Source organism: Manis pentadactyla, chromosome 2, assembly GCF_030020395.1.
Source record: "Manis pentadactyla isolate mManPen7 chromosome 2, mManPen7.hap1, whole genome shotgun sequence".
In the NCBI taxonomy this organism is placed as follows: Eukaryota; Metazoa; Chordata; class Mammalia; order Pholidota; family Manidae; genus Manis; species Manis pentadactyla.
Window position 1 is genome coordinate 180810037 of NC_080020.1, and position 72089 is coordinate 180882125.

At 36.5% G+C, this 72089-nt stretch overlaps 1 protein-coding gene across 5 annotated transcripts; it reads right to left on the bottom strand.

Annotated features, from left to right (window-relative positions):
* Positions 1-6254: 6254 nt before the first annotated feature.
* On the bottom strand, positions 6255-39546 carry ACTR2 (actin related protein 2). 5 transcript variants are annotated; one of them, XM_036920743.2, is made up of 9 exons: positions 39356-39545; positions 33078-33188; positions 27456-27671; positions 23361-23433; positions 20367-20503; positions 17310-17459; positions 15528-15673; positions 11829-11961; positions 6255-8029 (listed from the first exon to the last, which is right to left on the bottom strand). In XM_036920743.2, exons 1-9 carry the CDS (start codon positions 39401-39403, stop codon positions 7859-7861), a joined length of 1185 nt encoding a protein of 394 aa, XP_036776638.1. In that variant the 5' UTR covers positions 39404-39545; the 3' UTR covers positions 6255-7858. The 5 variants fall into 5 exon arrangements, with proteins under 5 accessions (XP_036776638.1, XP_036776640.1, XP_057353124.1 ...); XM_036920745.2 differs by having other exon boundaries at positions 39453-39537; XM_057497141.1 differs by having other exon boundaries at positions 39321-39446.
* Between the last annotated feature and the right edge of the window lie 32543 nt (positions 39547-72089).

The following is a 72089-nucleotide window of genomic DNA, read 5'->3' on the forward strand; positions in this document are numbered from 1 at the left end:
CTCAGTTTCCTGGAGTAGGATCTGGTATCTTCATTGTAACTAGAAGGGATTCTCAGGCACCCCCAAGTCTGAGAGCCCACTGGCCTGAGTGCCACAGGGACTGCCAGAGCAGGAAGGGGTGATGGTGGGGGAGGCAACACCTTGGGGCCTCGGAATTCCCTCCAGGTCTAAGTGAAAACTGTTTACACCAACGTTGTTACAAACCCAAGCTATCTGGGGTAAACAGTTTCCTTCTTTCTCCTCCATAAGTAAGTGTGGAAGTTCTTGGCAAGCTCTGCTCCTTACAGGGTGGGCAGCTGTGAACCAAGCGAGAGGTTTATCTCCTCTTCTCCTAACCTTGTCCTGCCTTTTGCAGATGCAATTCCTTCCCTGTCTGCCTCACAGCTAATTATTTTAGCAGACAAGCTCTGAGCCTGGAGAAAACAGGACACATTCTTGGAAGTAGTAACTGTACTGAAATTTAGTGGGAAAAGTCCCTCCTTTGGTCCCAGCTTCTGAACATCAGCAAGTGGAGTGAGCTACCATTTGGTTCAGTGTGTCAGTGGGAAAATCTTGTCTTCTAAGAGTTTAAGGTGCTTTAAGTACTTAATTTTCATAGTGCCATTTCAGGGAACTTGGGAACAACCAAGGTTTTTGTGATCTGGGCCATATTCAAAGTTGTCCAGTCTCAATAATTCAACAGCCGTAGTGGGGATGGAAGCACCATAAATCCAAACTCTTTAGACTCTTAAAACATGGGAATTTCATTACATAAATAAATCTCTCCCCTCATATATTTGTTTGAAAGATGAATAAATGCAACAAAACAAAGAAAAACCTTCATTTTGAATCCGTAAGGAAACCTTTCTTACTGTTTTTAAAGGAGCTGAGGGAGAATTTTTGTTGGCTTACACGACAAATCTTAGCTTCTTTTGAATGGTATGGACAGAAAAAACATGAAAGGCATAAAAGAATGTTATATATGTGAAATGGAAAAGAGAAAGATAATGTTCAAACGACACTTCTGATATTGGTAGAATTAAACAAAACTGAACATGAAGTTATCACACCATTTTAAAAGAATGGTAGCTGAAAGTCAAGACAGTTTTCCTCATACTACGTTCACCTGGGTGTTTGAAAAAAGGCAAATAGCAAACACCGAAACCCAAAAAATCCACATTATGAACAACATTGTTTTAGGGCATATGATTTTTCAGTTTTTATGCCTTAAAATTTTTACTTAATAGCTGTCATTAAAATGACTTTTGGTCATTATGAAGATTTAAACACTCTGCTTTTGGACAAATTTCATATCAACATTCAGGACACATGCAGCTTCTAAACATCTGATATGCATTTCCAGCTAACTACTGTCAGAGGTGGTGCTTAAACGTCTGGAGGGCATTTGCTGTGTGCTCTAGAGTGAAACGGAAAATTTGAGCAAAGCTTTCACAGTGCAAACACAGGAATGAGATGTGCAGGCAAACAAATAGCAAGAAAATACACCCAGCATCAGCTATACACTCTCCACCTAGCGAGAACCCTAAAGCTTACTTGTATGGACTGCAGAAGAACTGGGTTCAGAAGAAAGAAGGTTCCTACTCACCCAGGGGGCCCATCCAACTCCTTCAAGAGTGATCCTGCACTGCAAACTAACCACCTCCTTACCTGCAGCTGGTCATTTAATTTTTCTCAGTCATGTGCTCACCTGTAACTGATTACCTAATTTTAGTATGTAACAGCATGCACCACCATCCCTTCAAATCTCTGGCTAAAATCATCCTTGCCAAAAAAGGCAAATGCAGGGGGTAAGCATTTATTTCTCTCTCTAGCAGCTATCAAACAAAATAACAAAATTCCACAAACCTCTGAATTTTTGGAACAGGGTTTATACTTTAACAAAATCAAAACTTGAAAGAACTGTGTATAGGTGGTCTCCACGTTGCATCCAGAAGTTCGTTTCTATGTCCGTTGCATGGGAACTTGAAACACAGATATTTCCTCTCCAGAAGCAAAGCTACATCTGGTAGGTGGGTTGCTTGGCCAGACTACAAATCATTTTAATCCATTAAGCAGCTGAACTATAGCACTAGCTGTACTAGCTCAAGTTTGGGAGCTGGGAACCCTGCGTGTCAGAAATGAGGGGAAAACATCTCCAAAAAATTTTTGAAATAAGCAGTTTGTTCTGGTTGTTTCACCATTTCCAACACCCACTCCCATCTACACGGGCCCCTAGAAAGTGAGCTCGCTTAATAATTACATTTCCTCAGGCGTCTGTTTTCCCTGATGCACTCCTTGGGCCAAACTTACAGACCTTCCTTCCTAAATCACAAAGAGCAGCTAATCCACACTCAGTGTCAGTCTGAGTCACGGCTTCCTTTTACTTCACACAAATGTGTAAATGACTGATGGTGCTTTAACCTTCCCAGAATAATTTGCATTTTGAATAGAGAATATTAACACCCACCTCCACTAAGGACTCGTTTTGGGGAGGTGGGATGGAGTCAGCACACTGGCCGACCAACCCCGCTCAGGGCTGGTTTCCATTTCACTTCCGTTTGCTAAAAGCTTGGAGAGCTAAGGAGAGACAGGGGCTCGCAGGTGTAGGTCGGGGGAGTGGTTGAGACTTAGGAGCCTGCCCGTCCTGTTAATTTCCTACAGCAGGGGAGCCAGAGCTCTGCGGAGGCAGGACCGCTTGCGCAGCTAGAAAAGAGGCCAAACCCTCCCACCCCAGAGAGGCAAATCTGACAGGCCCCGAGTGGGGCTTAGAAACTGCCCTTTTTTACAATTAAAGTATCATTGATATACAATCTTTTGTTGGTTTCAAATATGCAACACTGTGGTTCAACAGTTCCCCGTATTAATAAACACTCACCCCCTCTAGTGCGGTCACTACCTATCAACATAGTCAAGACGTTACAGAATCACTGTCTTCTTTGTGCTGTACTACTGACCGACTTATATTGTGATTTTGAGTTGTGCTGCTTTGTCCCCCTCCCCCTCGGTAACCATTAGTCCCTTCCCGGTGTCTGGGATTGTTTTGCTTTGTTTTTATATTTCACAAGTAAGTGAAATCATACAGAAACCTGTACTTTTAAACACTCCATATGAATCACAGCTTCCGAGATTCTGACTTCATAGTGAGAAAGACAATGAGGGGCAAATAATTGAAGTATACTCTACCTACATCATTTCCTATGGGATACTTAACATATTAAATCCCACCAAACCACCAGTAAAACAAGCAGAATGGCCACCTTAATTGACCATCAAGTTCCTTCGAATTGTACCTCATCATCATACTAAAGCTTTCAAATGCAGATCTAAGAAATATACACACATTTGGAGATAGACTGAAGGTTTCAAATCAAGGGGTCATATGTATATATTGTCAACTAATTTTCAACATTTTAACTTTGGTTAAGGCCCAAATTTCCCATTCTTCAAACACTAAGTTGGCATGAAATATGACCATATAAAAGCAGTTAATAGATATAATTCTCATTAAGAAATCCTCAGATTTGGTTTCCTAAAGATAGGCCTTGCAATTTTCTTGTGCGTATTTTATGTCTAAAAAGACCCCTTATCCCCTGCACATCAAGGTACTCATTTAACAAAAAGATCAAATACTGTGGTCTTACCCTCAGAATTTCCTTTACTAATTGCGTAAGATGTCAACCTTTGATATTGACACCTTTGTATTCATATATTTACAATTGCTTTTTTTTTTTTGCAAAGAATTCTAATTTTTGAGAGTTGGGGACCCTTTTTTCAAACTCCTATTCAAGGAAGAGCAAAGCAGCTCTTAAGTTTTTTTTTTTTTTTTAACTAACATAAAAAAAAAACATTCATTAGGCAAAAGCTCAAGTTGATGTTAATGGCAAGACACTGTTCTCAAGACACTGGGCTCGAAAACCATACCACACTATTCTTGTGACTATTTTCTGCACTTCCCAAACCCAAACTGTTCAATTGGTGCTCACATAGTTGAAATCTAATTTTCCATTTCAAGGGAAATTATTTGCCGAGTTCTTTCCAGTCTTTCGTTTTTCCTCTGCTGGGCAGGAGGAACTGAGTGTAGACACGGAGAGACAGGACAGGACAGGAACTGTTCTGCCAAAGGAAGAGAGCAATCATTTGGATTCCCCCTACTCAGTTAGGCATTTCACATCTATGCACATAACGCAAACTAAGAGACTTTTTTTCACTGCCAGAATGCAGATGATTTTAACAAAATAATAGCTTCTTTCTACCTAACTTCAGATGTTAAACAATGCAGAGCAAGATGCTTTAGGATACATTTAAAATCTTAAGTTTAATGTGAAAAAAAAATCACTGGTATGTAACATCTACCTTTTTTACATCCCCCCTAACCCAAGTTAATTTCTATTACATGGTTAAGGTTACATGCAATGTAGTGGTTCAAGTCAGCAGTTTGGCCTTACAACACACTCACACCTGCAAATATGCTTTCCCAGGTCCCTCCCCCCGTCCTCCCCCACTGACCTCCGACATAACATTTTCAATCTCTTAAGAGGTTAAGAAATTTGTGCTACAGGAAAAGTGACCCTACAATTACCCAGGTACTATGGGTAGTTGGCCAATTAGTCCAAGATTAAATAGCATGTTAAGTATTGAGCTAAAATCAGTATTTGAGTTGTTAGCTCCCTTTAGTCTTTGACAGTTCTAATATTAGCACAGTTAATGAACCCACTCAATTGTACAGTGGTCAAAGTCTGTGTACCAATAACAAAAATATGATGTACACGGATATGCCCATTCCATCAGCAGGGACATTTTGTGTGGTGCCCAGTTTTCTTCCTCTGTAACACACAGCTATCACACAATTCTTCTGGCAACTAAGAGACTGGACACCAGAGGCAAACCTCCAGAAGCCCTGGGGAACTTGACGATGAAGGGAGCAATGAGGTTCAAGCCAAAAGTTCATGAAAACAGAAAAACAAAAATACTCTCATCTACTCCCCAGCCCCCACCCTCAAAGACTACTATAAAAAGCAAGAAAGGGTCAGTGTAATAAAAAAAATGTCTGCAGATGAACTAAAATGTCCTCGAAAAGAGGCACATTATCTACAGGTCTATCAGGCATCCCTAATACTACAAAAGCCACCTTAAATCTCAAAACAGTCCGCTAGAGAGAAAAATCTCTCATACAACTGTAGCTCTAACTTGCGATTTGTAGGGTTTTTTAAATGTACTTTACCTTATGTATTTAAAATCATACCAGAAATAAAGAGATTTTTTTGCCAAATAATAGGACAACATTGAAATGAACTTGGCATTAGCAAGAATGAAAATATGAATAAAAGAAAATGAAACAAAAAACAATTAGGAAAAATAAAGACAAATTCAAATTTACTTTGAAAAATCTGATTTTATTTTCTGAATCAAAAAGTGTATTCATGTTAAATTTAGAAGTTTTGACTTTCCATTGATCTCTCAAAATATTTTCCCAATAGTGTTACCAGTGCTCAGAACTGTGTTAAAGTTAACATCCAATACCATATTTTAAAGAAAGAAGTTTAATGTAGGACCTAGATCTAAAAGACCCTTCTCAAAGGTCAAGGCATTGGTAATTTTAATTTAAAAAGAAAAGGACTTTAATCATTATTGGAAATTTAAATGACAATGGTTTTCAGGAGCTATAAATCAAATCTCAATTTTAAGACAGAGCAAATTTTCATTTCTGACAGACTCATACCTGACAACTCCAATTAGACATAATATTCCCATGCCCCTAAAATTAAATACAGTATTTCAAATTGGAAAAAGGAAATTATAAAATGGACTTTTAAAATTATACTCTCTCTATATATAAACACACCATTTTAACTGTTGTTTGCTAGCAGAATTATGAAATTAAAATCAAATTCTACCTCTTCCAAGGGACAATCATAAATGCTCTTTCGTTGTTTTATTTAAGAAACCATCCATACTTTGTTGCTTTCTATCCCGTATTTTAAAATCATGACCAAAGGCCAAGAGTCAATCCATTTACCTGAAATAAATAGCTAGTAGGTACTGGTCCTACCTTTGTGTCCTTTAACAAGTCCCATACTCAGGAGGCTGGGGGAATTTACAAGAACATGAGTTAGGAACACTTTAGATTTTCAAAGTGACTCTGACATCCATGTCCGTAGACGTTATTCAGAGGCTATTCATGTGCACTGAAGCATGTCCAGCATGCAGGCAAACTTCTTTCATTTGTTCAAATTGAGGTAAAACAGACAAAAAATACTTAATATTAACAGAAGCTGCACAGTTGAAACTAACCTTTTGCTCCTTATTTCATATAAACTGACTTTCAAATTTTCTCACAAAATGGAGACTCTAAAGCCAACCATCTCTCCAATTTCAGTCACCCCACAATCTTCTTTCAAAGCCATTATTAGTAAAGAATGTTTCAAAATGAAGGAAAACTTTTCCCCCCAGAATCTACATTTGTTATTAGCATGTCATAATTACTTATTACTTTACTTTTCAAATTGAGAAAGAATTCAAGCCTGAGTGCTATTCGGTATTTTTCAGATACCAAAAAATAACAAGAGGATTCATAAATAATGATTTTTGGACACAGGCAAGTCTGCTAACATTTACAAAATACCAAAAACACTTCTCTCAAGAATAAGATGGCTGAGATTTAGTAGTTATTAGTTAGTTCTTCAGTACAAATAAAATTTAAATCTTGACTGTTTTTCTGCCAACATTTTAAATAGTCAAATTTTACTCCACTTCCAGGCTTCAAATCAAAACAAACAAAAATACTAATGAAAATTACCCAACTGGCAACAAGTCCCATAGTCCAATGTTATTTTTAGCCCAACAATTATAACCCACTGCCAGTAATTATTTATTTTTACCTACTTGTTTATATTAAATAAGCACTGGTCAGTTATATAAAATAATAATTTGCAAGAATGGTACTTGGCACTGGGTTACCTTAATGTTTCTGGTATAAACAAAAGCACTTAGAAAACACCAGCTCCTAAGCACTTTTTTATCTGTAATTTGCATTTCCAAAAGCATTTTTTAAATGTTAACTTTTCAGCTGACAGATTCTAGGGAGTCTAATCCCAGCTAACATGGTTGATTTTTAAGAACAAATGAATCCCTAAGACACATGGTAATGGGTACTATACTTGCTTTCATATCATATGGGAACAGTTTCAGACAGACAAAAAGTAGAAGAAAACTTGCCAAATCAAAGTACTGTAAATAAAGTTCATCTTACGTACCCCAGAACAGAAAAGCTCAAAAATAAAAAAATCAAAAGACCACCCCTCCTCCCGACACAAAACTCCACCTAAAACACTTAGTTCTGAGCCTAACCTTTTCCTAAAACGTTAATCCCAGAAGCTTTAAGGTACTTAAAGCTGTGCAGTAACTGTAGAAAGCACCACGCTACAGAGGAAATGTCATGTAGGGTTTAGCCGCTGCCCACCCACCCCTTACCACCCCCAACTCTAGTAATATGTAAAAGCTCCTATTAAAGTTTTTCTTATGCTAATAGAGGCATACCACCTAGGGTGCTAAAAACTAAAACAAGCAGCATTAGAGCAGTAAAGTGAAAATAGGAAGCCTACAGGAACGAGCTGAACACCTACTTAGAAGAAACAAAGCAGCAGACGTGACCCTTCGCCCTCTCATTGTTTGTAGGGAAGTGCTGAATTAAACGGTCAGATTTACCCACATTAACAAAAATTTAACAAAGCTTCCCCAAGACACCAGAATAAAACCTGACCTTTCCAGTCAAAGAGCACAGAGAGGCCTTTTCCATGTTGGGGAGTTGAATGAGTTCAAAGATGGGCAATAAAGGAAAAAAAGAAAGCATTAGGGGTGGAATGGGAACAAGCTTTGGAGTTTATCGAACAGTCACACCAAGTTTCTCCAGCACACGAACACCCTTTTCTTGGTATTCCTGTCGGGTCATCCAGAAGTTGTCTTTGTCTTTCATGATATCTGCTAGAACTGCACCTCCCAGGAACACCATGTGCTTTCTGCGCGGTGGATCTTCAATGCGGATCTTAAATTTCTAAAGGAGAAAGAGGACACGATAAATGTCACACATGCATAGTGCTTTATGAAAATGACTTCTTCATATTTTCTCTTGCTGAATTCTCACAAAAATCCTGTTATGTAAATAGGACAGCAGGACTTGGTACTGGGGATAGAGATGTTTGTAGTTTACCCAAAGCTCATAAGCTACATCACATCCATCCCAGTATGCTCCGAACAGACCTGATTTATACTTGTTGCCCCATAATTATTAACAGCATCCCTTGCATTTGCCAAAGTGTCCTGATTTGAACAATAAATTCTACAATCACCCCACTGAGAGCCCAAGTACCAGAGTCTAATACTGCTATTATTGTCATCTTGTACAATAGAGTAAGACTGAAGCTCTTTTCTTATAAGCATAATCTTGTTTCTACTGTTTCAATTTAAATGAAATGTTCTCAAAATAAGCAAGGCCAAATATGGTAAAAATAAATCATAGGGATGTTGGAAAAAATGAACACAGTAATGAAAATTAAAGACAAGTGGGAGAAATTTTATATTCTGTAGCCACTATTGTCTAACAAGGATACAACTCAGTCTGTATGGTCAGTCAACACCTGACAGAGAAACCTGAAAATGACAGCAGTTTTATTTACAGAGTCACAAATCCTGCAAAAGAACTGAGTAACTATATCATTCTAAATTGTCTTTACATCCTACAAACAAACCATAGGGCCTGGTAATATATGACAGAAAAACACCAGTTCACTTATTAATCAATTCTGAGCTAAGCTCTTGTTTAAATTTTTCTAGTTTTTTTGCTCTTAAGCAGGGTCAGCACTTTTTCTGTAAGAGGCCAGATAGTAAATACTTGAGGTTTTGTGGGTCTCTCTGGCAACTACCTAAAGCAGTCACATACAGTATGTGACAATGACAACAGGTAACACTATGTAAAAGAATGGGCTTTTGGGGAGGGATTGGGTTTCCTGGGGGTGGGTGGATGGGGAGGATAAAAGGGTACAATTCTCAATCATAATATAAGTTGGTCACAGGGACAGTAGTACAGCATGGAGAATACAGTCAGTGATTCTGTAACATTTTCCTATGTTGACAGATCGAAGCTGTACTAATGGGGGTGAGGATTTAATAATATTGGTAACTGTTGAACCACTGTGTTGTATATTTGAAACCAGCATAAGATTGTGGATCAATGGTACTTCAACTAAAAAAAAAAAAGGGAAGTGATATTTAGAAACCCTAAAAAAGAAAGAAAGAATGGGCTTGGCTGAGTTCCCATAAAACTTTACTTACAAAAAGAACTGGTGCTGACAGAGGGCTGCAGTTTGGCCGTTCCCGCTCTAAGAGAAACCCAGTTAGCCTCTGAAGACACTACTGGCCCTGCAGCTTTCTCAACTGGCTATCGTATCTCTCTCTGCCACCACCTTCTTAACCCTGGAGGTCTGGTAACAGCAGTTCCTGTTCCTCATTATCGCTTCTCTCTTCCTCCCTCCTACAACTTCAAAGCTCCTCTGAAACTCCTTCCATCAGACTATTCCATCTACCACTCCTCCTTGTGCAAATCATCTATAGATCCCAGGTTATTCCTTCTCATGCCTGTGCTTACTGTGTGTACATGCATGCTCTCTCTACCCTTTCCTGACACCATCCTTAGTGACTCTGCTGTTCTCTCCCTCTCATGCTACCTTGGCAAGACACAAACTCAGGTGATTAACTCTACTTTGCAACTGCCTTCAAGCAACTGAACATGACAGGCAAGAAACTTGACATCTTATTTTAATGCTTCATTTACCTCAAAGGAGCCCCTCAGTGCTGCCTGGCAATCTCATTATATTTCTCTTCTCTCTTCCACTCTCCAGGACAACCACTTCACACCTCCTCCTCTATTTTATAAACCTCTACCACCTCCTCTCTTTTCTCAGAGCCTCCTAACCTGTCTTTCTACATCCTTCTCCCTCCCTCCCTCCTTCAACCATCTGTTCAGCACACCAGACTTAATAATCCCTTAGAAGCAAGTCAGACCCTATTGTTTTTCTGCTCAAAATCCTTCTAAGACTTTCTAGCTCGCTAGGAGTAAAGCCAAACTCTTTGCCACCCACCCCCTACCCTCCTTGCACATTCCCACCAACTCAGGGCTTTTGCACTTGCTCTTTCTGCTTGAAAGGTTCCAGGTGGTCATGTGGCTCCCTCCTCCCTCCCTCAATCCCTCCAGGTCTCTGCTCCAAAGCATCTCATCAGAGTTCTTCCCTGATCATACCACACGAAGGAGCACACCATCCCCACAACCACCACCACTTTCTAACCCTGAATCTTACTTCATTTTTCTTCATAGTGCTTTTTACTACTGACATATTATTCACAGGCTAAAAGCAAGGATTTTGTTTTTTTGTTCACCAGTTTTGTTTGTTTTAGCACCTAGACAAGTGTTTGGCATCTAGGAGTTTAAGAAATATTTGATGAATAAATAAATATTTACCTGAGACTGGTTTTAAACTGGAACTCAAAAAAAATCAGATGAATGAGTGAAGTACTTAGAAAACATAGCCTCTTTTATCTTTATTTAATGTTTTTGAGACTTACTCAATTTAACTTCAAAAATGAGTCACATGAAAGATGTAACTAACATTACTGTCTCTATCACACCCATTTCTCTGCAACATGTAGTCTCTTCATCTAAGAGTTCATCAAAGTTGGTGAGACAAAGCTCAGAGATTAACTCAGAATTAAATGACTCTTGGTTGAGTGTGTAATATACATAGTGTACTTAAGAGTCCAGAGTTTGTAGGAAAAAATCAATGCCAAATAACCATCAACTACTATATACTAGTTTAAAATTTTCTTTCTGTTCTATATATCAACATAAATCAAGAAAAGTCTGTTTCAAGCACTACTATAATCAATGGGGATAAAAAGAATTAGAGACATGTTTTACAATCTGGGAAGATAAAACATATTCAAGGAATAGCCAGAAAATAACCTATTATCAGAAATATGACATAGTCTAGGGGAAGCACTGGAGGCTGATTACATATCCACAAAGTTAAGTTTAAAAACAAAACAAAAAAGCACAACCACAAGCTGGGCGTTTCTCTCTCCACAGTCGTCTCCCCTTCTCTATGGTTTTCCTTTCTGTGGTTTAGCTACCCCTGGGTCAACCACGGTCCAGAAGCAGATGATCCTCCTTCTGACATATGGTCAAAAGGTCAATAGTAGCCTAATGCTATGTCACAAAATCTATGTCATTCACCTCCCTTCATCTCATCACACAGGCATTTTACCATCTCACATCAAAAGAAGGATGAGTACAGTACAATAGGATGTATTCAGAGAGACCACATTCATACAACTTCTTACAGCATATTGTTATAATTATCCTATTTCATTATTAGTTATCGTTAATCTCTCACTGTGCCTCATTTATAAATGAAATTTTATCATAGGTATGTCTGTACAGGAAATACATAGTACACACAGAGTTCTATCAGTTGCTGCAGGAAACCCTAGGGTTTTTGTAATGTATCTCCTGAGGTAAGGGGGAGCAACTATATAGCAGGTTCTTCTCATGCACTTACAGGCAGCTTATTTCCAGACTGTGTGTTACAGATGAATGTCTGGCCCAGGATCTGGTCATCTGTATCCTAAACACAGAGCTAACTAGGCAGTACAACGATTCTGGGACAGAGCTTACCTTGAAACATTGACTTTTTCCTAGGAAATTTGTTTAGGAGGACTTCTTGCTCCCTCTAGTGGCTGTCAAGATTCATAAATTACAGGGTTTAAAAAGCATGTGAACAAGCTGGATGATTGATACTTACAGAAAGTTTTTCCACATCTCCCTTTAAAACTCGTTCTAAGTAAAGCTGTTTAAGTTCTCGTTCCAACCGTGATGGCAACCCAGGGTACATAGTAGACCCTCCAGAAAGCACAATGTGTTTATAGAATTCAGATCTAGAAAGACACAATAGGTACTGATTTGGGGTTTCAGATTAGGAAAACAGTATCTGAGTTCTTTTACCTATGTTAGCTTCAAGGAGTCGCTGGGAGAATGAAGTAAAATTCAACATGTAAATCACAGAGCTGAATGTTTCCTACTACTACTGCTATGAGATAACACACCCTCTTTACATATAGTTATCATAATTTTGATGAAGATACTTCTAAAGTACATGACATACTTTCTTGTAGAAGTAATTGAGTCTTTTATTAATGACCAGAGTCTTCACTACGAACTTCCAGTATCTGGACTGTGTTATCACAGTGCTGCCCCACAGCTACTGAGATGTGGTTACTTACTAAAATTAACCACTTGCTACTATGATTCCAGTTCTTGCTTTTCAACTTTTCCATTTGCCTTTTGTTTTCCATTTTCCCTTTTGTTCCTTTGCCTTGAGGCGGTCCAGTTATTTCTGGTTAGATGGATATGTTTGCTTTTTAGAGCAGTCCTCTCTTTCTTCCTTAAACATGCTGTTGGTTACGATACCTGATAATCAAATCTAAAATAACTGCTAAGTAGTAAAAGAAATATAATCTGACTGAGGGTCTGAGAAACTCTTCTCAAAGCTCAGGAGGTGAGTCACATCTACTTTGGCCTCATTCAACCTGGCTTCCAGGTTTTACTTAACTTATTTCCAGGTTTTCAATGGCTCAGGCTACTGTAACTCTTGCTTCCAGAAGAACAATGATTTGTATTTAAAATGTTTTTGTATTGCATTAGTATGCACATGAGCGTGGCTCAAGCCAAGCAGCTGAAGTGTGGCTGCATTTGGTACACACCCATGAGCACTTACATGTATGCTTTCAACATGCAGGACACACAAGGCAAAACCTGAATTGTGCTGCTTTCCAGTGCTCTCTGTGGACTAATGCTTTAGGAATGCCAAGACTTAAATCACCACCACTATGTGCTTTTAAATAAAATTTTGCTATTGATGATTATTAAATCAAGGATTAAAAGCACTTATCTAATCCTTACCATGAAAAATGTACTGTATTTATTAAGTCTAGATTAGATCTTTGATCATCTTTAATTAGATTTATAGCTTGATTATAAGCCAATTGCTATTTTTATTAATTTCATTATCCTGCTCCGCAGCCACCCCACAAAAGTTAGTCAAGTGATTATTTAATTCAGGGTTAAACAAGCAAGTAAGCACTTGCTTTACAATATGCTTCTGAGTGAATTCCTCGATAAGCTGGGTGTAGAGGAGGAATTTCTAACTATGACTCAAACTCTAGATATAATAAAAGATGATAAATATTTTTATATAACTAAATAAAAATTAACTTTTATATGACCAAAAACACCATAAGCAAGAGACAAATGGCAAATTAGGAGAAAATATCTGCAACACACATCATGGAGCTAATATAAATGTAACTTTGAAAACTGAGGGAAAAAATTACAAAAATTCTGCAGAGGAACAAGCTAGAGCCATGAGAAGTTTCACAAGATATAGAAATGGTCCTAAAAATAGAAAAACATGTTCAACTTCACTCTAAAGAGAAATGCAAATTAAAACTACACTGAGGTATCATTTCTCACTCATCAGACTGGCATAAAAGTAAAAAAGTTGACAGCCAGTGAACAAGCTATGGAGACACAGGTGTCCTCCTGTATTACTGGTGGGAATGAGAAGTGGTACATGCAGGACGCACAAGGCAAAACCTCCAAAGAGGGGAATTGAGCAGTAACAAAACTACCTTTGACCCAACAAACAGTCCCCCTTCTGGAACTTTTTTCAGAATATACATACCCAACAATACAAAAATACAGTGTGTACAAGGTATTAATTGTAGCATTATTTGTTAGCACAAATACTGCAATCTATATACATAACCAAGATTCACTGAATAAACCATGGTATGGTAAAAAAGAATGCAAAGCAGAAGAAAAAATGAGGACAATCTCTAGGAAATGGTACAGGACTGTTTAGGATATATTAAGCAAAAATAAAAAAGCAAAGTGCAGAAGAGTATTTGTACTATGTTACCTTTTGTGTAAGAGGAAATAAACACAGAAAGGGTAACGTGAAGCTAATGAGACCACTTACCTACAAGACGGAGGAGGATTAGAGTGGAACACAGGAGTGGGGAGAGTAGTACTTCAAAGTATACTTTTTGTGCATTTTTGTCTATACTGTTCATATTCTACCTATTCAAAACACAAGATTATATGTGGGCATAATCTGTGCCACAAAACAGAATAGTTAAAAAAAACAAAAAATCAGCATGTCAAGTCACAGGGGCCTGCTTGAAGCTGGGGGTCTCATTAGCCAAATCGGAAATGATCTCATCATCAAATGAATCAAAACAAGTAAAAACAGTTTATAGTCCACTGAGTAAAATCATGAGTTCATACTGAAAATAAGCAAACAAAGCATGGGAGAAGTACTTCCTTATGCAACCGTCACAATAAAAATGGACTTAAAATGGACTTAGGCAAGAATTATCATTAGATGCCAGAAAGGGTGGGGTGACAGAGTTTGATGAGGAGCAGATTTACATAGTCTCTAAGTATTTTCACACATTACTTATAAACCAAGAAAGGAAGAATAGAAAAACTATGCAGTGGAGCAAATAGGAAACTTGAATAACAGCTGAACACCAACATGACCACAGTAAGAAGCAAACAGACATCACCTCTGGACTGTAATAGGGTATGCGGTGGGGACTTAATAATGGGGGGAGTCTAGTAACCATGATGTTGCTTATATAATTGTACATTAATGATACCAAAATTTAAAAAAAAAAAAAAGACAGACATCACCTCTGGATGTGAGACCCTGAAAAGGACATATCACTTAAGCAGTATTCTGCCCCCAAATGCATAACCTGAATCAAGAAAAAATGTTCAAACCCAAACTGAGAAAAATTAAATAACTAAAGTAAGTGGCCTGACATTTGCAAAGATGTCAATGTCAATGTCATGAAAGACTGAAGGATTCTAACAGATAAAAGGCAACTAAGACATGACAACCAAACACAGTATATGATCCTAGTTTAATCCTCAATTGGAGAAAAGAAAAACTGTATAAAGGACATTGGGACAGTGAACAAAACTGAAATGTGGATGGTAGACAAAAATGTATCAGTAAGCAAGTCTCCTGAACTTGGTAACTACACTGCAGCTATAAAAGAGAGTATTTTCATTCTTAGAAAGCATATAGTAAGGAGTAAAGAGATATATGCATTCAACCTACTCTCAAATGGCTCAAGGAAAGAGAGAGAAAGCAAGGATACCACCCACGCAGCATGTTAAAATGGGAAAATGGATAGAGAGTGTATGTGAGTTCTCTGTAATAGTTCTGCAACTTTTTGAAAAATTATTTCAAAATAAAATGTTTAAAGTGGCTTCTGAAACAATGGCACATGCTGTGCAACACCCAATGCCACCCTTTCAAAGATTATTTTGTCTCTTCTATTCAAAAACTTGAGATAACACAAAAACTTGGTTATTCTATTTGTATCCCACCTATTTTTGAGAAATAACTTTGAAAACACCATTTCTGATGTACCTGGTGTCAATGTCAGCTGCCTGGATTGTATTAAAAAGCAATTCAGCAACACCCACTCCCTCAACATTGATCAAGTGAGGCTGAAATAAAGCTTCTGGTGCTTCAAATCTTTCTCCCCCAACTTTGATAATGCGGCCATCTGGGAGCTAGAAACCAACAATAAGCAGGTATTAGTCAGCAAAAGATTTTAACATTTTCCAATGTTCTCTAGAACACTAGTACTTTTAAACACATCTGCTCTATAACCAAAACCCCTATCTGTAAATATTTCTTCCAAAATACATTTTTGAAAAAGAAAAAAAGGTAAAATACATTTACATAATTTTTTTATCATAGTCTGTTCTGCCGCCTTTAAAAATGAAATGCCATACCCCCAAACACCAGGAGTATCTTGGAGAGATCACCAAGACTTGAGCACATGATGTTCCACTGGTATGATTTAATTTTAGCAGACAGATACATTCAATTAAAATTTTTAAGTAATTTATTTCATCATATACTCTATGAAATTCAGTTTTGCCATTAAAACACTGTATCATGTGTGAAACTTCTGTTCAGTCACTTAATCTGAAAAATATTCTATGACCACAAAAGTTTAAGGAACATTGATCTAGACTGCTTTTTATTAGGCAATTGTTATATCCTACTTACTAGGACCTATTACATTTTAAATAATTAATAAATACAATTTTATTTTAAGCAACTAAGATTTAAACAGGTCATATGTCATTACAGCATTACTTTGTGCAGAAAACTCGAGTCACTTTATGTTTATATTTAATTAAATGAAAAATGTTAATCTTTGACCACCTCACAAACTCAATGGATTCTTACTTAGGTAACATGCATGCTGGTGTATGCTTGTATTTGACAGATTTCTATGAGATACCAGAATTTGTTTTATATTAACATTTCTAACAGTGTTTTTATTTATAATAACATAATTACAATAATTATATTTAGACTCCAAAATTGACTTTTCAATATGACAAAACCACAAAGTTCTTTAAAATATAATAATCCTATATGCTATAATTGTTTACAGATATGTGCAAAGCTATATTTTTCAAAAACTCCAAAATTATTCTAAAATGACAATTTTATACATATCTGCGATATATAGAGCTTCATGAGTCAAATAGTTTAGTAACTCAGTCCTAAGTCTCATTAGTTACAATTTCAAGTTAACATTTGTTTTGAACATCTCATTAAGAAAATACTAAGTCAGGAAAAAACTGCCACCTACTGAATTATTAAATTAATACTATAAGATGATCACTTCCAAAACGTATGTTGCAAGAGAACACTAGTGCTGTGAAATGCTGAAGAGTCCTATAATCTTGTGAGAAATAGGTAGTATACTATACTCTCAAAGTCATACACATACTGGCACATCAAAGGCTCTGAGAAGTCCTCCAGTAAAGTGAAACCCACTCTTCCCCAAACTTATTTGCCAATGTAAACCCCATTTTAATTTTTGTAAAATACCTATTAATATCTCAGGGAAATTACATTCTGTAAAACACATGCTGAAAAATGCTATTCCAGATATTAAAATCTCACATCTCATATCTAATTATATCCTAAAGTAGAAAAGCAATTTATGATTCTTGACTTATTTCCCATTATATGGTATCTTAAAATAATTAAATCATAGAATCTGAATGTGGTCATACACATACATAACAAATCCAAACAAAAAGGCTAGATTCCAAGAAGACCCCCTTAAACACATACCAATAATCATGGTTGTCCACATCAGGTGTCACCGGAAAAACTTACCGTGTAAGACTCAACTAATACTGTGGTTTCTAAGGCCAGTTTCTGCTCTTGCTCAATATTATACCCCACATAACACAGTTTTTCTTTAATCATGCGAACAGTTTCAAAATCAGCAGAGTGGTTGAAGGCGTATCCTCGCAACAGAAGCAGCTGGTACAAAAAAAAGCAGTAAATTCAATTCAATGAGTTCAATCTGCAAAAGCTATTATTGCTCACTATCTCACATTAGTAACAAATGCAATGGACAGTGGGTCCTTAGCTTTCACTGAGTATTTCAGAAACAGGATATTACTTGACTTGCCATAAAAGGACTTATCTCAGTTTCACTGAGAAATTTTGCAGAGAATAACAATTAACAGTTCATGAAAAATAAATGGGCTAAAGGAGCTAGAAAACTTGAACAAAATACTGTTGGAGTACTAATGCTTAAATAGTTTTGATAATCAAGTCTATTAATAAATATTATTTTAGTACTGGACTCAAATAATGTATAATTTGCTCAATCAAGGCCATATTCATGAAATACTCCTAGGTCTTAGTTTTATCCCTAGCTTCTAGTACTATGTCCAACACATACTAGATGGGCAATAGCATTTGTTTAAAAAATAAATGATAAAGAGAATTCAACCTGCTCACAGGAAGAAAGACCTAACCACAACTTTAAAAGAAAAATCCCTTAACCTTTGTGTTTATGTTCAAGGGAGAACCCTCGGAAACTCCACTGGAGGTGACCTCAGACAGAATTTTGGCTGAGGATGTGAGTATTGTAATTCTTGTTAATGCATCTATTATTCTAAATGAGACTAAAGGAACCCAATGTCAAGGGTGAAGGAAGACTCAATGTAACTCAGTTCACTGCACACCTTATCACCCTAGAACAAAGATTCTCAACAGGAGCACCGACACTTTGGATCTAGAATATTCTGTGTGTGCGGACTGCCCTATTCATTGTTAAGTGTTTAGTAGTACTCCTGCACAGTTGTACAACCAACCAAAGAATGTCTCCAGATACTGGGTGGCAACACTACCTCTGGTTGAGCCACCAACCTGGAGAGAATATACCCACTACAGAATTCTGGTTATGGGCAATATTCTAAACCTTTTTAATATAGAAAGCTCATGTCTCTAGTGTCCTGTATACTTACTCCTGTATACTCCAGCAACATTTGTAAGAAAAATCTAACTAACTACATTCAAAAGTAAACTTTAAAATAGTAAGCACTTGAAAGTTGGATATATTCTATGAAAACTAAATATTAAAGTCTGGCACATCTGGACCCTGTGTTTTATTTTTTTAATCTTTTTTTAAAAATTAAGGTATCATTGATATATAATCTTATGAAGGTTTCACATGGACAACATTGTAGTTTCAACATTCACCCATATTATCAAGATCCCACCACCACCCCATTACAGTCACTTTCCATGAGTGGAGTAAGATGCTAGAGAGTCATTACTTATCTTCTCCATGCTATACTGCCTTCCTCGTGACCTACCTACAATATTGTGTGCTAATTATAATGCCCCTTAGTTTTCTCCCTGCTTCCCCACCCACACTCCCGAACCCCTTCCCTTTGGAAACCACTAGTCCCTTCTTGGGGTCTCTGAGTCTGCTGCTGATTTGTTCCTTCAGTTTTGCTTTGTTGTTATACTCCACAAATGAGTGAAATCATTTGGTACTTGTTTTTCTCCACCTGGCTTATTTCACTGAGCCTGATACCCTCTAGCTCCATCCATATTGTTGCTAATAGTAGGATTTGTTTTCTGGCTGAATAATATTCCACTGTACATAGGTACCACCTCTTCTTTATCCATTCACCTACTGATGGACACTTAGGTTGCTTCCATATCTTGGCTATTGTAAATAGTGCTGCGATAAACATACAGGTGCATATGTCTTTTTCAAAATGGGCTGCTGCATTCTTAGGGTAAATTCCTAGGAGTGGAATTCCTGGGTCAAATGGTATTTCTATTTTTAGTTTTTTGAGGAATGGGTTCCCCTTTCTCCACATCCTCGCCAGCATTTGTTGTTTCATGTCATTTGGATGTTGAACATCCTAACTGGTGTGAGGTGACATCTCATTGTGGTTTTAATTTGCATTTCCCTGATTAGAGATGTGGAACATCTTTTCATGTGCCTATTGGCCACCTGAATTTCTTCTTTGGAGAAGTATTTGTTTGGATCCTGTGAACATTTTTGAATAGGGTTATTTGCTTTTTGGGTGTTGAAGCATGTGAGCTCTTTATATATTTTGGATATGTCATTTACAAATATATTCTCCCATACTGTAGGATGCCTTTTTGTTCTGCTGATGGTGTCCTTTGCTGTACAGAAGCTTTTTAGTTTGATGCAGTCCCATTTGTTCATTTTTGCTTTTGTTTCCATTGCCCAAGGAAATGTGTTCAGGAAAAAGTTGCTCATGTTTATATTCAAGAGATTTTTGCCTATGTTTGTTTCTATGAGTTTGTGGTTTCATGACTTACATTCAGGTCTTTGATCCATTTCAAGTTTACTTTTATGTATGGAGTTAGAGACAATAATCCAGTTTCATTCTCTTATATGTAGCTGTTCGGTTTTGCCAACAGTATTTGTTGAAGAGGCTTTCATTTCTCCATTGTATATACATGGCTCTTTTATCATATATTAATTGGATCTGGGCTGTTTTTAATCAACTATAATTAATTAGCTATGTCTGATTTTGTGGGAAAGAAAAGGCAACCCAACGGAGACTGTGCCTTTAATGTATGCCTGTCCAAAGAAAGGTTTTACAGCAGAAAAGCTGCGACGGTAGTCAAGAAGTTTCAGGGTCCCCTCCATCTCTGAAATACCTCTCTACCCACTCCTTGGGAATAGCAAATGTATTTATGTAATGATGCATTCTCATCAGTATGCCAGAGATCATGGGTATCAATCAGTCTTACACGGATTTTACATGAGTAATGGGGTAGCTGGCCATTTTTCTAGTGGTACAGATTTGCTAGAATCCTGAGATGATACATTCAATTTTGTGTTAGGTCGATAAACACAAACTGCAAAATCTATTTTCTTTCTCATACCTTGATAAGGTACCTGGTAATATCCCTCCCAGCAATATCCAGTCTCCTGGTAAGATGAGGGAGAGAAAAGCCTTCATATACCGGGCAAATATGGGTTACACCATCTCCAGAGTCCACCACTACTCCAGTCAATAAACCTGTATAAGAACCATAAGATTTTAAATAAAAAGCCAGATCATAAAAATCAAAGCCAGCATTTCTTTATTGTTTATTTGTACTACAGTGTATTTCTAAAGCACAGACACTAAAGTCAGTGTTCTATGTGTCCTGTGTGAGACTTTTAGTCTAATTATGTGTTACCCCATGAGATGGAAAAAAAAAAAGACCCTGAGACTTAGGACTGAAAAACACAACATGCTCTTAGAGCTGACACAATTTTTAAACTTTTTCCTAACTTAATCTTGATCCCTGAATTTCCCTGAAGTGAAATTTTCTAAAGCATCATGGATAACTTTAATGAAAACCAATGTGAAAGATAAATATTACACAAGTGGACAGTGAATTTGTTGAAATAATCTAGTTCTTTATTATTATTTTTGTCATACAGTATATTCAAAACTGTGTCATTCTGGAAAAATTCCTGTTGGTACTAGATAGCCAGAAATTTCAGGACAATTAATTTGAGATGGTCAAAGGATTACTTTATTCACCAGAAACCAGAAAAACACTGTCAGAAACCTTACAAGAAAAGATCAACAAAGAAGCTGCCTTGTTTCCTACAAGGATTTAAAAGGATAAATGGCTACAAAAATTAAGTGTTTTCATCTTTTGTATGAGGGTTAATTCAGAAAACAAAACCCACAACAAAAAAAACCCTTTTTCTAACTCACATTTTCTAACAGAATAGTTTTTAACAGTCTAATAATGTTTTTAACCAAAAAAATTTTAATCATAGTAGGCATTACCTGTAACTTACTTAAGCACTACTCTATCATTTGCCCATCCCTGAAGAGATTCTCTTCTCACTTTCTTATTCATACAAACTTGAATGCACTATAGTATCTAATTGTAATAACGATTTATCTTTGAATACATTTATTCAAACTACCTCCTTTTTTAAAGTGACATAATCTTTCCATAATTGATGCTGTAAACTTCATAAAAATCATATACTGTTTTAATGTCGCATTCTTTTCAACAGGAGGCTTTCCATTGCAAAAAAAGAGGAACCCACAACATCATTAATTCAAAAATACTTCCAATAATATCAACTAAAGCAGGGATTTGCACTTTCCAAACACACATTTCCATCCAACCTATTTTCTACTCCTCCCACCAGTTTATATACTGGCCTTTCCCTGTTAGACATGTGACCCATTTCTACTGCCACAGCCTTTTGTCACTGGATCATCCATTCTTTCCACTTCAGGTCCTATGGATTCTGTAAGGCTCAATCTAGTTCCTACCTTTCATTTATACCTTTCCCAACCACCCAAACCTCCAGCCCAGATTCTCTAATTCCAGTTATTCCCCTCAATCCTGTCTGTATCATGCAGTCAAACACACCTTCCTAAATCACCATGTCAACTCTTTTATTGAAAAGCCTTCCTTGACTCCAAATGCTTCCCTACATTTTTTTTTTTGCTTGTTTAACTGGTAGTATCAGCCACCTTGTTTAGGAAAATTTTACTATGGCTAAGAGTTCTTGATTAATACTACTGGATTATCTTTTCTTAAAATTAAGGATTTAACAGTTAAACAAATATAGCTAACGATCAGGAATTCTGAGAAGATATCTTCTCACTGGACAGAAATTAAGTTTATCAATATTGCTAGAAAAATCTGTTAAGATCAACTTCATTCAAATATAATTCAAACAAAAATCCATTTCAGCAGAACTGTCCCATCCCCACCCCCTTAATGGAATTATCATCACCAGTTTCAAAATTTTAGTATCTACTTTTAGAAGTTCTAAAGTAACTTCTGAAAAAAGTTTTTAAATGAAATAAAATTACCTAGATACAGACAACAACTCCTTGTAAAGTAACAAGTGATTCTTGATTCCTTCTTCAAAAGAAAAGTTACTCACAGCTGGACTGAAATCACCTTAAAGGCAAGGAGACCATGCCTAGATTACTCACTGCCATATCATCCTCTGTGCTAAACAGAGTGCAAGGCACATGCCACACTTGTTGAATGAATAAAAAAGGCTAAAATTTAATGCCAAGTATTTTCTAAATATCTAGATGTAGTACTAAAGACATTTTAAAAATCCAGGATGTAGTTTTACTAGAATTAGATGAATCACCACGATATTAAAGGTTGTTGTGTAAGTACTCTGTCATACACACTGCCTTAAGTACTAAGGCTCAAGTGTCACCTCCATCAGAAACCTTCTTTGATGTGCTCAATATAAATTATCTACTTCTGCATCTTTTCCCCAATAGACTCTAAATTCCTTAAAGGGATCTTCACATTTCAAGTGCCTAACACACACTGTGGCCCAGCCCCCATCAGTTTTCAGTAAGACCATCAGAATACAGAGAGCTCTCCCCACATGGCCAATATTTTATGCCCAATACACAAGGAGGCAGTTACTAATGGCAGTACCAAGAAAACAGCATTTTTGTCCATTAAATCCACCTCAGAAGTTACGAAGGCACTCTGAAATGTCTATCTTCTCCTTTGTATTTAATCTGTCATATATTTAACAAGCATGATTTTATACTAACATTTTTGGATCTGTGTTATTTTTTTTAACACTGACAATTCTAAGGATAAATTCTATGTTCATTCTCCACTGCATAAAAAATGTTTATTTTAAAATAGCCGAAAAGAGGGAGCCGCCTACTTTTGAAAAAATTGAGAAGTCTCTCTTTATCTTAAGTCCTTTACTGTTGAATAAAGAAAATTAAAATGTGTGAGATTATTTCACAAATTTTAGAAATTATGGAAATATTTGAATAAATATGTAAATATTGTGATTTTCCAATTTGATACTGAAAAATCAAATTCCTTTGACATAAAAAAGTTAAGTTTTACCTCGTCACCTACCTTGAGCATACAAAGTCAGAACTGCCTGGATCGCTACATAAACACCAGAAAATTGGTAAGTTTCAAACATTACCTGAAAATGCAAAAGGAAAGAAAAAATATTGTTATTTACAAAGTGCATAACATTGACATGCTTTCTTGCTGGTCACAGAGTGGATAAGTTGCTCAGAACAGAATCAAGGGGCCTAAAAGAGTCCTCCATTCACTTCAGCTGTTTTAGCCTCTATTAAAATCCTGCTGTCACAGAGCTCCAGTTTTGGGGACAGAATTCTGAATAAACACATATATCCCTAAACATTTCATAAGTGCTATAAAGCAAAGATTTCTGAGTGTTTTAGTTAATGGCTAATTAGAGTGAAAGCTTTCCACATCTGAACAAGCCTTTCTTAGCGTCCCTTAAGAGAAAAATATTTTAATTCAAAGACAAACTATAGAAATTGCCTAACTGCTGACCCTACCACCTCAGTCCTCCAATCTGGGCCAAGACTATGGCTCTACCTCCAACAGTTAAAAAAAAAAAAAAAAAAAGGTAGTAAAGTAAGGCAGGAAGACAGAAATAATAAATGCAGCAATGACTTAACGTTGGCAGACAGAAACTTTAGCTGCTGAGCACCTCCCTCCTTGAGCCAAGGCATCAGCTCCACCCTCCACCTGAACTACACGGGAGTGAGGAGGAGTCTTCTGGTGCTTTCTCTGTCACAACCTCCTCATTCTCTATACTCCAGGCTGCCTGGGAACATCCTGCAGGATTTCTTCTGTCATTTACAGTGAGTAATTCTTGACTGGCAGGATGACTACCACTATGAATATCCAGATATTCAGAAATCTTACAACTGACATGTGCATTAAATAGAGAATTAAATAGAATTTAAATTTTATAACTCTGAAATATCTGTTTATCTATTAAGTCACTAGATATTGTAGGTAGTGTTCTATTCCACCATCCTTTATTGCTCCTCCACAGGGAGAAAAATGGAAGAGTGATACTGTATTTTCATTTATCAACTTAACAGTCTGTTAGAATTTGCTTTTACTCACAAGACCATTAACAAGTATTATAGTACTAAAACAACTTTCTGGATGAGATTAAAGTAGGGGATTATTAGTTACAGGAAATTTGCACTCACAAGTAAAAAGGAGTATTAAAAATAAGGAGAGGCCTTAGATCACAGTTATACCAACTCTTGTCATTTTTACAGATTAGAAGAAAATAGGTCCTTGTCAAATAGCTGGTTAGTGGAAGAGACATCCAGCTATAATCTCACTGACTTTTTATTTGAAAGAAAACTTGGTTTTTATTCTGACAGTGTTACTTTCCTAAGAGGTTTCCATATGTAGGGACCTTGTTAGTTTAATGCAGTAATATCCCTGCATTCTGATTTTCTAAATGCACTGCTAAGAATAAGTAGCAATTACAAATGACTACTTATTCATCACAAAGTATTAGTGGCTGTACTCATTTAGAAAGTGTAAAATTCAATTAAAATATGAACTAATACTACAGAGCTCATCTTTCAGTTTTAGAAGTGGCCAGGAAGAAAAAAAAAGTAATCAAAAATGAACCACAGAGAATGATATGGATTCTCTAACTAAAGCCATGATCTCAAATTTTTAAAACTTAATACAAAAATTGAGTTTAATCCAGACTTAAAACTATTGTTTAACAATAATCTCTTCTAAACCCATTTCAAAATTACCATCAACATCTAAACATGGTCACAGAGTAAAGCAAGATATTTTCATGACTAGTGTCTGGAAAGCTACTGAAACACAAAAAAGTTATTAAAAGTTTCTGCCTCATATCTAACTAAATGAAAGAAACCTTGAGAGAAGTTATTTATCTAAACTATTAAGGATAAAGACTTGTTGCTTTCTGTCACTGCCTTATTTATTTGTTTGTTTGTTTAATATTAAGGTATCATTGATATACAGTCCTATGGCTTTTACAACATTTACCCACATTATCAAGTCCCCCCCCACACTCCATTGCAGACACTGTCCATCGGTGTAGTAGGATGCTGTGGAGTCACTACTCATCTTCTCTGTGCTGTACTGCCTTCCCCGTCCCCCCTACTCCAACTTGATGTGTGTCACTGCTTTTTTAATCTGTTATTAGCTTCTCCAATCTCTCTGGTCCTTAGCCTTCTCACCACTTTATACTCTCATTTCTTTGGTGAGCCATATTATCTATATTCTGAAGACTCCCAAGTTATCTCCAGCATCAGACTTTTCTCCTAAACTGGACCATACACACACACACACAGTTTCCTCTGCTACCCAAAAGTAGAGTGTTCACATGAAATCCTTCGTAAAGACAAGATGTCAGAAATCGGGGTAACTACTGATAATTTATATGGAAAAAATCTTCAGCATGCCCTGACTCAAGAAAAACCTCTTTTAGGCTTTTCTGATTCCTTAAGGCACATCTTGCTAATGGACACACAAAATAAACTGAGATGAAGCACAGATGCCAACAGACATAGTTCAAAGCTATGGTGGCTTGATGCTGAGTCACAACTCCTGGGAAAGGAGCCCGGTAGCGCCGGTCCCACTGCCCTGGGTACACCTTGCCCCTTTTACTATACTTAACACTAGTTTCACTTTTCACCTTTATTTGTAAAAGCAAAAATCCTCTTCGGATTTCTTTTGGTTAGCAAAAGCAGGTACTAATGTAGGCCTTTCATAAAAGCTCAGTGGCATAAGAACTTCTGAAAAGAAGGGGATACCTGTAACCATCTACTTGACATTTTTGAATGCCTGATCCCTTCCCACCCCAATTCTATCTATGCTACTTATCTAGGTCTTTTTCCATCTCAGTTGCTGGTAACCCTGGGAACCCACCCTCCAGGTGCTCAAGCCAAAACCTTTCAAGTCATCCCTGACTCCACCCTCTAATACCCTTATCTACTGTATCAGAAAATTCTCTGTCCCTACCTTCAAAATAGATCCACTATCTGACCACTTGTCACTACTTCCCCTGCTATTACCCCTAAACCTAACAATCTTCATCTTTTGCCTAGATAACTGAAAAACATTTCAAACTGCTCTCTCTTCCACCCTTGCCTCATTATGGTCTATTCTCAATACAGCAGCCACAGAAACCTACATGACCATGTTCCTTCCCTATTACAGTCCTTCACTTCACTTGGAGTAGAAGTTTAATTCCCTATAGAGCCAACTAGGCCCTAGATGATCTGTTTCCATTATTTCTCATCTCCCACACTGGCTTCCTTGCTGAGTCTAATATATCAGGCTTGCCCCATTTTAAGAACTTTACACTGGATGCTCTGTGCCTGCAATGCTCGCCCCTGACATATCCTGGTTAACTCCCTTACTCTTTGTTTAAACATTACCTTCTGTGGGGTAAATCGAAGTTTTCACCCAGAATTTCCTGCCTAGCCTTAGTGCATTTGCATACCAATGGATGTTTACCAGCCTCCAGTTGATCTGGAGTAAGAGGTGGAGAGAAAACAGCTGTTATCTCATCCCCTCCATTTCTGGTACCTATCTGGTCTGGTGCCCATCACAAGGGACCCACCCATGGGGTTCCTCCCAGAAAGGATGGGCAACTGAGGGGGACTAATGGAGCTAGGGCTGGCTAGTGAACCCAGGTGAGAAATAAACCCCTTTAACCCAACCTGCCCTTCCCCTTGTCTGACTTCAGTTTCATCATATTCACAGGGAACTTGTCCCAGGCAGTGAACTCCCTTACTCCCGGAGCTACACCTTCTCAAAAAGGCCTATGAAAAATGCAACCTCCCCCACTCTGCATTCCCTTTTAACCTGTTTTTTCCCCCTTAGCATTTATTATCTTCTAAAAAACAATCAACTGGTTTCCCCCCCCAATTTTTTGGTCTGTTTTCCCCTTCTAGAATGTAAGCTCCATGGCAGCAGGATTTTTTTATGTACTGGTATGTCCTACTCAGAAATAATGACTAGCATATAATTAGGCATTCAATAAATAGGATCTGGGGGAAAACAACAATTATTTTTACTCCCTTTATCCTTAACAACAATGGTAAGACAAATGAAAGAACACTGGTTTTAATATCACATCACAGAAACACATTTATGCACATCCATCTAAAAACTTACCTCCACAATTTTCTCTCTGTTTTTGGTTGGGTTCATGGGAGGTTCTGTGAGTAAGATTTTACAATTTCTGGTATCTATGTTAAGTTTCTCTGGTCCAAATGTATAGTCCCACAGGTGTTTCATGTCATCCCAATTTCGCACTATGCCATTTTCCATAGGATAGTTAACTTCTAACATTGAACGTAGTTCACTTGCTTCATCACCAACCATAAGATCCTGGAAAATTATAATACCAAACCTTCAGAAAAAATTTTTGCATAAAATACCTTCAGAAAATGTTTCCATGATATTTTGGAAAACTTGGGTAAAATTAATTTTAATCTTTCTGGCACTGTCAGATTGTTCTTCATTCCACAAGTTAAAAAAAAAAATCTTTTCTTTCAAGAACAATCCCTTGCTAAGTTTAAACATGAATAATAAATTTTTATATACAATGTATTTTAAATCAGTAAATTGACCTTACCTTTAATATATATGTTTCCAAAAGAAGAGCATTAGCACAAATAAACCCCACATTTTCATATTTTGGAGGGTTTTGTATGAGGTTTCATCTGTTTCTTTTGCTCAAATGTTCAAAAAATAAGGCCTGTGATATGTGAAATAGCACATGGGGGAAAAAACTTGTAGAAAAATGCTCCATGCATGCAGCACATTTTTTCTGTACTATATATCAAAATGGCAAGTGTAAGTACTATAAGGCATAATGAAAGAAGCAAAAAATAAAATGATTATTTATTACATTTTAATAATGCATATATGCACATTAACTTGTAAATCTCACAAACTTCTACCTACATGTACCTAAATTAGAACTGAAGTTTCTATATATGCTTCACCAAAATGAATGAATTTGCAGAAATACAAAAAAATAATGAACAAGGAACAGTTCTTTAAAATTATTTCATGAACAATGTTTTCAATCTTAAAGTGTAATACTGGTGACCTATGCTCTCACAGAATACCCACAAGTGTTGTCTCCAATGAGAGCATACTTAAGATGACCCACATTTGAACAAATTTTATATGTATAATAAGGCTAGTGAGGTCCTAGAATTTAAACTTATTTTGGAAATCAGCTAGTCAAGATTTAAATAATATTAATTTCTATATATACTGATGAATTTTTAAAAAGCCATTATCAGAAATAGCTACTATTTGGTACAAACCTTAAGTTTAAAACATGGGAAATGAAAACAAACAGCAAAATTAACGTAAGATGTCTTAAAACAGAGGCTTAAACATATGTGAGTTAAAAATTTTTAAAAACAATAATTTGAAAAGAAGATCAGAGATAAACCAGGATGAGAACTCTAATAAAAAAAACAGATTTCTGGAAAATCATCTGAAAGCAACAACAAAAATGAAAAAGCAAAGCAGCTACTAGATACATTCATTGAAACTTCTCTGTTGCAACTGATTTCTTATATACAGTTAATTTACCGTAACTCAAAACTCCAATTTCTTAAATAGCAACTGTTTAGAATGATCTGCTAGGGAAATGAAAGATGAAAAATCTGTATTTGTGAACTCTAGTTAAGAACATGCATAACCTGAATTATTTAGGAAGTATACCGATACTTCAAAATACATCAAAAACAAGATAGATGGATGGATGGAGGGGCATGGGACATATCAGTATAATAAATATTAATGTTATAATCTACGTGATGGGTATATGGGTTTCACTGTAAAAATCTTGCAACTTTGCTGTATATTCTAATACTTCTTAATAAAATGTTAAGGGGGAATTAATTAAATCTCCAAGCATATATATTACTTTTGGCCATTAACAAATGTAATTTTAATATACAACTTTGTTACTTTCCTCTAGAATATATCTTTCTTTGTGTTGTAGGAAGTAATAGATTATATATAATTAGATGGTTTATATATAATCAATACACATTCACAACATTTCAACAAATTCAGAGTAAGTCTAATCTGATTTCATCTGAGTATTTTATTTCCATTACATGCAAGAATATGTCTGACTCAATGCCAACTCAAAATAAAAGCCTCATGTATCTACTTCTAAGACATACATACTATAAAGGATTGACTGAAAGAATCATCTGGCACTGAGTATATTAGCATCCCTCTGAACAAAGAGGACATTTTAAATGGAAGAAATGAGTATTAACCTATTAGATTAGTGCCAGTATTATCAAGTAGCTCAAGCTACATAACTCAAAAATTTAACCGTATCTTAAAATTCTAATTAAAAAATACTAGAACATATAACCTTCTCTAGAACATTTCAACTTCCCCAAACCAAAAATACTAAGTATTTTATTTAACTTGCCATCATACCTCAGAACCAAGTTATAAGACATCAGATTAGGCCTTAGAGTTTTACCACCACCTCATCCCTGGACCTCAAGCCTAAACCATCACTTATTACCTTAAAGAATGAGAAATTACAGTAACTGTCTGAAATGTTGTTTCAAAGGTATTTATATTTTATAAGAAGCACAGTGCAGATTAATTTGCCAAGAATCATTTCAAACAATGTCACCTCAAACTGTAAAACAGAGCATACACACTTAAACCCCTAGAAGGAAATTCCATAAAAACCATGTTAATTAAGCTTACCGGGTTCTACAAGTATACAATTTTCTTAATCTCCTTAGGATTTTAAACAAATGCATGATATTTCATTTAGGATAAATAGAGGAATTTCCACTTCTGAATGTTTTTGTTTATTCAAAAGAAAACTCTGCGAAGTTACTGTTACTGGTTAAAATATGTATCAGTAGAAATGCAGTCATCTTTGTCAAAGCTGCTTACAAATAATATTAAAAACAAACTTGAAAAACCTACTACAGAAGCACTCAGACTATCAGAGAAATATCTGGGATGCACCCAGTAAGCTTCTAGTTCAAAATGAAAAGGCACCACATAATGGCATTTATTTAGGGGGAAAATTTGTTGTTTATGGAAAAGGCTTACAAGACTTTCACCTTTTCTTTCTCTATCCTCAGATGTTGTAAAATCTGTTCATCAATAAGGATGATAAAGTAATTCAAACTCTTCCCCCCCATTTACTATCTATAGTTCATTTACATATTAAAAATTTTCACAGCTTATTAAATATACATATATTATACTAGATGTAAAAATATATACAGGCTATGGCAGGCAATGTTGAATTTCACATTGATCAATAAAGTAGATTTATACAAATGTAAAGCTTCACCCCAATTTTCTGGATCACATATATCCTAAATAAAGCCACTAGGTTTCTCATATTATGCACATCACATTCCATTTTAATTATAACATTCATCTACAAAAAACACATGGAAAACAATTCAAAACTATGTTAGTAATTAGTTCTGGTTTCGTCCATTGTATGCAATCAGGGAAGTATAGGACTTAATTAGTTGCTACCAAATTGAAGCAATGAAAAAAGTTAAAAATTAAAGTACTTAAAATTAAAATATGGAATTACCCCCCTCCCCAATACTAAAGGGACACAAAACAACAACTACTGTCCCACCAAGCAAAAGTGGAAAACAAACAGAGAGCATGTGTGTAACCTCACTTACCATCTTTTTGTTATTCTACTTCAACAGGTCAAGAAAGGTGAAGAGAGAGAAGGTAGAAGTAAGAGTCAGAAAAGGCCTAAATAAAATCCTCACTGAAATTTTTAAACATACAAGCAATAGAGACAAATTAGGTCGAGATCAGATGCAGTACTACTATATTTTACGGAGTTAATAATTAGGGCCAAAGTAACATGGACAGTTATTATTCCTGAATGAAAATTAACTTGTTAAACAATTTAAATTTCCAGTTTTTAGTCTACTACATTTTCACTAACAAGACACAAAATTTGTAAGTCAATCTACTAGGCAGAGGAATTCCAAAAAGTCAAGTTTCTTTAACTCATTACTAAATTTAAGAACCTTAATTGAGGTAAATAATGATAACAGAAAATATCTAGCTGAGTAGGCAGAAGGTTAAATTTAGTAGTCAGGTTAAATTTGACACAAGTCTCTTACTGTTTTCTACTGGAAGACCAAATTAACTGGTAAGACTTAAAAGGCTGAGCAGATTGAACAGAACTGAGCCAACAGAACACAGAACGACAAACCATGCAAGCAAACGCTACCGGGGAATTCCTTAGCAAAAACATCTTGATAGACTATTGGTTAGTTTCATTTCTATCACCTGGCCTTAAAAAACAATAAAGCTGGGGGTGAAAAGATACATAAATTACTTGTGTCTATGTTGGAGACTAAAAAATGGCTGTATGTGATGTATCTTAATACCACAAAACTATTATCCATAGGGCATATAAAGGGCCATTCTTCTTTAAAAGCCTGATACTGAATAAAAAGTGTGACCTCCAACATCAAAAAAGTTTATCCTTGTCACTATTATTAGCTATGTTTTAAGTTGAAGTTCATTTAACATTGAATTTAATCAGAATGAAAGGAGTTCACAAAAAGAGAATAAAGAATCCCATAAATTTCCCAGAAGATCCTAAAAAAACTACTCTCGTGTTAAGTGTCTCATCTGATTTTAACATAACAAAACAAAGGCCAGAATTTTTCAACATTTTAAGTCTTTAAAAACTTAACACAGAACCTAAGCTCCAGTTTATATTTTTATTCATTGTACAACTCAATTCTCTAGTCCAAACAGCGACTACTACCTAGCTAATAGCTATCTCTATCATCTATTAATCTCTTTCCTAGATATCTCAAACAAATGTCCCCAAGAGGTATACCCTAACTCAGATTTCATACTCATAATCTAACAGTTCACTGAAGTCTTGTCAAAGATTGTCCAGATAGGACCAACAATGCTAGCTTATTCACAAATTCAGCAAAAGAGCCCCTAAAGTCTACTGTATTTTTGTATAACTTGATTCCTAGGCCACCTGAAGAATTTAAGTCAACTGGTGACCACCATTCTTTTGCTTATTCCATCTCTTTCTTCAAAAATACTGTAACTCCCACTTGATTTCCAACACATTTATTTTAACATGGGAGAAAAATCTATCATCCTTAATGTCCAGTCTCTCGTGTTAAACACTCCAGGTAGGTGATGACAACCTCCCCTCCTCTCTCTCTATGGGAAGGAAAGTAATGCAAAAAGGCCAAACTGACTTGCACTGAAAGGCTTCCTCCTGCACATTATGGAATTATATTGGTGCAAAAAAGAACCAATAATATTTACATCCTGTGATTTCCTCACTAGCTATACAGAAAAGTAGGGGGATCAGGCCATGAGAACGTGGAAAGGAAAAGTCATAGATCCCAAAGAGACACTAACATATAATGACAAAATATAAGGAATTGAAAGACAAAAATACCAGGCTGATTTTGTTTTTAATTATATTATTTAATAGGAACTTAAGTTGCTAATACAGTATTCACAGCAATATAAAATCCTATTAAGTATTTTACTCCATTCAGAGCATAATGGCATCAGGCTATAATTAAAGTAAGATAAAGTTCAGTTCAGTTTTTGTGCCTTTCTCAAGTGTTGATATAAATTTAAAATTAAGAAATTCTTCCTCTTTGCTTTTCATGGCATCATATTCTAAAACTACTTAATTCAAAGAACACCTCACAGGTTTTTATCCTCATTTACCAATAAATAAAATATTACCTTGATTTCAATGTTTCCCACTTTGGTGGTTGATCTGATAATAGGTCTTCCAACCAAAGCTGGGAAGATGTGTTCTGGAAAATTAGAGCCTGCATATCCACACTTCACAAACTGGAAGAGAACAGTAAAAGAGGGTTAGTGTCAAGGTATTTATTATATCCATTTAAAAACAGTATCTGAAAAATACCACTTATACAATATTTTAAACTTTTGGTACTTCCAAATTACCCAAAGTAGTTGCCCAATCTACCGTATCTTCCTTTTATTTCCTTTATGGCATCAAGTACTCCGGGAGCTCACATTTATTTACCAGTTAACTGCTCATTTAGTGCCTGAGTGCACCCACTATAGGGAAAGCCTCAGGACAGCAGAGATCTGAGTTCATGTGGGAACCCAATGCCTCAAAGAGGTCCTGGCACACACAGTGATCAAAAGTGGGGAGTAGACCCATTTACTCAACAAATGCTAAGTATTTTTAGAAGAAAAACGTTAATTTCAAGTGTTTTATGAATAGACCTTCAACTGTAAAGCAGGCTTCCATTCATCTCTGGCAATTCACTTCAGCAACCTCTTCCAAAATGGGAAATTAAAATGGCATCTGAACTAGCATCAGGTTAAACTACACATTTATTAGATATTTGTGACTATTTACATTTTCACATTTAGATAAACATATTCAGTAATACCAGGTAACATAATTTCATATATTCAGATAGTGTACTTCTCCAGTGAGGGCACATCATTGATCACTGATTCTGGTAATACTTCCATTTTATACATTAAAACTGATACACTAGGAGATATAACAACTATAGTAAAACTGAAAATAGAACCATGTGTTTTTAATTATTATACCAATCATACAGTGTGTTCAGTCTTATTTAGAGCAGACATTGCAAAGAATTAAAAACTTCAGGGTAGGAGAAAGAAGCTATATAAGAAAGGAAATATAATTATAGTCTCTACCCGGGCCTTAACAAGTCTTTATTCAAGCTGCTACATTGTGCAAGGATTTCTGTGTCTACTGATTAATCCCAAGCACCTGAACAGTGCCTGGCACACTTAAGTGTACATTAAGTGACTGACCATTAAATATTAATAGTTTTGCTGATGACTTGAGATTTTACTTTGATTATTTTAATATAGAGAATATGTTTATTATTGGGAGAAAGTCTATTGTTCCATGGCTATAGGCACCATACATCCGCTTAAAAGAATTAAGGACAAAAAACAGTTATCTGAATGTTATGTGTGACAGTAATAACAGAGCTGGATAGAAAACATTACCCTACCTCTTGATAGAAAGCTACTATGTACAAGGAACTGTTTTATTGATGCGGGGTAAAACTTAGCAAGCACCTTAAACTTACTGACTTCTGATTAACCCTTTAAAATATAAAATTTTTTTATTTCAAAGATCTCTACAACAAACTTGTTGGAAATGATGCTGATGAATCACATTTAATTATACATAGACTAGAACATTGTGCCATCCAGAATTTCAAGTGTTTTATGAATAGAACATTTTAAATATAATAAAGTCAAGACCTAAGTAGATTAAAGCTACTTTAATGAAAAATCTGCTTGAAATTAAGTTGTTTCATATTCCTAGTACCACCTGAATTCCTAGCCTCTGCTTGTGTTTAATGTTTTAGAACCTACATAAAACATACTGTTCAGATATGTTTTCTTCCCAACCCACAAAACCTAGTCCTGGTCAGTTTATCACTGAGCCACCAAGATTGGGGTGTTTTTCAGGAATAGCTACCCATTTCTAAAACTAAAACTATGATTACCTTTGAGGCAGAAGTTAGTTTGATATGATGGCACACACAACAGACAGCCTGCTTGTTCAGACCTACCTCTCCATTTGAATAGTAGTTGATAGTAAAGAACTACAATATACTTCCCACCCTGAATGAATGTTAAAATAAGCAGAATTCAGAAGCACTAGTCCATTTTTCCACAACGTCTTCTCAAATAATTTATCACTGTGATCCAGGAGTTGTTACAGAGGAAAATAATACTAATAATTTTCTAATAAAGAAAAATGAGAAAAACCTCATAGTCTTCTCTTCTGAATCATAAACTCTCTTTGTCCTTAAGTCAAAATCCAGCTCATTCGAAATGAATGGAAATGATACAGAAGGGCAAAGAATCTCTTCCCATTATTATCCCAGGCATACCCAAATTTCTACATAAATAAAATTTGCCATGATCACCAGCCTAATATCATTAGTCATAATTTCACATATATTCCAAACATAGAAAGCAAACACTATATGGATATTAAATTTTTATGTTTACCTCAAAGTAATGTAAACATTAAGGACACTTGGATCAAAAGCATCCATTCACCAGGCTGAAAATGCTCACTTACATGGGTATGTTTTTAAAGAAAATTATACAGTGAACAACTGGAAAAGAATCTAACAGTTTGCAAGGGCCATTGTCAGCATATTAAACGTACATAAATGAATTAAGCGAGAAAGTATAACAAGCTGGAGATGGGAGAAGCCTGGATGGGACAACCTGCAAAGACTGACATAGCTCTCTCCCCTTATTCTGAGCCACACACACTTGGAAACCTGCAACACGGCAAATCTATAAATAATCACATCACTCAATGTTTACTTATTATGATTGTTCAGATGAGTAATTTGTGTCTTTAAATTCTTGTCTGAGCAATTTTTTAAGGGATAAAATACTTGCAGAGTGCTTAAGAAGACAAAAATTGAGAACCTCTAAAACTATACAAAACAATTGTAAACCTACTAGTCCTGTGCTTCACAAAAAAACCCCAGAAATTTGGCTTCTAATTCAAATTAAAGGTATCAATCACTTACTAATGAAATTACTTACTCTGCTTAAGCAGTAGCTTACTGTAAACATGCTGCCACAGTAATTCAGTGCTAGCATTCTTACCAGGTACTACATACTCGGTCAAAATGGCAAAAGCTGCACTTTATCACATTATTTCAAAGATGAAAGCATTAGCAGTTATAATAACAAGAATATAATTTGAATCTTTTTCTCAATAATATAAAACAAATAGACAATGTGGTATTTCCTTTCTCGCAAAACGTCAATATTAAAAAAAAAAAAAAAACCTAACCATGATGTGATAAAATACAACGAAAATACTCTTCTCCAAACTACCCATTTGGTATTATTTTAATCCCTGAGAAAAACCTCCCCCACTCCAATCATTTTAAGACTTGGTGACTTAGTTCCCTCATTGTGTGCAATAAGGCTGTGCTTAAGAAATAGATTTTACCATATATAGTTTCCTCATCACAACACTGTGGTTTAAACAGCTCCCTTACTTTCTACTGAGTCATCAAATGCTAAGAACATGAGCAATATAATGTTCTTTCAAGCAAAAATGAAGAAAAAAGTCCATCTACATTTGCTGTAAAAGTACCTTTCTCCTCTCAAAAAATACACTGGGATTCATAAAGCCTCATTTGGGCTTAATTTTTTGTTTCCTTTATTAATTTAATCTGATGGCACTGATACATTCATTAATTTAACGTAGAGTGATTATTCTGATCTTAGACCACCAAAATAGTTATTCTATTTATTCCAAAGCATTTTGCAGGGTGAAACCAGTTTTTTTTGTTTCTTTCTACTTCAAACACTAAATTCAACATATAAATTAGCGGAAGTCTGATAAAGCAGGCCATAATCAACCACAAATGTGAGTTATACATGAAAGTATAATTGCCCTAGCATTTTAAACTACTTTGTATCACTAGACTCTAAAAATTGTCAAACAGGCACTCCAGAAGTCTTAGCTGTTGGTGAACTAACTCAATGCTAACAAGATCACCCAAGTTTGGTAACAGGATACACAATACCTGAGCCTAAGCAGATTTTTCACCTATCTGACCACTTTCAGTGGCTCTAGTTTTCAATGGAGGCTCTACTTTAGGTTTGAAAAGTTATAAGGATGAAGCCCATAAATTACTGGAATCAGATGAATTGTCCTCCTCTAAGATGCCTAATGAGACGCTGGTCTAGTGAGGAAAACAAGCAGAACAAACATCCAGTGTATGATAAGAATTTACCTACTCTAAGAACATGCAAATTAGTGCTTTCCCATTAAAAACATCAACTTCTCAAATAACCTTTAATTTTGAAACCCAAAATGTGTAAGAGGCCAGTTGTTTTAGGGTAACAACTATTCTCATAAGTCTTTACAAATTAAATTTGAGTTTCTTTTTTAATATTTATTTGTAGAGAATTCATTATACCTACCGGTACCAAATAAAAACAAGATACTATGAAGTATAAACAGGAATAAATACAGAAATCCAAGTGGTTCCTAACCCTCCAAATTTCCAGAAATAGCACATCAAAGCCGGTTTTTCATCTGAAGCCAATGTCTATTGAAAATCTGGATAAAATTTTAAAACTAGAAACCAAATACATACTTTTGTTTGAATTATCTACACTTTTCATATTTAAGTCATAGTAACTTAACTTTCAAGGAACAAGATTCTTAAATTATGGATTAGACATAAGTCTAATCAATAATACGATGTGTTTTAATAGATAAACTAATGAAACGGTAACATAAAAATAATCTCATGGCTAACATTCCTACTGTATGAATATACAAAAATATCATATACACTACAAATACAGGGTTCAAAACCCTTAAAAGAGGAATCCATTAAAATATAACTAGCTCCGATTTCTAAAGAAAGTATCTGACGTATTCACAAAGCAAAATATTTTGAACTCAATTTCTAAAGCTTTAAATTTATTGAGAGGTCAATATGAGTGTACAGTGGGAATCAGGCTAATTTTTTAAAAGCACCTTTCTTCCCTCACTCTTTTATCCCTTGTCTCTCAGGCAACCACTGAGCACACACTTCTTATGCATCCCTCCACAACTTTCATATACATATACAAGTTTGTGGACACATAAATAACTGTAATAATGAAAACTCACATAAATGGCATCATTCTAAAACTTTATTTTAAACGGTAAATCTTAGACATGTTTCCATAGGGGTGGATCTCTTTTTAAAGGGTTCCACTTTGTATTAATGTCCCATTTATTATATGCTAACACTTCTTATTCCTCATTTTTTAACTTAGTTCAGATAAAGCTTGTATAATTATTGTTTATATAAGTCTGTAATGAATCCAAAAGCAGTTTTATGGCAGTGAATACCAGCTCTTTCTTTCCGTCAACAATCCAGTTTCCAAAGCGCTCTAAAGTTCAAGTAAAAATTATTTTAATTCATATGTCACATTTATGGAAGGAAGGGGAGAAAATTTACAAAAATATTGCAACTCCAAAACGGTTAGAAATCACTTCAATATAGGGTGAAATGATCACTACAGAATTCATCCAAAATAAGTATTATTTCTGTCTTCTAGTATGCTGACTTGGCTGTCTCAAATAATTTTTTTTTAATGAGAAGGGGTAGGGCTTTTAAAAGCAACAACTTTCAAATTATTTCTAAATCGGAGTTTTAGTCAGATTTTTACAATTAGTTGGATTTTACAGTCTTAAAGACTAACATCTGCATTCTACACCTAAGGAAAAAAGAGATGGTGGTGAGGATCAAAACTGATTAACTTCCCCAAGGTGAGCGGAATTGACATTTGGGCCTCTAAGGGGTCCTAGATCTACCACTGTCTGCAACTGGAACTTGCTGATCTCTGCGGGGCTGAACCTGCGCCAAATTCTCAGCAAGCAGAACAAAATGTAAATGCGCTGTGAATCAGGCCTCCCCATCCCTTAAAAAAAAAACCTCAAACACTGAGAAAGGGCTGAGACTTACAGCATGACAGCACTTCCTTTTTTTTCTTTAAACCCGTTTCCTGCCTCCCGTTCGGTATCTTCATCTATACAGGAAGAGGAAGGCCTTCGGTCTTTTTTACACAACCGGCGACTCTGGGGAATGGAGCCCTCCTCCAGCAAACCAAACCAGCTTTTTACCCCTCCAGCCCTTTGGCCAAATTGCCCATCCTAGAGCAGGGAACCGGCCTCCGCCGGGCAGCAGGTGGGATCCCCTGCCAGCGCCGGCATCGCCCGCCGCCCTGACCCGGAGCTGCGGGGGTGGCAGGCTCAGGGATATTAGGGCCGGGCCCGGCCGGCTCGCTCCCCAGGTCCGTGAAGGTCGGAAGCGCTGCCCCGCACCCCCGGCCCCGACGGCCCGAGCGCCCAGAGGTGCAGGCCCGGAAGCCGAAGGCCTGCGCAACCCCGAACGGTCGCCCCCGCGCCTGTGGCTGCCGCGGCCTCTCTGCCGGGCGCTTACCCCGGTGCCGTTGTCGCACACCACCACCTTCCTGCCCTGGCTGTCCATCGTCCTCCCGGAAGAGAGACGCCGCCGCCACCACTGCCAGAAGACCTACAGCAGCCGCCGCCCGGCCCCTTCCTCTTCCTTCCTCTTCGCGGCCCTTCCTCCGGCCTAACTTTCTTCCTCCAAACGGAAGTCACTGCCAGGTCCCGCCCGCCAATTAACTGACGGCCTGAGCGGAAGGGGTGGGGACTGGCAGCAGTGAGTTCCACTAAGAAATGGGGAAGAGTCGAGGTCACGCCCACTACTCCGTCTCCCGTTCCAGCTCCGCCCTGCCGGTCACCGCCTAATCGGATTCTCCACTCAGCGTCTGGTTTCCCGCACTTTGCGGGGCGGTAGTGGCGGCGGAGCTGGCGGGTCCTGCGGCCTTTTCTCTAACGAGTCGGAGAAGTTGAGGGCGCCGCTTACCTGGCTGCAGAAGGTCAGGCGGGTGAAGGACACAGGGCCAGTCGCGAGAAGGCAGTGGAATGCGGCAGAGAATCCAGCCGGGAAGCGTGGGAGGGGCAGAGGAGCAAACCTAAACACTTGCTGATCCCACCATTGACCATGGCTTGGTGTGTCATTACTTATAGACCTTTTCAGTGGACAGAGCTGGGATGGATACACACACATGAAATCATGCATTTATACGGGATACCTCCCAATGCCAACCCAATCCTTTGCCCAAGTTGCTCTTAGTCAGTGAGCGAAAGGGAGTGCTTACATTTCCGGTTCATCGCTCGCCACTTCCCTTCCAGCAGCACTCACTGTGTTGCTTCAGACCGCTCAAGTACACGCACCTATTTGAACTTAAAATCTTGGCTTTGAAATCAGGCAACCACAGTTTCAAATACGGTCCTGCCACTCAAAAACTCTTGATTTGAGCATACCTGTGTTGATGCATAGAGGGTAATAACCTCTACTTACGTAGGTTGTTGTGAGGTTAAAATTCTGTACCCAGAGTAAATGCCCCTTCCATGGAAACTATTGAGTATTAATTACATGCTTCTAAAACGTGCAGGTCTCTCTGCGTATAATGCTACCTATTTTTCTTTTTAATCAGTCAGTAGATTTCTCATGCTGTAAGACCCAGTTGTCACTCTATGGAGAGTTTGCTGGTAATCCATCTTCAAGATGGTCTTTACTCTCATTGTTACTACACTACCATGGATATTTGAATAACATTGTGCTTATTACACTAAACAAATGTTAATAGGATAAATGACATCAAAATTCAACTAGGAAAGAGTGTCACTTTTGATAGGTGAGAACTAAAATTGTGCCTTCCACGTGGCTGTACACTTATAGTGACTGGAATAAAATTTAGATCATGAACCCCCCCAAACCAGCATTATAAATACTAGGCTGCTTTGAAGTTCTCACTTTATTCTTTCATTAGACCAGTGGTTTTCAAAGTTTTATAAAAGGCATAGAAGCTTTATTCAAATTTTTTCTAGAACCCCAACATATAAAATAGATCAAAATAAAGCTGCCATAGTTGTTGGAAGTTTGGGATGTTAGAATGGATAGGAAGCCTCAGGGAAATATGCCTTCCCTGCACCTGCTTCAGTAGTCATTGAGGTATCTTAGCCTGCTGAAAAGTGCATTAGTTCATAAATTACACATTTTACTTTGTGTCCCCAGTGCCTAGCACTGTGCTGTTTTCCTGGAACTATAACTGGTCTCAGCAAATTGAACTCTAGCATTTCTGTGTCCTTTCACTTTTCTCTTTATGAGATTTAATGGGTAATTTATGCATTTTCAGAAATATTTGTTTTCTTCTCATTGTAAAGATAGTACATGCAGATGATAGAAAATATCAACATCTATTCACTACACTAATGAAAATGAAGCAGAATTTCTTGATTATGTGAATTCAGATAAAATGGAATTGGTGACTGGCTCCTGCCTTCTACACCAGGTGTATCCTGGTCATTTCACTTTCCTCAAAATAATGTGACCCCACATTTTTCAGCAGTTGAATTTTTGGGATGGGGGTAGAGGGATTCATGTCTAGCCATTTGTTGAGATTTTACATATATTATTCCACACAAAAATCTTGCTAGGTAGATATTCTCATTTTATACCTTAGAAACTGGGGGCTTTAAAAAATTAAGTCTAGCAAGGTCATAGGATATAAGCTGTACATATAGAAATCAATATATATATATATATATATGTATGCCATCAGTGAACAACATGAAAATGATATTAGAAAACAATTCCATTTACAAGAGTATCAGAAAATTTGAGTAACTTTAATGGAAGTAATATAAGACCTATACACTGAAAACTACAAAACATTGCTGAGAGAAAGCAAAGATCTAGATAAATAAATATACACCATGCTAATGGATTGAATGCCCATTAAGATGACAGTTCTCTCCAAATTGACCTATAGATTGAATGTCTCTATCAAGATCCCAGCAGGCCTTTTTTTTTTAAGAATTGGTAAATTCGATCCTAAAATTTATATGGAAATGCAAAGGAATCAGAATAACCAAAACTATTTTGAAAAAGAAAAGCAAAGTTGGCAGCCTTCCACCACCTGATTTCAAAATTTATTATCGAGAAAAAGAAAAAGACAAATTACTTAATTTAAAAGTAGGCTAAAGATTTAAATAGGCATTTCACCAAAGAAGATTCATGGAGGCTAATAAATACATGGAGATGCTTATCATCATTAATCATTAGGGAAATGCAAATTAGAACCATAATAAGATACCACTTAATACTTAATAGAATGTCTGTAATGAAAAAGAAAACACATGTTGACAAGGATGTAGAGAAACTATTACCTTCATACATCACTGGTGGGACTGTACAATGGTACAGCCACCTTGGAAAACAGTTTGGCAGTTTTTCAAAAAGTTAAACATAAAATTGCCATACCCAGCAATTCTACCCCTAGGTATATGCCCAAGAGAAATGAAAACATATACCCATAGACTTGTACACAAATGTTCATAGTGGCATTACTCAGGCAAAAAGTGGAAACAATCCAGATTTCCATCAATTTGTGAATGCGTAAATTGTGTGGTAAATCCATACAATGGAAAAATATTTAGCATAAAAAGGAAACAAGACAAGCTATAATACAGAAGAAATGAAAAGACATATCCCACACAAAGGACTACATATTGTATGATTTCATTCATTAGAAATTTTTAGAAAAAGCATATTTGTAGGTACAGAAAACAGATCAGTTTTGGCTTAATGTATGCATGAAAGAACTTTATGGGGTGCCGAAAATCTAAGAGATTTTGGTGATGGTTATACAACTGTATATATATAAAACCATCACCAAAAATCATCAAACAGCGTGTTTGAGATAAGAAAATTATACTTTGTAAGTTCAACAAAATTGTTTACAAAATTAATACACAAAATCTGTTGCATTCCTATACACTAATGATGAACTAGCAGAAAGAGAAATCAGGAAAATAATTCCATCCACAATTGCATCAAAAAGAATAAAATACCTAGGAATAAACCTAACCAAGGAAATGAAAGACCTATACTCTGAAAACTACAAGACACTCATGAAAGAAATTAAAGAAGATACCCATAAATGGAAACACATCCTGTGCTCATGGATAGGAAGAATTAATATTGTCAAAATGGCCATCCTGCCTAAAGCAATCTACAGATTCAATGCAGTCCCTATAAAAATACCAATAACATTCTTCAATGAACTAGAGCAAATAGTTCTAAAATTCATATGGAACCAAAAAAGATCCCAAATAGCCAAAGCAATCCTGAGAAGGAAGAATAAAGCAGGGGGAATTATGCTCCCTGAGTTCAAGCTCTACTACAAAGCCACAGTAATCAGGACAGTTTGGTACTGGCACAAGAACAGACCCATACACCAATGGAACAGACTAGAGAGCCAGATAAAAACCACACATATATGGTCAATTAATATATGACAAAGGAGCCATGGATATACAATGGGGAAATGACAGCCTCTTCAATAACTGGTGTTGGCCAAAGTGAACAGCTATATGTAAGAGAATGAAACTGGATTATTGTCTAACCCCATACACAAAAGTAAACTCAAAATGGATCAAAGACATGAATGTAAGTCATGAAACCATAAAACTCTTAGAAAAAAACATAGGCAAAAATCTCTTAGACATAAACATGAGCAACTTCTTCATGAACATATCTTCCCGGGCAAGGGAAACAAAATGAAAAATGAACAAGTGGGACTATATCAAACTACAAACTTCTGTACAGCAAAGGACACCATCAGTAGAACAAAAAGACATCCTACAATATGGGAGAATATATTCGTAAATGACATATCCGATAAAGGGTTGATATCCAAATTATATAAAGAGCTAACACACCTCAACAAACAAATGGGAAATAAGCCAATTAAAAAATGGGCAGAGGAGCTGAACAGACATTGTTCCAAAGAAGAAATTCAGATGGCTAACAGGAACATGAAAAGATGCTCCACATTGCTAATCATCAGAGAAATGCAAATTAAAGCCACAATGAGATATCACCTCACACCAGTTAGGATGGCCAACATCCAAAAGACAAACAACAACAAATGTTGGCGAGTTTGTGGAGAAAGGGGAACCCTCCTGCACTGCTGGTGGGAATGTAAACTAGTTTAACCATTGTGGAAAGCAGTATGGAGGTTCCTCAAAAAACTAAAAATAGAAATAGCATTTGATGCAGGAATTCTACTCTGGAATTTACCCTAAAAATGCAGGAGCCCAGTTTGAAAAAGACATATGCACTCCTATGTTTATTGCAGCACTATTTACAATAGCCAAGAAATGGAAGCAACCAGTGTCCTTCAGTAGATAAATGGATAAAGAAGAGGTGGTACATATATACAATGGAATATTATTCAGCCATAAGAAGAAAACAAATCCTACCATTTGCAACTACATGGATGGAGCTAGAGGGTATTATGCTCAGTGAAATAAGCCAAGTGGTAACAGACAAGGATTAAATGATTTCACTCATCTGTGGAATATAAGGACAAAGCAAAAACTGAAGGAACAAAATAGCAGCAGACTCACAGAACCCAAGAATGGACTAACACTTACTTACTAAAGGGAAAGGGACTGGGGAGGATGGGTGGGAAGGGAGGGATAAGGGGGGAAAAGGGGCATTATGATTAGCACATATAATTTAGGTTGGGGGACATGGGAAAGGCAGTATAATACCGAGAAGACAAGTAGTGATTCTATAGCATCTTACTACATTGATGGACAGTGACTGTAATGGGGTATGTGGTGGGGACTTGATAATAGGGGGAATCTAGTAACCATAATGTTGTTCATGTAATTGTACATTAATGATAGCAAAAAGAAGAATTAAGTTACCTCCCTAAATTCAATTATCATGCATCAGAACTAAGATTAGTCCCAAGTGTGCCTGATTCCAAAGCCTGAGTTCTACTTACTCTTATAACATTGTCCTGAAGAATTTCTGGATAAGAATGATTTCCTCAGATTCTCCTTTAAAAATGCAGCTATTTGTACTAAGTTAATGAGCATTAAAGTTAAAGTTAAAGTCATCTTGGGAAAGAGTAAATCCAGGGAAAATTTCAAAACTGTAATATAAAATAAATCTCATCATGTACACTACATGACTCAGTATGAATGTGAATATGAAATAATGGTCTTTTCAAATTTTATGATATGTTGCTGTTAAGAGGAAAAGGAGAAGGGAAGAAGTATGCACACATTTGGAAGGAATTGTAAAAGAGTGAAATGACCTTTTACAGTAGATAGTAAACAATGTCTAAACCGAAAAGACCAAGAAATAGCTGAAAAAGCATCTACAGAAATAAGAAGTTAAATATCAGAAGAAAACAACAAAGAGTTGAAGGTAGTTGCCTTGGAGAAGAAGAAATTAAGAGTAGAGAGAGCAGGGGAGGGATTGGATGTTCATCCTTATAGGCTTTGTTAAACCATTTGTCTTTTAACCTGCGTGTGTGTGTGTGTGTGTGTGTGTGTGTGTGTGTGTGTGTGTGTGTAGATTGTAGGTGGAATACTTGGTACTAAATAAAGAACAGCTGGATTTTTGCTTTTTGACTTTCTTTTTATTTAAGGCTCCATTACCCTATGCAGTATAAACTGCAAGATCATAGTGCATCCTACTCAAATTAAATTTTACCCCTGGATTTGGGGGCTTTGTTAGGGTTCTGGATAAAATATGGAAGACATTTTAGCATAATCTCATAGTAGCACTTTCATAAATGTTTGCAACTTTGTTGCTACTGAACCTCAGCCATTTACTGTTGATTTTTATAGAATTCTATTTTCCAAGTTTAATTTTCTTGAGGTATGAGGCTTGCTGTACACAATGGCTCTTATGTGTCTAAGTTTTATTACATAAAAGTTTTATACATTATAAATTGTATAATAGATCTGTACTGCAATAAAATATACATATCACATATATAACATATATAAAAGTAAACAAATACCCAATATAGCATACATATGATAAAACTTATATCTTTAGGCAATATTAAAAAATTATATATAATTTTAGTGAAGATTATTAGAGGTATCTTAGTGAAAGATATTGTTTATATCCTGTATTACTGAAAGAAGTAATGCAAAATCTAATAATCCAGGAAGCACAGAACTTAAAATAAATGCACACAGTGGTACTATATATTTTCTATTTGTCATTACTTACTTTGTGAATGTATGTAAAAAGGATAAACTGCTACCCTCTTAGGAAAGTACAACATTTGAAGGGGATTGAAAAGGATTTATCCTAACTAAAATATTCCATTGTTTTTTACAGGGGAAATGTTTTCATGCATTTCCATTGTTATTAGAAATTAGTGTTTAAAAAAGTAGATAGAATTTAAAATAAAATTTTTTGAGGTATAATACACTTGCATTAAAGTGCACAAATGATATTTTTACAGTTGAAGATGTTCTAAGTAAACACAGCTATGTAACCACAACCAGGTCAAGAATTACAATATTATAAGCACCTTGGAAGATGCCCCCACCTGTCCTCTCAGTCACAGCTCCACCTCTCCACACTAAAGGACAACATTACCCAGCTTCTAACAACATAGATTAATTTTGCCTAATGTTGACTTTATGTAAATAGAACCATTACAGTATCTTTTGTCTCATTTCTTTCACTTAACATTGTCTGTGAGATTCATTCATTCACATTGTGGACTGAAGCTGTCATTGCTCTCAGAATTTGACAACTAATAGATGACATTTTAATAAGGGTCCAGTTTTAAATAAACCCAGTAGGTTAGAGTTTTTCTTTTCACATGATTTGAAGGGAAAAAATATCCCTGACACTACTATCCAACATCAAAATATAAGCTCCTGACCTCCAAGTGATCTGTTTTCACCAGAAGAAAAGCAAATGATCAGAACAGCAAAAGTTTCAATTTAAGAACCATTTGAATTATCTAGACAAACTGCATAAAATTTGATTAAATTCAGAACTTATGTATCTTTAACCTAAATAAGATATTACCAACAATATGGTTAAAATCTGATGTTAGTAATTTACTGTTGAAAGAGAAGAAACACAAGGTTTGTGGAGGCTGTGATAAATTCAAGTCTCCAATGAAAGATTCAAAAGTAATATGTGCCATGGCCACATCCCCCAACAGCAGCATGTGGAATGGTATGAACTTTGTCACAAGCTGTTTCAGGCCTGGAATCTTAACAAACAAGTCTAAGAAAAAAAATGTTGAGTTTATTTAAATAAAAATAGAACCTACTAAGGCTAAGCACAGGTGCTGTCTCTTCCTGTGGCCTGAAGGCCTATGGTATGCTGCTTCTACCTTTCCAGGATTACTTCTTATCTGTATTGTGGTCTTTATGCGTCTAGCTGAGCTACAACTGCCAGATGCAGCAGTGAACCCTTTTCAAATTCTGACTCATCTCTGAGCCCTGGCTTTCAGATAAGGGGTCATAGCAAGAGGAATGAGCAGGGAGTTGAGGCTTTCTGCCATTGCTGAAGCAACCAGTGGTCTCTTCTTTTCAGCATAAGGGCCTCATTGAATATGCTTTGCTGTTGAATGTTGGCAGTTGCTCTGAACTGTTGCCAGGAGGAGCACATAACTCCTATGCGTTCAGCACATTCAGGTGACTGTGTGGCATGTGCTCCAATAACTGTTGTGGCACACCCTGAAATAACAGGGTCACTGTTATGAAACAGTTACTTTTTTTTTGCAGAATATTGAAAAATAGCCCTCAGATGCATGTGACTACCTTCATATTTGTTAACAGCCCCCTTGCTTTAAGGAGGAGCAGGCTGAGGCGCAGAGAAGTTAAATGATGGAATCATGAATATAGTTCTATCATGGAATGACAGATCTAGTAGAAAGCCCTCAACAATGCATTAGAAGACCTGGGTTCTAGTCTTCACTCTAACCAGACTTAGCTTTGTAATCCTGGCCAGACCTTTTAAACTCTTCTCAGTTTAACAGTTCTGTTTGTTTTGCACCCCAAATAAATATGCATTACTCTTTTAATTTATAAAAGGTATTATTGCTGTTGTTTTTATTATTATTATTTTACAATAATAGTTGTAACACTGACATTCATGTTCCCTTTTATTTTTCACTGGGGATGCTCTAATTAAGATGAACATCAAGATGATCAGATAATCTCATACCTTTTACTTTTTCCTTCCTTATTCCCCTTTCCTTGTTTCCTTTTTCCCTTTAATTACCAGAATAAGATTCACCATGCTTATCCCCATGACCTGCATTAACATTTCCAGGAATGTGACCACTTCTTTATATTTGTTAAGGTAAATATAGACAATTGACACATTGTACTTGAATTGTAAGTTATGAGTGCAGTGTGCTGGCGCCTGAAGGAATGGTGTCACTGATGATAAGACTTGTGGCAAAGAAACCTACATGTGCTAATATGGGCCACCTCATATTGGACACTATCACACAATTTTGGTAACATGACACTTTAGTTTATCACAGAGTGCAGAGAACTTCAGTTTCCTTTTGAATATTTGGATGAGATTTTTGTCTTGGAGTATCAAGTTACCACAGGGAAACAGACCTGTTCAAACCTGTTTGGCCATTCTTAAGGATAAATGATAGAATCTCTAACTTTTTGGTTAGGATTATAGGACAGGGGTACTCTCCATTGTTCATCTGGCCTATAATCTTATTGACGTAGAAAACGTCTTTGTTAAATATTATAGATAATTTCACAAATTTTGAGAACCTCAAGGAAAAGAGTTTACTAGGGATTTGCTACTGTCTACTTTGTACCATTTGGAAGTGTAATCTATTACTCATTTAGAAAGCATGGAATGAGATCACTAAGCATGATACTATACAGAAAATGAACTCTTCTCCATTTACAGGAGGCTAAGAGGAGTTGCAGCATTATGTATAATGCTGAATCTGGATTGTGGTGGTGGTTACACAAACCCAATATGTGATAACATTGTGCAGAAGTATGCAACCTATACAAATAAGTAGATATAAAAGTGGTGCTATATGAATAAAGCTATGGATTGTACCATTGTCACTTATCTGGTTTTGATATTGAGCTATATTTATGTAATGTGTTATCATTGGCAGGAACTGGATCAAGGATACATGGGACCTCACTATATTATTTTTTGCAACTTCAAGTACAAAACACATTCCTTACAAACATATATGTCCTTGTAGAAAGTTACTAGCATTGATTTTTGTGTGTATGTGTTTTTTCCATAAATACTATTGTCCTGAAGATGTCATGCTGTAAACTGGATTGCTCACTTCTGTTTTTGAGATCCATTCAAATTAATATAGAGACCTCGTAACTACTGCATAGGTTTCTATTATATGAACATGGCAAATTTTACTTATACCTCTTCAGTTTATGAACATTTAGATCTCTTCCAATTTTTTCCTATTTACAAAGCTTGCTGTGATGAATATTCTTGTATGTGACTTGTACATATGTGCAAGAGTTTTTCTAGCACACTAATTCTCATACTTAGAAGTAATAAAAATACTAGCTGTCAATATTTTTAGAGCACTGGCTATAACATTATGATTGGTGAGGGAACTTAGAAGTTAACTAACTTACCAAAGTCACACAGCCAGCAAGTGGCAGAGCCAGAATTCAAACTCATCCTGTCCAACTCTGAAATTCATATCCTTACCCGCTGCAGTGCATTGCTGCCTTCTGTAGTATTCAGTGAAAATCTTTTGGTCGTCTTGCCTGAATGTTTAATCAAGTTTCCTCAATTGGTGCTTTGCAATTTAATCTTTCAACCTCAGATGGCGTATATCTTTTTCAAGTTAATTAAATCACCTTGATTTGAGACCATACTTCCAGCATGTTGACATAAATATTTATTTCAAACACAGAGGTTTTTAGAGCATTACCTATAAATTGTTCCTGCCAAAAATGTCAAACTTGATATCTAATCAGGCTTCTAGAATTAACTTTCATTTAGAGGAAATAAAAGAAGTAGAGGAATAGTTAAATGATACCACAGGGATGCAAATCGACATATTCATACTGTAGAATATTCTAAAGGACAATTAACAGTTTTTGTAACTAATCAATGCCATGAAAAAAGTGTGTGTGTGTGTGTGTGTGTGTGTGTGTGTGTGTGTGCGCGCGCGCGCGCAGGGGAGTGGTGGGGGACTTCTCTAAATTAAAAGAAACTTAAGAAAAAGCAACCAGTGTGGTGTGTAGTCCTTACTTGTACTCAAATTTAAATAAAACAATTTTTTAAAAAGACTTCTTTGAGACAACTGGGAACATGGGATTTTTCTGTTACTAGATGGTTTAAGAGGATATCAAGGGATTATTGTTAATTTTGATAGTGCTATAAAGGCATTGTGGTTATATAAGAAAATGTCCACCTAAAAAAAAGATACTCTTACCAAAGTATCCGCAGGTGAAATGGTATGATGTCTGGAATTTGCTTTACAACTCTCTGGGGTGGAGGAGAGGGAAGGATAGATTCAGCAAATGGGCAAAATCTTGATAATCACTGAATCTTCCAGATAAATATATAAGAGTTCATTGTATCCTACTGTTTACTATTTCAACAAATATTATAATAAATTTTAAAGTGTTTTATTATGAAAGTAATAGAAAATATGGCAGAGGGAGGATAAAGCTTAGATAAGTAAGAGAAAAAAAATAGAGCTATCACCTGCAACCCAGAGACAACCACTGTTAAAATTAGGTGCATTTTCTTCAAGTATTTTTCTATGTATCATTTAACTATATTTTCATAATCTAATCAAATTTCATGAATTTTCTTAAGCAACATACTTAATTAGTTCATTGAGTAGTTACACTCAGGCTGTATTTGATGATATCCCTCTGTGCTTGCATTTCATTCTATTAAGATTTCTAAGAAGGCGTTTATTCTGTTTCACTTTCTTATGGAGGGAAGGTGCAGTCTCCTCCTGTAAACCAAACCTAACACAGTAGATAATAAAGGTTTATGTAAATTAGGTGAAAAATTGATACTTCTTTGGATTATTCAATTAGCTGCAGGTAAGGGTCCATGTTACTTTATTTTGCCAATCAAAATACCATGAAAGACCCTGTTAGATTCTTTATTTGAATTGATATTTTACTGCATTTCTCTTGTTTTTCAGTCTATTATCAAATCAAAAATGAAAATGACCTTTCTGAGCAAACCTCCACTAGTTCTTATTGCCAGTCGCCTGATCTTAAATGAACATACCAAGCATTCCCACAGAGATCTAGTCTAAAATTGTGTGAGGGATCAACACCGAACTTGTTTGTCACAGCAAACTGGTCTTCCATGAATCCTTCACAAGAAAGCTACAAAATTTTAACTAATGTGGAAAATCAATATTTTTCATAACTGATTGCATTTGTGGTCATGTGATAGCGCTCTGCCATGACTGGAGCCAGGCTAGGTGATGTGACAAAGCATGAAGTGGCATCTAATCTGCTTTGAGGTCATTGGCTTATAAGGGGACAAAAAGCAGGCACCAAAGAACTGTTGCTTGTATCCTAATGAATTAGCTTTGGTAGAATAAGATTGTCAAAGAAAATCAAAGACCAATTCAAAGAATGAACTAGCATGCTATTTTATTTGTATACAGGAGAGATAAACTGACAGATTGATTCTAATGAAAACAAGAACAGAATTTATATAAAGAAAATGGGAAAGAGGTGAGAAAAAAACAGTTTGGGAACAATGAGCTTTGTTCTGAATTAGAGGCAGCTAACCACTATTTGAGTTATTTCTGGACTCCAGAAAACCTTGAGAGGTTAGGTGTGGAATGTTCATGGGGGGCTCTCTCTGCTGGTGTCTGCCTATGTCCTGTGTTAGCACCCTTTGTTATCTTAGGCCAGGTCTGCACATCAGAATTTCTCCAAGACTTATAGGTCTGAAGGTTAAACTCAAATAGAACCTCATACTGAAGAGTGACCAAGTTAAACCTGTATTATAAGAGGATTTTCTCTAACAAATGATTGGCTTAATCAAATTAAACTGGCTTAATCAGGATATAAAGTTACACATGTGCCCAATTTATGATGTTCAACTTAGAATATTTTTACTTTAAAGTGGCACAAAAGACTACACATTCAGTAAAAACCATACTTTGAATTTTGAATTTTGATCTTTTCCTAGGCTAGCCAAATGCCCTGTAATATTCTCCTGGGTTTCTGGGCAGCGCAGGGAGCCACAGCTCTCAGCCAGCCACATGATCAGGAGGGTACATAACCGATGCTCTTAAAACCATTCTTGTCCCACACCACCATTTTTTTTTTCATTTTCAGGGCAGTATTCAATAAATCACGTGACATTTCAACACTTTATTATAAAATAAACTTTGTGTTAAATGATTGTGCCCAACTGTAGGCTAATGTGAATGTTAATGAGCACATTTAAGGTAGGTTACTCTAATCTATGATGTTCTGTAGGTTAGGTGTATTAGGTGCATTTTCCACTCATGATGGGTTTATTAGGACATAAGCCCACTGTCAGTGAAGGAAGACCTGTAGTTCATTCATGTAACTGAAAACTGTAGTGTAGACTTCAAGCACAGTGTGATCAGAGCCTCAGATAATGACCTTAGGACTCAATTTCTCTTTTTCCATCCCTTGGTTAGTTTCCTGTTGTATTGGCTTTATCTCAGACAGGCTTTTACCTTGAGGTGGTAAGATGTCAGCAGTTCCACCTCTGTCATTCTGGGTTCAAATTTGAAAAGAAGTCTTTTCCCAAAACTCATGCTTAGGAGAATTTGGTCAAATGATCTCCCCCAACCAGGGGAACTGAATTCCAGTTCTTGCCTGGTCCTTGTCACATGCTCAACTCTTGATGGAAGTTAGGTACCCCAACTTGCTGCACATGGCCTAAGAACAGGAAGACTCTAACAGGAGACCAGAGTGTAGTCAAAAGAAGAGGAAATGGATGCATGCTAGAGAAACCAAAAGCCCTAGAAGGCCACCATAGTGCAATAATTATATGTATCAGGACTTTTTTTTGACACAAGTAACAACCACCACAAAATCAAACTCTAATTGTCTTTAACAAAAAAAGGAAAGGAATTTATTGGCTCCTGTTCAAAATGTTCCCAGGGTTTGTTTTAATCAGGGATGGTAAGACATGAAGGCACAGAAATGATTGTCATGAAGGAAGAAGTTTATACTCACAGATCCTTAGAAACAGAAGGCATGGCCTGCCACACAGGGCCAGGTGGGGAAGGAGCAGGTTGGTTAGGAGGGAGGGAGGGGTGAGAGGAAAGAGATGGCCCAGAGCCTTTATTAGGGTTTTCATAAGGAGGAATGGGTGAAGCAGGGTAGGTGCACTGAGTCAGTTTAGAATTGAATAGTTTGATTAACTTCAGTAGGCTCTGGACTACAGGAGTGCTCTCTAAGTTGTCTGGTACATGGCCCTGGCTTGAATTAACTGGCCCTGTGAGGGGCAGTTTCTCCAGGATCAAAGCCCGAAATGCCAGAGATTAAAGAACACAGAAAATGAGAAGGTATGGTCAACATAGGTCTCATAACTGAAAAGTCTAGGGAAATAAATTTTCCAGCACAGCTAGCTATAATACATAAAATGCTATCTCTGCATCGCTCACACGCTCCACCTGGTGGCGGCGGGCTTCCGGGCTCCCTCCTCCACCCGCGTCCCGCGACGCCCAGACCACTACGACCGCTCTTCTGAAGCAGAAGGAAAGAAGGCTTCTTTCCTCCAATAGCCATACAGAAATCCTGGTCCTCATTCTTATTGGGCAGATTTGGACCAATTACTACGGCCAGGGGAGGGGACTTGCCTATTGACTGAGGGGCGCCGGTCATAGTCCAATCACACGGGCTGAGAACAGAGAGGCGGCTCTCCGGGGCTTTCTGGCCCGGCTCTTCTCCCAGAATGAGGAATGGGTGCTGGGAAACCAAAGCGACAGCGGTCTACTGCACGGTGAATGTCACATATGTTTATTCTGGGGTGCCTCTTGTCTTGTAATTATTGCTGACTTGTTTAATAGAGCTTTGGGTCCTTCAATCCAGTCGTGTGCCATCGGGAATTGTACTATTTAAAAATGTCTCACGAATACTCCAAAGCTGAGAAGCACCGCCCTATAGTTTAAGTTAATATATTAGTTGAGACTTGATTCCCCACCCACCCCTCACTGTCCTCCACCACACATGTCTGGTTTTTTGGTATTTCACCTGTTCTTCAAGATTTCTCAAATCGCTGTCAGCAGTTTCATGAACGCATCTGCAGTGTTTTATTGCAATACAGTGCAGTTTCTCTTGACACTTGAATTCTATCACAGGCTTTAATTACATCTTTAAGATATTCATTCTACCAACATCATCCACTCCTTGCAAATAATGTAGCAGCTGCAAGACTTGAGGGGCGTATCAACGTATCCTCCTCCCCAGCTCCCAGGGAGGGTTCTGACGGGTCGGACCCAGTCAGGGTGATTCCTTCTCCCTTGCAGCACTCATTGGTTTGGGCAACCTAAATACGAGCCAGCTGTGTGGGATTGGCTGACCACTGGAAATGGGTCAAGATTGGCCTGATGAGGGGGGAATTTTTGAAGATTTGAAAAAATCCTATTTCTTTCTTATTTAGACAATGTTATGTCTCTACTTTCATTGAACTTACAGCTCAGTTTAGAGATGAGATATAGATATGAAAAGTTAAGTAACCGCCCCTGACATCCGCTCTGGAGGATTTGTGCCTCCCCTTGGTTGAACTGCCCGCTTTGCTCCCATCTCAGTTTACATGTTGGTCATGGAGGAAGCCTCCAATCTCTCTAGGACATTGTAATTTCTTCTGAATTCCAATACCAATATAGTTCACAATGCATTGATATTTCTGTCTTCTGGAGCTCATATAGAAGTGTGTGTGTGTGTGTGTGTGTGTGTGTGTGTGGCTATATAGCTACATCTTTGTTAGTCATTTTAGTATTGTGGCTCTAACAAAGATCATAATGATTTATTTTCATTTGCAAGGTTGGAGAGTCTTATTCTATAGACAGAACTTTAGGAAATAATGAAGATGTATAACAAGAGTTAGCTGCTAAAGATGCTTTTTAAAAAGTATTTTTAGAAACATTTTATACATGTTTTATAAAAATGTTATAATAACCATCTTTAGTAGTTGAATCTTTGTATGCATAATTATGTCCTTAAGATATAATTTCCAGAGGCAGAATTCCTTTATATGCACATCTTTAGGGTCTTTGGTCTGGACTACAAGAACCCTAGCTCTCTAACTCATTTCTTGCCTCTGGCCTCTCTCCCCCTCTGTTGTGTCTTCATTGGTAAGTTTATCTCCCTAAAATTCTGGGCTCATTTTACTTTCCTTCTGAAAGCCCTTCCTTTCTCCTTGTTGTGGTGCACTTCCTTATCCTGATACCTGAGGACTTTCATAATCTGACTACTCTGCCCCAGATTTCTAGTCTCCTTTGCCACTGCTCCCCTGTATGAACCATCCATTTTAACTAAATTTATCTGCTCCCTATCCTGGACTATGCTTTGTAATTTATTATCTGCACTTTTGTTCATGGTGTTCCCACCTCCTATCACAAAGGAGATGGGGATTGTATAGTAAAGGAAATATTAGAATTAGAAATGAGTAATTCAGTTTTTCACAACCCTCTACAAACCTTTCCCCCACTTGCTTTTCTCCACCCTACCCAAACTGTTCAGCTGTCCTACCTTAAGTGCTAAAGATAACCGAGTGTAAGGACACAGTTAATGATTCTGTAACATCTTCCTATGTTGATAGATAATTACTGCACTAGAGGGGGTGAGGATTTAATAATATGGGGAACCACTGTGTTTTATATTTGAGACCAATGTAAGATTGTACACCAACGATACTTTAGTTAAATAAATAAAAATAACCACATGTATGCATTGCTCTTCCCTCTCTTCCCATTCAGCCCCTCACTGTCTCAGAGCTGAGGGCTACTCCAACTGTGGCCTGGTGTTCATGCCTCTTTCCTCTTTCCTGTCGATGGCTGGGTTCAACTCCCTCTTCAAGCCACCCCCTCACTGGTTCTCTTCTACGTCCACTAGACCATCACTCCTCTGTTCTCCACCTGTAGCCCTGTGTGGTCTACTTTTTGCTGGATGTTTTTAATCTCTGTTTCTGCTGTCTAAAATTCTCTCTCTTTTTTGGTGTACATTTCTTCTTTTATTATGTTTCCTGTCTCTCAGGTCAATGTCTCCTAGTTCCTGTGTGAAAAGACAGGGCTTCACAGTGCCAAAAGCATTTCTTTCTATCATTTTCAATAACTGTCTTCTCAGAGTCCATTAAGCTGAACATGCTTTTCCCTCTTAGGCTCTTCATACCATTGCTTCCCTTCCTTTCCTTTCCTTCTTTATAGATTATATATTTGTTCTGTTGATCAAATGCCCTGGCCTCAAATTAACAGAGACTTACACATTTGAATTCTATCATAGGCTTTAATTCATCTTTAAGATTATCATTCTACTCTTGTGTAGGAAGAATTAATATTGTCAAAATGGCCATCCTGCCTAAAGCAATCTACAAATTCGATGCAATCCCTATAAAAATACCAACAGCATTCTTCAATGAACTAGAACAAACAGTTTTAAAATTCATATGGAACCACAAAAGACCCCGAATAGCCAAAGCAATCCTGAGAAGGAAGAATAAAGCAGGGGGGATCTCACTCCCCAACTTCAAGCTCTACTACAAAGCCACAGTAATCAAGACAATTTGGTACTGGCACAAGAACAGACCCATAGACCAGTGGAACAGAATAGAGAGTCCAGATATTAACCCAAGCATATATGGTCAATTAATATCCGATAAAGGAGCCATGGATATACAATGGGGAAATGACAGCCTCTTCAACAGTTGGTGTTGGCAAAACTGGACAGCTACATGTCAGAGAATGAAATTGGATCACTGTCTAACCTCATACACAAAAGTAAACTCAAAATGGATCAAAGACCTGAATGTAAGTCATGAGACAATAAAACTCTTAGAAGAAAACATAGGCAAAAATCTCTTAGACATAAACACGAGCACCTTCTTCATGAACATATCTCCACGGGCAAGGAAACAAAAGCAAAAATGAACAAGTGGGACTATATCAAACTAAAAAGCTTCTGTACAGCAAAGGACACCATCAGTAGAACAAAAAGACATCCTACAGTAAGGGAGAATATATTCATAAATGACATATCCGATAAGGGGTTGACATCCAAATTATATAAAGAGCTCACACACCTCAACAAACAAAAAGCAAATAATCCAATTAAAAAATGGGCAGAGGAGCTGAACAGACATTGTTCCAAAGAAGAAATTCAGATGGCCAACAGACGCATGAAAAGATGCTCCACATCACTAATCATCAGAGAAATGCAAATTAAAACCACAATGAGGTTATCACCTCACACCAGTTAAGATGGCCACCATCCAAAAGACAAACAACAACAAATGTTGGCAAGGATGTGGAGAAAGGGGAACCCTCCTACACTGCTGGTGGGAATGTAAACTAGTTAAACCATTGTGGAAAGCAGTATGGAGGTTCCTCAAAAAACTAAAAATAGAAATACCATTTGACCCAGGAATTCCACTCCTAGGAATTTACCCTAAGAATGCAGGAGCCCAGTTTGAAAAAGACATATGCACCTCTATGTTTATTGCAGCACTATTTACAATAGCCAAGAAATGGAAGCAACCTAGGTGTCCATCAGTAGATGAATGGATAAAGAAGATGTGGTACATATACACAATGGAATATTATTCAGCCATAAGAAGAAAACAAATCCTACCATTTGCAACAAAATGAATGGAGCTAGAGGGTATTATGCTGAGTGAAATAAGCCAGGCAGAGAAAGACAAGTATCAGATGATTTCATTCATCTGTGGAACATAAGAACAAAGCAAAAACTGAAGGAGCAAAACAGCAGCAGGATCACAGAACCCAAGAATGGATTAATAGTTACCAAAGGGAAAGAGACTGGGGAAGATGGATGGGAAGGGAGGGATAAGGAGGAAAAAGGGGCATTACAATTAGCATGTATAATGTAATGGGGGTGGGGTAGGGTGGGGGACACGGGAAAGGCAGTATATACAGAGAAGACAAGTAATGACTCTATAGCATCTTACTATGTTGATGGATAGTGACTGTAATGGGGTATGTGGTGCGGACTTGATAATAGGAGGAGCCTAGTAACCATAATGTTATTCAAGGAATTGTAGATTAACGATACCAAAATAAAAAAAATATGTGGAAAGTTAAAAATATATTCCTAAATAACCAACTGGTCAAAGAAGAAATCAGAAATGAAATCAGAAAATATTTGGGAAGAATGAAAATGAATCTTATATACACCAAAATGTATATAATTCAGCTAAAGGAGTGCTTCAAGGGAAATTTATAGCTATAAATAGCCTATCCTGAAAAAGAAGAGAGGTCTCAAATCAGTAACTTAACCCTCTATCTTAAGATACTGGAACAAGAAGAGAGAACTAAACCAAAGCAAAAAGAAAGAAGGAAATAACAAAGATTAGAGCGCAAGTTGATGAAATAGTGAATAGAAAAACAACAGAAGAAAATCAACAAAATGTAAAGTTGGTTCTTTCAAAAAATCAAAAAATTGATACTGATAAGAATAAATATTTAAATTACTAAAATTAGAGCTGAAAGATGAGACATTACTACCAATCTTTCAGAAATAAAAAGGATTATAAAGGGGTACTATGACCATATGCCAAAAAACTAGAGAACTTAGATGAAATGGACAAATTCCTAGAAAGGCAGAAATAACTGAAACTGACTAAAGAAGAAAGAAACAGGAATAGACTGATAACAAGAGATTAAATTAGTAACCAAAAAACTATCCACACACACACACCCAAATCCCACACCCAGACTGGTGAATTCTAACAAACATTTAAAGAAGAATTTATTACAAATTATTCAAAAAGTGTTCCAAAAAGTATAATAGGAAGGAATACCTCTCAATTTATCCTCTGGGGCCAATATTACCTTGATATGAAAACCAAAGATATCACATGAAAGAAAACAACATAGCAACACTTCTTATGAATACATGTACAAAAATATTCAACAAAATACTAGCAATTCAAATTCAGTATTATATACAAAGGATTATACACTAGGACCAAGGGGGATTTATCCCAGGAATGCAAGGTCAATTTGCCACCTGAAATTAATTTATTCAATACACCTTATCAGTAGAATAAAAGACAAAATCCACATTATCATCTCAATAGATACAAAAAGGCCTTCCACAAAATTGAACACCTTCTCATTATAAAACACACATCATATGAGGAATAGAATGGAACTTCTTCAACCTGATACATGACATCTATGAAAAATCCACAGATAGCATCATATTTAATGGTGAAAGACTAATTTTTTTTCCCCTAAGATCAGGAACAAGACAATGATGTCTGCTCTCACCAGCTGTATTCAACATTGTACTGCAGGTTGTAGTCAGGGCAATTAGAAAATAAAGTAAAATAAAATTGGAAAGGAAGAAGTAAAACTATCTTCATTTTTAGATAACATAGCCTTATACATAGAAAATCTTGAAGAATCCACTAAAAAACTTTTAGAAGCAATAAACAAGTTCTGTAAGCTTGCATGATAGAGGATTAATATACACAAATCAATTATATTTCTATATTTTAGCAATGAGAAAACCAAAAATGAAATTAAGAAAAATTCCATCTATCATAACATCAAAAAATATATATAGTCAATTCTTGTTATATTCTATAAAGTCACCATAAACACTGAATTAGCATATCATTTCTCCCAGAGAAAAATAGGATTAGGTTCCTGTAAGTTCTTGGTCACGTATCAATCAATTGATTAATCCATACCCTCGTTTTATGTGCATTTCTGTTTAGACACCTGATTTAATATATATTTTTGATTTATTAACATTGAACTCACAGCCAACAACACTATAATTCATACCTGAAAAGCTTATCTAACACATATTTTTTCATAAGATGTATAGTTTTCTTATGCTGAGTAACACTAGACAGCACTTCAACACTATGCTTGACCAACAGTAAAATAAAAAACACAAAGCACATCAAAAATGTGAAAAACATGGCATTAAATAGACAATGAAAAGGATACATGTTTATAGGTGGAGAGCTAAAAGGAGGCACATCTTTCTGCTGAACTTCAGCTGGGAATGTATATGTCAGGCAACTCAAATTTTTTGCTGCTCTGTCCATGTCCACAAATGACTTCAAAGTGCTTTGAGTATTGCTTTTGGGGTTACAAATAAATTTTAGTGAATAGGAGAATTCCCAAAAACAGAATCCATGAATAATGAGAATAAATTGTACCTAAGAATAAATTTAACAACAGAAGAGCAAAATCTATACTCTGAAAACTACAAAACATTGTTCAAAGTTAAAGAACATTTGATAAATGGAAAGACATCCCATAGTTATAGATCAGAAGATTTAATATTGTTAAACGGTCAATCATCCTTGAGTTGATATAAGATTTAACACAATCCTTATCAAAATCCGGACTGGATTCTTTGCAGAAATTAGCAAACTGATCCTAAGATTCAGATGGAAATTCAAGGGACCCAGAATAGCCAATACAATCTTGAAAAAGAATAATGAAGTGACACACTTTCCAATTTCAAAGTTTACTACAAAGCTATAATAGTCAAGACAGTCTGATACTGGAATAAAGATGGATATATAGATTAATGAGATCAAATTGAGAGTCCATAAATAAACCCTTGCATTTATGGTCAATTGATTATGACATAGGTACTAAGACAATTCAGTGGGAAAACAATAGTCTTTTCAGCAACTGCTGCAGGGAGTACTGGATATCCACACACAAAAGAAGGAAGTTTGTTCCCTAACCACAGACCATATACAAAAATTAACTCAAAATGGATCAAAGACTTAAGTGCACAACTGTTAAACTCACAGAAGAAAACATAGGCTTAGGTCTCTGTGACCTTGGATTAGGCAATGGTTTCTTAGGTATGACATCTAAAGCATGAGCAACAACAGAAACAACAGATAGAGAATTGTTTCTAGAATCCATCAAGAAAACTGTTACAATTTAAATACAACCCAATTAAAGCATCTGAAAAGACATTTTAGTATATATGCATATATAAATTTAAATTCTTAAAAATTTATATAATATGAAAAATGATTCTAGATTTGGGGGTTTAGTTAAAAGGAATATAATGGGTCTCCATTATTTAAATATAGCTTCAGAAGAACTTATCATGAACAAAAAAGAATAATTTTTTCTTATTAGTTATATCTTTAAATTAGTTTCTTAATAGAATAAAAACACCAGCCAGTCAAAAGAAGTTAAGGAAATAATTTTTCAAAAAAACTATTGTCTGTGCTGTCTGAGAATTATGTATTTGTTTCTTCTGATTAGATCTAAACTCTAACCAAATTATGTCATTTTCTTTCCAAACACTCCCTTTATTATTAGCGATTGTCACAATTCCAAATTGCTGTTAACAATTTGGCTGTGCTTATGGAAACCTTTTTATTTTAAGCTTATTTATTCCTGTTCCCCCTGTGTCTAATAACACTTGAGAATTTATGTATGCTTTCTTTTATATTGGGTTCTAGAAACCAAAACTGAGACTGCAAAAAACCCTGTGAAGCAAATAATATTTTTTCTCTCTTAAGCCTATTGTAGTTATTGTATGTCACCTTATATGTACATCATTTGCAAGGAGTGGATGATGTTGGTAGAATGATAATCTTTTTTTTTATCATTAATGTACAATTACATGAGCAACATTATAGTTACTAGACTCCCCCCATTATCAAGTCCCCACCACATACCCCATTACAGTCACTGTCCATCAGCATAGTAAGATGCTATAGAATCACTACTTGTCTTCTCTGTGCTATACTGCCTTCCCCACACATTATGTGTGCTGATCGTAATGCCCCCTTTTCCCCCTTATCCCTCCCTTCCCATCCATCTTCCCCAGTCCCTTTCCCTTTGGTAACTATTAATCCATTCTTGGGTTCTGTGATCCTGCTGCTGTTTTGCTCCTTCAGTTTTTGCTTTGTTCTTATGTTCCACAGATGAGTGAAATCATCTGATACTTGTCTTTCTCTGCCTGGCTTATTTCACTCAGCATAATACCCTCTAGCTCCATTCATTTTGTTGCAAATGGTAGGATTTGTTTTCTTCTTATGGCTGAATAATATTCCATTGTGTATATGTACCACATCTTCTTTATCCATTCATCTACTGATGGACACTAAGGTTGCTTCCATTTCTTGGCTATTGTAAATAGTGCTGCAATAAACATAGAGGTGCATATGTCTTTTTCAAACTGGGCTCCTGCATTCTTAGGGTAAATTCCTAGGAGTGGAATTCCTGGGTCAAATGGTATTTCTATTTTTAGTTTTTTGAGGAACCTCCATACTGCTTTCCACAATGGTTTAACTAGTTTACATTCCCACCAGCAGTGTAGGAGGGTTCCCCTTTCTCCACATCCTTGCCAACATTTGTTGTTGTTTGTCTTTTGGATGGTGGCCATCTTAACTGGTGTGAGGTGATAACCTCATTGTGGTTTTAATTTGCATTTCTCTGATGATTAGTGATGTGGAGCATCTTTTCATGCGTCTGTTGGCCATCTGAATTTCTTCTTTGGAACAATGTCTGTTCAGCTCCTCTGCCCATTTTTTAATTGGATTATTTGCTTTTTGTTTGTTGAGGTGTGTGAGCTCTTTATATAATTTGGATGTCAACCCCTTATCGGATATGTCATTTATGAATATATTCTCCCTTACTGTAGGATGTCTTTTTGTTCTACTGATGGTGTCCTTTGCTGTACAGAAGCTTTTTAGTTTGATATAGTCCCACTTGTTCATTTTTGCTTTTGTTTCCCTTGCCCGTGGAGATATGTTCATGAAGAAGGTGCTCGTGTTTATGTCTAAGAGATTTTTGCCTATGTTTTCTTCTAAGAGTTTTATTGTCTCATGACTTACATTCAGGTCTTTGATCCATTTTGAGTTTACTTTTGTGTATGAGGTTAGACAGTGATCCAATTTCATTCTCTGACATGTAGCTGTCCAGTTTTGCCAACACCAACTGTTGAAGAGGCTGTCATTTCCCCATTGTATATCCATGGCTCCTTTATCGGATATTAATTGACCATATATGCTTGGGTTAATATCTGGACTCTCTATTCTGTTCCACTGGTCTATGGGTCTGTTCTTGTGCCAGTACCAAATTGTCTTGATTACTGTGGCTTTGTAGTAGAGCTTGAAGTTGGGGAGTGAGATCCCCCCTGCTTTATTCTTCCTTCTCAGGATTGCTTTGGCTATTCGGGGTCTTTTGTGGTTCCATGTGAATTTCAGAACTATTTGTTCCAGTTTGTTGAAAAGTGCTGTTGGTATTTTTATAGGGACTGCATTGAATCTGTAGATTGCTTTAGGCCGGATGGAATATTCTATATTTAATCTGAGTGATGGTTATATTTGTAGTGTAATGGGGTTACACATTTCTAAAATTTTATCTAACTGTACAGTTAATATTTGTGCTTTTATGACATGTATGTTACACTTCACTGAGAAAGTGAGAACAAAATTTGTGGAGAAACTTTTGTTCTCCCAACTACTTATGCATTGCATTTTCATTATTTGATAACATGAGCCAAGGATTATTTATAAAGAGTGCTTTTGTTGTGAGGACATTCTGAGCCAAAAACCCCTGGCAGAGACACCTTGAAAAGTGAAAATGTTATGTTTGAGTAAAAATAGCCCTCTTCCTTTGGGGTCTGTGTCTACAGTTGCTTCTGAAATTTCTACTCAGCAGGCAGCTCAACTTCCAGGTCTTCTACCAGAATTTACCAGCAGGGGTCAGCCCTGTACAAAACCCACAACAGGGAGCTTTCTGAGAGTTTGAACTTTCATCTTTGTTCCATGAGCACATCCTGGCCTTTTAGCTTTCTCACTTCACACCTCCAGCTACACTATCTTCTACTCTGTCACCACCAGTCACTCCCATGATCATAACATGGACCAGAAACTTAACTGCCTTCCTCACTCATTCACATGCACTGTCCTATCCTTCCACTTCCTCAGGGAATCCTCCAGCAGTGCTCCTTATAGTATCAAATCCTGCCGTCCAATGACCTGGCAGTCCCCTCTTCCCTTGACCAACCCCTTATCTAGCCCTGCCTGTGTGCGTCATCAGTGTAAGCACTTTTGCAAACACCTTCAACTCTTCGGCCATGCTGGACCGCAGGGTTTAAGCCCTTAATGATGTTCCATTGCACTTGGGATAAAATACAAAACCCAGTACAGGGCCCACAAGCCTTGGGCTGCTACCTCTCCCAACTTGACTCATGTACCTCAGTCCCTCAACCCATGCTTTCAATTTCTCCTTCCACCAATATGAAAGCCCATTCTCATATTCTCTTGCCTGACACAGTGTTTATTTTCTTCAAGACACAATTTAATAGTATACCTTCATTTGTGTACTTGCTTGTTTAATGTTTGACTTGAGACTGTTCAGTCAGCAAAGATAGTGACTGTATCTGGTTTACTCATCTTTTATACAGATAGTGCCAAGTACTCACTGAGTCTACAGTAGATGCTTAATAAGCATTTGTTGAATTGGAATATCAATCTAGACCTTGACCCCACAAAGATAGGGTACAGATGTGGGTTTTCTGTTGCTTTAGAAAAAAATAGCACTTTGTATATTTGTCCTTTCCAAGCACTTTCATACCATTATCATAATAATTGCATAAGATAGGTTAGTGTTAAAATACCCATTAGATAGATGAAGAAAATGAGGCAAAAAGAGAGTTAACTAAAATGTCAGAGTAAAGACTAAAGCCAAAATCCCTAACCTACCCATCTGTGCATGCTAAGTAGTATATGTAAATGTTCTGTCTCTTAATAAAACTTGCAGTGGAGAGGATCACTTGATAGTTAAATGCTCAGGCTCTAGGGATAGACTGTTAAGATTCCAAACCCAGATCCAATACTTAACTCACTGTGTGACTTTGGGGAAGTTACTTAACTCTCCTGAGCTTCAGTTTCTCCATCTCTCAAGTGGAAATAACAATACCTATCTGAGGAGGTTCTAGTGAGCGTTCGAAGATATACATATATTTATACGTATAAAATACATACACAGACAGACAATGCTGAGCATGGTACATGGGAAGCACTCAGAGTTATTATTTACAGAAGTCTTTTGAGAATAATAATTATGTTTCATATTTCTCAGTAATGCTAACAATTAGCACAGTGACTTTCACAGTGAGGTTTAATAAAACATTTGACATGACCTCTGGCAACACTGGGATTTCTATTTTCTTGAATTTATTCTTCTCTGGGAATACTGTTGCCTTTGTGGAATGAAAAGGAATGTAATATGTACCCATGGTGTGACCACTCCCACGTGTATGCCCTTTAAGACCTGATAATTAGGAGCAGACTTCGAGACGCCTGTTCTCTTTTAGTTCACTCATTTAAGAGTCCATTTTCTTGTCCTTTTTTGGAAGAGTGTAACTGAGATAACTTGTGTCCTCAAACCCCCTTTATTCTGGAATGGGTTATATGCTATAGCCATGGAAGTTACTGTGAACTGACCTAATCAGTCACTGAGCTAATGGGGTCATCTACACCCACATAGGATAGGATAGAAAATTACAGAGTAGGATGCCAAGTAGGTAGGTCAGTTCTCTTTATGATGGTATTCTAAAGAAGTTTATTAGAGTGGAAAAATCACACGTCATTTGAAAAATTGCTTTATGCAGGATAAAGTGGTAATTTAAAATAAACCTATGAGAGAGAAATAAAGGCCTTGCATGCATTTTATTTAATTTGGTTGGCCTTTTAAAATCTGTTATGTTGTAATATTTTGTCTCCTGCACTTATTAATATGAATATATAGGAATAATGTTCCATAGTGAAACTGGTGAAATTTAAATGGAGATTTCCTTGGAAAACTAACACTAATGATTAACGGATTGCAATCTGTTGGAACAGACTAAAATGTTTTGTTTAACTATGTGTGACGATGCATCTTCCACTCTTTGTCATCATTCACTAACATTTTCACATGGCTACCCAAGGTTCTGAATCTTCATTAAAAATTTGTTAAAAGTTCAGTAAAAGCACTTATCTATTTTGTTTCCTTTACAGAATTTAGTAAACTATTAACAGCATGGAACAGAATGGTCTCCATCTTAATTTCAAGGATCCAACTTAATTAGGTCCAGCCTTGGGGTTTTAGCTGAAAAACCACAAATTAATTTGCTTTAATAGGCTCCCTTTTACCTTGGTGCATTTTTTTTTTTTTTAGAAATAATGAATTGGTTCTCTAGCATTCTCCAAAGATGACCAATGAGAATTTTTTAAAATATAATTTTAAACTTATATTTACACATGTGTTTTAATTCATTACAACTCTTATTCCTATTGATGCTTAAATTGTCCCATCTTTGCCCAGTAGGAACATCTTCAAGTTTGCTTCTAAGATATTTGACATGACCTTATTAATCTTGGTAACTTCTTTGCTTTCTGGTTGGCTAAGATGGTTGAGGGCTCATTGTGTATATTTTCTACATCAGATCTGAAATTAGCCATTTCATCAGGAAGTGTGGTTCCTTTTAGAAGGAAACTATTTAGAAATTACAATCTAATTGTTAAAGGTATTCATTGTTACTGAGTCATTGTTTGTAGGATTTTTCAGAAAGCTACTTTTAACAAAAATTCTGATTGACCTGTTATAGTAGCTAGATAGCCAGACATGAGCAGGCAGAGGGTTGGGGACTTTGGCCGGTGTTTACATTCAGCTAGATGCTTGTTGGTGTTCTAAACATTCCATGTAAACTGTTCTCCAGGATGTGGGGAGGGAGGGTATAGATACCAGACCTGCCAAAAATGGCTGGTTCCAACATGGAGGAGAAGCTGATCCTGACTTCACCTCAAAGTATATTATAGGTTCATTAGAGTACTAAAAATCACACCCCTTGATGCCATGACAGTTCTGAGACAGAGCATCTAAGGACAAAAAGAGAGCATCATTCTATTTCCCAGAAATCCCCTCCCTATTCCAGGAAAGTACCACCTATTCCGATGAATATTCCACCCACTGCTTAAACTCCAGGTATAAGACCACCGAACCCAGACCTCATTGTTCTGCTCATTTCTGGAGTATGACCACATTGCCTCCTTGAGTGTGTGCTGTGCTTTATTAAACTACTCTTTGCTTGTACCTTCTTAACCTGCTTGTGAATTCTTTCTCGATCAGAGTCAAGAACCCTCTCCCAGGTTGACGTCTTACCTAGCACACAGGGAGGTCTCCCCAGATTGGACTGCCTGACAACAGATCCATTTGATGTATGTCTTATCTCATTCTACCACCTCACTTTAGAATGTCTTGCTTTCCCCAAGTTCCTTGTGACTCCTCTTATGGTCTTGAACACTCATCTTCCTACCTGAATGGCATAATTCAAGGGGCAGACATTAGAATAAGATTGCCTGAATTTTAATCTGTAATGTGGAAAATTAACTTGATGCAATGGTGGCTTCTCAGCATCCTACCAGGCAAGCCACTCTAGGCTAGGTTATGGTGCAGAAAGGCTCTCAGATCAAATAAAGACGTTGGAATCACAGTTTGTTGAATTTCCTAAAAACACAGCTAGAAGCAAAAGGGTAAGCAATGGGGTAGTATGAGACCTTTAAGATGGGTCCAAGCTGGGTAGAGGACACACTACCTGAATTCTGTGTTATGCAATATTCGGATGGATGTTGTCTCTCTCTCTCTCTCTCTCTGCCACATTAGGCTTCCCGGCTGATGATGTGCTTATAAAGACAAAAGCCAAGACTGAACAAGGGTGCTTAGCAGAAAGTTGTCTGAAGCAAACACACTCTTATTTTTTTTGGAGAGAAGCAAGGACAAGTACTTCTGACCTTGCTGCAGCTTGCGCATTAGCCTGCTGAGTAGCTGTGGATTTTAGCTGCATCTCCTGTATTGAGCACATGTGGAGCCAGAGTGAGATTGTAATGGGGTGCCTAATTTTGAAGATATTATAAAGATATTGTGGTTATGTTTAGAAAAAAATTTTAAAGAGACACAGGTTTGAAACAAAGCAGGAGAGTTTGATATGAGCACTTGGGTTTAGTAGACCAGCTGCCTTATGTTTCTGTTTCTTTGTTGTACATCCTCTCTGCAACTCAGAAGGTCATATACAAGGTAACCTCTTCAGAATTGGGCTCTTTGGGATTTTCCTAGTGCTCCATGGGGCTGAGGGGTGTTGGAGGGAGATAAGGAGTGGGAGTTAGGGGTACAGGGTTGTGGGAGATGCAACCATGTTCACCACCACAGTGGTTTAATGGTTTCATGGACGAATATGCTCTGCAAAGTCAGAGTTGAATCAGCTTAAACTGGAGTCTTAATTACAGGACAAGTATATGGCACCAAGGACAAGCTTATTAAAGATATAACTATGATTACCAATAAGCTATATCCAATTTAAAAACAAAGCATAATTTTTAATAAACATTGCTCCTTCTGAAAATCCCAATGTGTCCAGGCAAGATGGTTTAGGCTAATGAGATTATTTGTAGGAAATTTAAAATATGAAACCTCTAACATATATGATGTGCAAATTTGGGAATAAGAAAAATTTACCCCTTTTATTTGTAAGATAATTTATAAAATATAATTAAGAAACATTTGAAAATATCCAAAAAGTTACCACCTTAATACAATTTTTAAAAAATTTTGTGTTGCTTTTTACTTATTTAGATAATTCTTAAAGAAGTATCATAATATTTTTCTACTTTATGTTCTGCCTTTTTGTGTTTTTAAGTTTTTGTAATTATCATTTTAATACTTTGTATTTTACCCAGTTGATAACTTACTAAGCTATTCTAATGTTGGATACTTAGGTCATTTTCACTTTTTAAAATATAACATAGTCAGTGCTATAAAGAACAGCTGTATAAGATTTGTTTTTGCTTTGCTTAAATGTTTTCTTCAGGGTAGATTTGGTGTATGTTTAATCTCATTTTACTTTTGCTTTACATAGTCTTACTGTTTCCAAGAGGAGTGTATCATGCACATCTCTGACATGATAATCAAGTTATGTAACAATTCCTTTATGTCAAATTGCCCACCTAACCTCCTTTAACAAACACCATTCATATTTACATACCTGAAAATTAACCCTTGAAAAGCAGAATATAAGGAACAAGGAACTTTCATTTGAAAAATAACCTTGAAAAGTAGAATATAATAGTAACAAGGAACTGTCATTCTTCTCCTTTGTCCAAAGTGTTAAAATATACCTTTAGAATGTGATTAACTGATGACATGATTATTTTTGTAAACTTTCTTCTTTCTTTGAATCTCTTGCTAGAAAAATTATTAAAAATCACTGACATAGTCACCATGTAGGCAGTATGAAAGAAAAATGAAATAATTTACACAAAGTGGATATTGTCCCAGTTTTGTAAACTATATCTTTTCTTTACAAATAAAGGCATTCATTTGGGGAGAAGGTAGTTACGAAATCACTTTAAACAGCTCACCCTTCATATTGCAAAAATGTTAGAATTCCTTCTCTCCAAATAAGCAGTTTTGTATCCCAATTGATTTAATTCATCTCTCCACCCTTTGGGGTTGTGTAAAGAAATTTCATTATATATAAGAAATACTTTATAATACTTTTGAGGTGCAATTGTCACATAATAAAATGCATAGATATGAGGTATATATTTTGAACAGCTTTGACAAATACAGAAGCCTGCATAAGCCACACCCTAAAACTCCAGAAAGCAATGTATGCCTCCTTCTAGTCAAGCCTCTCCTCCTCTCCTCATCCCCCAGAAACAATCCTTGTTCTGATTTCTTTTACCATGGATTCTTTTCTGTTCTACAACTTTATGTAAATGGAATCATTCAGCAGATACTCTTACGTTTGCCTTTTTTTGGCTCAGCATCTTTTTGAAGTTCATTTATATTGTGGCATGTTATCAGTAGTTCATTCCTTTTCTTTTTTTGCTGAGTAGCACTTAACTTTATCAATATATTGTATTTCGTTTATCCATTCTCCTCTTAAGAGACATTTAGGTTGCTTCCAGTGTTGATGATATGAGTAAAGCTGCTGTGAACATTCATATACAACTCGTTTTGTAGACATATGTTTTTATTTCTTTGAGTAAATTCCGAGAAGTAAAATAGTGGGTCATGGGATGGATGAATGCTAATTTTATGAGGAAATGATAAATTCTGAAAATAAATAAGAAAAAGATAATCATATAGAAGAATGGGGAAAGACTTGAACAGATTTTAAAAAAGAAGAGATCCAGATGGCCAATAAATATGTGAAAAGATATTCAATTTTATCAGTTATCAAGGGAAAGCAATTTAAAATTACAATATGATACTCTGCCAAATTATAGTGCAACATGTTATACATTCACAAGTGACTAAGTTAAAAAGATAAAAAATGCGAAGTATTAGTGAGGAGATGGGACAACTAGAAAGAAATCATATACTACTACTGGCGTTAAGTGATCAGATATACAAAGGTGTTTTCTTTATGATTTTTATTTACATTAAGTACAAAAATCAGCCAAAATTAACCTATGAATTTGGAGTCGGCATAGAAATGATCCCTCTGTGGGAGGGTGATAGTGACTAAAAGGGAATATGAGGAAGCTTTTGAGATCATAGTAATGCACTATTTCTGGTTCTGGGCGCTGTGACATAGTTGTGTTTAGTTCATGAAAATTCACCAAGCTCTACACTTATGATACATTATATTTTTGGGGTATGTGTAGTATACTTCAATAAAAAGTTTAAATAATAGACTGTAATCAATATCACTACATACCCACCAGAATGGCTAAAATTAAAGACAGAAAATACTGTATTGGTGAAGATACACAACAACAAGAATATTCATACAGTCCCTTTGGAAAACTGTTTGGCAGTAACTACTAATACTAAAAATATTTGTGTATATTATATATATATATGTATATATATATATATCTTTTTTTTTAATGTATATTACCCAGCAATTTCATTTCTAGTTACATATACCAAATAGAAATATATATGTATATGGTTTAAGAATGTTTATAGCTCAGTACCCATGATAATCAAAAGCTGGAAACTGCCCAAATACCCATCAATAGTAGATCAATAACTTATAGTATCTACATATGGATCAATAATTTATAGTAACTACATATGACAGGTGCTACATGTCAATGAGAATGAATAAACTACAGCTGCATACAACAACACAGATGAATTTCACAAACTTAAAGTTAAGAACTCAGACATCAAAACAGGATTCCATTTACATAAATTTTAAAAATTGGCAAAATGTATCTATGATGTCAGAAGGAAGGATATAACTAATTGAAGAGACTTTGTGACTGATACCAGTGAGAAGAAGGCTTTTGGGTTGTGATAATGTGCTGTTTTATGATCTATGAGCATTAAGTAAAAGTGTGAACTTTGTGGAAATTCATTAGGCTGCTACTGATTATCTGTGCTGTACAGTTTTCTGTACATATATTATATTTCAATAAAAATTTACTTTAAAAATGTTGTCAGGAAGGAAAGGATCCAAGATGACAAGATAGGAAGATCCTGAGCTCACCTCCTCCCAAAGACACATCAAAGTTACAACCACATTTAGAACAATTCTCCCCTCAAAGGACCTCAAAACTAGCAGAACAGCTCTTCCATAATACAGGACAAAAAATAAAAAGAGCCACATGAAATGGGTAGGAGGGGCAGAGAAGTAGTCTTGCCAGGCCCCCCAGCTCCAGGGCAGTGACCCGCGAGGAGGAGGGCTCTCATGAATGCATGGCACCGCTCTAGGACCAAGGCATTCAGGCCCTACATTGGGAACCCCCAACCTGTGGGATCTGCACCTGAAAGGTGAGCACCCAAAACAACTAGCTTTGAAAACCAGTGGGGCTAACGTCTGTAAGAGCCAGAGGGCTGTAGGAAACAGATTCTGCTCCTGAAGGGCTCACACACAGACTCACTTACTATGAGTCCCAACTCAGAGGCAGAAGCTTGAGAAGTACCTGGGCCATGTGTGAGGGAGATAGGTTGAATATTCTTCAGAATAGCAGAAGGGAAGGGGTCTGTTGGAGATCTCCCTGAGGACAGAGGCAGGGGCCATTTTTGACGCTATCGGTCTTCCTCCCTGCTGCCACTCAC

Excerpts from the sequence above, each read along its gene's own strand:
- ACTR2 (XM_036920743.2), bottom strand. The coding sequence starts at position 39,403 with ATGGACAGCCAGGGCAGGAAGGTGGTGGTGTGCGACAACGGCACCGGG. Across the intron at positions 27,672-33,077 it reads TGGGAAACATTGAAATCAAG|GATCTTATGGTTGGTGATGA; the intron begins GTAATATTTTAT and ends ATAATTTTCCAG. Across the intron at positions 23,434-27,455 it reads ACAGAGAGAAAATTGTGGAG|GTAATGTTTGAAACTTACCA; the intron begins GTAAGTTTTTAG and ends TTGCATTTTCAG.